Source organism: Gossypium raimondii, chromosome 3 (genome assembly GCF_025698545.1).
Source record: "Gossypium raimondii isolate GPD5lz chromosome 3, ASM2569854v1, whole genome shotgun sequence".
Classification (NCBI taxonomy): Eukaryota; Viridiplantae; Streptophyta; class Magnoliopsida; order Malvales; family Malvaceae; genus Gossypium; species Gossypium raimondii.
In genome coordinates this window covers 9,065,208-9,137,296 of record NC_068567.1, presented here as the reverse complement: position 1 = coordinate 9,137,296, position 72,089 = coordinate 9,065,208, and the positions used below count along the sequence as shown (strand labels likewise).

The 72,089-nt window shown below is 32.8% G+C and overlaps 2 protein-coding genes and 3 long non-coding RNA genes across 9 annotated transcripts; 1 reads left to right on the top strand and 4 right to left on the bottom strand.

Annotated features, from left to right (window-relative positions):
* Positions 1-1,351: 1,351 nt before the first annotated feature.
* Positions 1,352-2,639, bottom strand: LOC105797046 (uncharacterized). Its single transcript, XR_001134608.2, has 3 exons — positions 2,586-2,639; positions 2,149-2,253; positions 1,352-1,393 (listed from the first exon to the last, which is right to left on the bottom strand). It is a non-coding gene; the product is annotated as an uncharacterized LOC105797046 (long non-coding RNA).
* A 12,818-nt stretch (positions 2,640-15,457) lies between these two features.
* On the bottom strand, positions 15,458-18,473 carry LOC105797043 (protein WHAT'S THIS FACTOR 1, chloroplastic). Of its 3 annotated transcripts, none has more exons than XM_012626971.2 (3): positions 18,275-18,473; positions 18,078-18,119; positions 15,458-17,214 (listed from the first exon to the last, which is right to left on the bottom strand). In XM_012626971.2, the coding sequence occupies exon 3, from the start codon at positions 17,172-17,174 to the stop codon at positions 15,912-15,914; it is 1,263 nt and encodes a 420-aa protein (XP_012482425.1). In that variant the 5' UTR covers positions 17,175-17,214; positions 18,078-18,119; positions 18,275-18,473; the 3' UTR covers positions 15,458-15,911. The 3 variants fall into 3 exon arrangements, with proteins under 3 accessions (XP_012482425.1, XP_012482426.1, XP_052484057.1); XM_012626972.2 differs by having other exon boundaries at positions 18,078-18,114; XM_052628097.1 differs by lacking the exon at positions 18,078-18,119.
* Positions 18,474-35,899: 17,426 nt separating this feature from the next.
* On the bottom strand, positions 35,900-37,096 carry LOC105797042 (uncharacterized). The gene is made up of 2 exons (XR_001134606.2): positions 36,370-37,096; positions 35,900-36,212 (listed from the first exon to the last, which is right to left on the bottom strand). It is a non-coding gene; the product is annotated as an uncharacterized LOC105797042 (long non-coding RNA).
* Positions 37,097-42,666: 5,570 nt separating this feature from the next.
* LOC105801625 (uncharacterized) lies at positions 42,667-44,902 on the bottom strand. Its single transcript, XR_001136017.2, has 3 exons — positions 44,831-44,902; positions 44,323-44,396; positions 42,667-42,902 (listed from the first exon to the last, which is right to left on the bottom strand). It is a non-coding gene; the product is annotated as an uncharacterized LOC105801625 (long non-coding RNA).
* Positions 44,903-59,298: 14,396 nt separating this feature from the next.
* Positions 59,299-70,960, top strand: LOC105797041 (exocyst complex component SEC5A). 3 transcript variants are annotated; one of them, XM_012626967.2, is made up of 22 exons: positions 59,299-59,796; positions 59,879-60,033; positions 60,285-60,373; positions 60,673-60,867; positions 61,033-61,160; positions 61,257-61,415; positions 61,748-61,852; positions 62,697-62,771; positions 63,538-63,675; positions 63,777-63,962; positions 64,215-64,343; positions 65,802-65,925; positions 65,997-66,207; positions 67,583-67,698; positions 67,782-68,016; positions 68,312-68,405; positions 68,637-68,714; positions 68,820-68,876; positions 69,105-69,254; positions 69,692-69,904; positions 70,167-70,428; positions 70,809-70,960. In XM_012626967.2, the coding sequence occupies exons 1-21, from the start codon at positions 59,422-59,424 to the stop codon at positions 70,386-70,388; spliced, it is 3,234 nt and encodes a 1,077-aa protein (XP_012482421.1). In that variant the 5' UTR covers positions 59,299-59,421; the 3' UTR covers positions 70,389-70,428; positions 70,809-70,960. The 3 variants fall into 3 exon arrangements, with proteins under 3 accessions (XP_012482421.1, XP_012482422.1, XP_012482420.1); XM_012626968.2 differs by lacking the exon at positions 70,809-70,960 and having other exon boundaries at positions 64,224-64,343; positions 70,167-70,629; XM_012626966.2 differs by lacking the exon at positions 70,809-70,960 and having other exon boundaries at positions 70,167-70,629.
* The last annotated feature ends 1,129 nt before the right edge of the window (positions 70,961-72,089 follow it).

The following is a 72,089-nucleotide window of genomic DNA, read 5'->3' as shown; positions in this document are numbered from 1 at the left end:
CATAGACATGAAATAATTCAACCTAAAAGTGCCTAACCAATATGCCATTTAGGAACCATCGCATCCAATCTATAAACTTGATTCAACATCTCTTCCATTACAAAACCATTCAAACTAATGACCCAAATTATGCACATTTGGCCATTCAAACTTGCATAAAACCATTCTAAACACATACTAATTCATCCATTTTGCTAACCTCAAAACCATCCAGGCTATTCCATAAGTAACAAACACATTGGTAAGCTTATAGCATATATATATATATTCATCAATCATTCAAACAAGGCACACCAAACATCTTAACATTTAAACCTTAATCTAAGCACAACCAACATATGTCATTTAAGCTTCTACCATAACTTGACAAAAATGCCAATGTGCACATTTTAGTACCCAACTCATTTACCAATCAAGTTTAACTCTATTTAAGGTTCCAAAAACACTACCACTCAAGATAACATCAATATATATTATGTTAATACTCAAACATCACATTACCAACCTTTAAACTTATGTATGTAACATATAACCATTCCAAATACCATCCACATTCAAGAACCAAAGTACCAACATTCAAGATTAACCAAAACAAATCATATATATACATGCTACAAAATCAAGTTTTAAATGATTAAAAGATTACTGAATCAACAACATGATAGTGTGAGCTTCTCGATAATCTACTTGGCACATTTTGCAAGTTGAAAACCTATAGAGAAAAGGAAACAATGGGAAGGTAAGCATTACAAATGCTTAGTAAGTTCACTGATATTTAAACAACATCTTACCTTATATTATGATTTAACACAACAAGCTAATCAATTGGACAATTTTGCCTGAACATGACAATCACAAATCAACAAGGTGAGTTCATCATATAACTATTTCATATACTAATTCATACATTTAGCATTTCAATTCAATTTATTACCAACCACATGAAATCAACAACTCAATACCATTCAACATCTCCATTAATAAATACTACTAAAAGTCTCATTGATACCACTTGAATCAAATATTTTCATGCTCCAATTAATCAATCTAAAGAATATATTGTATCAATATTTTGGTATCATTTATATCAACCTGTTATTTTCCAAATTACAACGTTTGATACATCATAAATTCATAATGCCCTCCGTCTCGTAGATTCAATATGCATGCTCTTTACATGCCTAGATATTTATATATCGCAATCATCTTTATATTACCAAATCACATTATCTATTCAAATATATATATCATTTACCAAATATCATATTCATATTCATATACCTATTAACTTGACTCAAACTCGAACAGATACACTAACCTATACATTTAAATAATACCACACTGCATCTGACTCAGGTTCAAGCTCCAACAACAACCTTACTGTATTCTCAAGCTATATGAGACAACAAAATATCAAAAATACCTTTCAGTCCTGACAAAATGCAGGTGTACCATCTTAACTAGTCAAACCACAACCATTTATTCTGTCATAAATTAATGAAAACTAGGTGAAGCTTTTTTCCATGATTTAGTCCCAGGTCAGTCAATCTTTTTATTAGCTCTCCACATCAGCATTCTATTGTGTTACTATAATCAAGAAAATATAACTATAATCAATCATATAATATAAAAAATAAAATAATATACATAAATGATATATCAATCATAGATATTTGGTGAAAACAAAGTAGGCAATTTTGTTCAATCTCATGCTTGAATAGTCACAACAATTTACTTGTCCAACAGAAAAATATCAGGATTCCATGTTCAACAATCCAACATCATTAATTAAGGAAATCTTTTCATTGACTTGTCAATGGTAGGCATTTGGTTTTGTAGAATAACTTGTATGTTTTCTTTTATCCTCATTCAAAGCTTATCCATATAGCTTGCAAAAATTTTACTAAGGTTAATTTTAACAATATATAATAGATTTAGTTGTGTGTGTGTTTGGGGGGCTTTTCATTTTCAATGTACTCATATACTACACCTATGGGCCATTAAGATAGAGCAATAGTATTTTAATATCATGAGCATCAAAATTCAACAAAAATCATTGTCCATCTAGGTCTTAGCTCAACATCAATAGATCATTTCCTCAATAGTATAGTTTGTCAAAATATTCAAAACGGCACGGAAAATGCTTACGCTGGTTAGGTCTATTTGTGGATCTTTCATAGACTTGTAAAGCGTGCCTTTGAATTCTTGCATAACTTTTTCATAATCTTCAAGGACTCGTTTTAGTATTTTTACCTGACAATAAAGAATAATGCAAAGTTCATCTGCTTATGCAGGAAAAGAGCAATGCCATGTAAAATTGTATTAATTAAGTACAGATATGGCACCAAAATTATGTAAAACATGCATAAAAAATAAAAGAAAGGGTCCAACACTAATGTTAGCCATAAAGGAACAAATGCATATAAATAAGGTACAACAAATTATTTATATAAATACAACAGATTTATGGGTAGAATTTTAACTAAAACCATGCTGAAATTTTTTTTACTACTTGAGCAACAACCAAATACTAAACAAACCATGCTCACATCTTTTACATTGCAATTTCATGCGTTATTGCTTACATGGGAGGGGAGAGCAATTGATTTTGCCTTCTTATATTCCCTAACGGCCAAGTCTATTTTTTAACTTCGCAAATATGCCCGAAAAATTATACCAACCGAACAAGAAATGTGCGTTCGGTTTGAAGAAGGGTTTAATGATGAAATCCGAATGATGATTGGGGGCACTAAAATACTAAAATTTGTTGCTCTGTCAGATCGTGACAAAATGTAGAAGAGGTGTACAACAGAAAAATTCAACGCGATAGACGAAAGAAAGAATCTTACAAAAGAAGTTCCTCCAAATCATTTTCAGCATTACCGGCTAAAAAGTCTAGAGATAATTTTAGTAGAGCCAACTCAATGTCTGAACGATCAAATAAAACAAGGTGATTCAACTTAATTACGGGGTATCTACTAGATCTGCCGCTAGTGTGGGTAGTGTGCAAAATGCCCCTAAGCATAAATGCAAGTATTGTGAAAACTACCACCCTAGTGAGTGTAGGAGTAAAGTAAGGGCTTGTTATAAGTGCGGAGCAACCGATCATTTCATCCGAAATTGTCCCCAACTACAAAAAGAGGATGAAGAGCAGAAAGAAAAGCAAGTGGCCACTTCTTAGATAAGTAAACGTTCGGGCCAAAATAATGCCACTGAGATTACTCGTTCAGGTATGAGAGATACTGCTACTCGTTCAGAGGCTAGAGGGCCAGCATTTACTTATGCCATCCGAGCTAGAGAAGAAGCTACGACTCCAGATATGATTGTTGATACATTCTTTCTTTTTGATGTTACTGTATATGTGTTGATTAACCCTAGGTCTACTCATTCTTATGTTTACACTGCATTTGTAACAGAAAAGAAATTGTCTGTTGAATCTATCGATTATGATATTCAAGTTACTAATCCATTAGGCCAAAGTGTAATAGTTAATTTAGTGTGTCGTAATTTCCCACTGAAAGTGAAAGGCTGTAAATTCTCTACTGATTCGATGTTATTACCTTTTCAGAAATTTGATGTTATTCTGGGAATGGATTGGTTAACGAAGCATGATGTCGTAGTAAATTGTAAACAGAAAATGATTGATCTGAAATGTCAAACAGGAGAGGTTATTTTTGTTAAGTCTGAGAATTAGAAAGAAATTGTTAGAATTATTTCAACTTTTTCAGCTCAAAATTTAATGTTAAAAGGTAATGAGGCATTTCTAGCCTACATTCTTGATACTCAGGATTCTGAATCAAAGCTAGAACAGTTACTAATTGTTAACGAGTTTCTTGATGTATTTCCTGAAGAATTGTCTAGTTTACCACCTGATCGTGAAGTTGAGTTTATGATTGATGTGATTTTGGGAACAGTTCTTATATCAGTAACACCATATCGTATGGCACCAACTGAGTTAAAAGAATTAAAGGCACAGTTGCAAGAGTTATTAGACAAAGGGTTCATCAGGCCGAGTATGTCTCCTAGGGGTGCACCTGTCTTATTTGTGAAAAAGAAATACGGTTCTTTGAGACTGTGTATAGACAACAGACAGTTGAACAATGTTACAATTAAAAATAAATATTCTTTGCCACTTATCGACGACTTATTTGATCAACTGAAAGGTGTTGTAGTGTTTTCGAAGATAGACCTTAGATCTGGGTATTATCAATTGAAGTTTAAAAAGTGTGATGTGCCAAAGATTGCTTTTAGAATTTGCTACGGTCATTATGAATTTTTAGCAATGTCATTCGTTTTGACCAATGCCCAAGCTACTTTCATGGATTTAATGAATCAGATTTTTCAACCTTATTTGGATATATTTGTAGTTGTGTTTATCGATGATATACGGATCTATTCCAAGACAAAATCCGAGCATGCACAACACTTGAAGATTGTGCTACAGACTTTGAGAGAAAAGCAGTTGTATGCAAAGTTTAGCAAATGCGAATTTTGGCTTCACGGGGTCAAATTTTTGGGTTATATTGTATCATCCGAAGGGATTCGAGTTGATTCAAGCAAATTATCTACAGTGGTAAATTGGAAGACTCCGAAAATTGTTTCAGAAGAGCGAAGTTTTCTGGGTGTAGCAAGTTATTACAGACGTTTTGCTAAGAACTTTCCGATGATTGCTTCACCGTTAACCCGATTATTACAGAAAAATGTTAAATTTATTTTGTCCGATGAGTGTTAGTAGAGTTTTGATCAGTTGAAGAAGATCTTGACAGATGCTCCAATTTTGACTCAGCCGGAATCTAGTGTACCATATGTTGTTTATAGTGATGCGTCTCTAAATGGTTTGGGTAGTGTACTGATGCAACCAGGAAAGGTAGTAGCCTATGCTTCTCGACAATTAAAGTCGCACAAGAAGAACTATCCTACACATGATCTTGAGTTTGCTGCAATTGTATTCGCCTTGAAATTTTGGGGACATTATTTAAACGGCGAGAAATGTTACGTATTTATGGATCACAAAAGTTTGAAATATTTGATGACTCAGAAAGAGTTGAATTTGAGACAGAGACAGTGGCTAGAACTACTAAAAGATTATGATTTAGTTATTGACTACCACCAGGGAAAAGACAATATGGTTGCGGATGCACTTAGTCGAAAGTCGTCATTGTTTGCACTCGGAGCTTTGAACACTCATTTATCTCTTAATGAAGATGGTTTTGTATTAGCAGAATTGAGAATGAAACCTTTGTTTCTTCAACGAATTCGGGAATTGCAAGATGATGATCCAAAATTGGTGTTGAAATGGCAGATGATTCAGGATAAGCTGAATTGAGAGTATAGCATCGACGATAGCGGTATGCTACGTTATCGCAATAGAATTTTTGTTCCGAATAACTCGGATTTAAAAAATGAAAGCAGAACACCAGGTACCAATGAGTTTGTTACAACCTGCCATGATTCTTGAGTGGAAGTGGGAGCATGTCACGATGGATTTTGTATCCGGATTACCTTTAACTCCGAGAAAGAAAGATTCGATCTGGGTGATTATTGACAAATTGACTAAGTCAGCACATTTTATCCCAGTCAGAACAGACTTTTCACTTGAGAAGTTAGTGAAATTGTATATAGCAGAGATTGTGAGGTTACATGGGGTTCCGATATCTATTCTTTCTGATCGAGATCCGAGATTTACATCGAGATTTTGGAGTAAACTACAAGAAGCTCTGGGTACTAAATTAAATTTCAACACAGCATTTCATCCTCAGACAGACGGGAAATCAGAACGAGTGATTCAGATTCTGGAAGATATGTTGAGATGTTGTATACTCGAGTTTGGAGGTAGCTGGGAAAAGTATTTACCGTTGGATGAATTTGCATATAACAATAGTTATCAATCCAGTATCAAAATGGTACCATTTGAAGCTCTTTACGAGAGGAAATGTAAGACACCATTGTATTGGTCTGAATTGAGTGAATCCAAGCTAGTAGGAGTCGCCTTGATCAAAGAGACTGAAGATAAAGTTCAGATTATCTGAGACAGCTTGAAGGTTACTTCTGACCGTCAAAAATCATATACAGAATTGAAAAGAAGAGATATAGGATTCACAGTGGGACACCGAGTATTCCTAAAAGTTTCACTGTAACACCCCTAACCCAAATCCATCGTCAGAACAGAGTTACGGAGTATTACTGGAATTTATAAATCAAACAGATAAAAAATGTAAACATTTTATATCATATATCACTCTTGTCAAGAACTTATCAAAATCATACATATTGTCCCTTATATGAGCCCTAGAGGCTCAAATTACGCATCAGAAACAAATCGGGACTAAATCGAAAACTCAAAAAAATTTTCAAAAACATTTAATATTTTCAACACTGCAGGGGTCACACACCCGTGTGGTCAAGCCGTGTGGAAAATTTAAGCATACTGACTTATGCAAATTAAAAGATACAGAGGACACACGGCTATGTCACCTGGTCGTGTGTCACACACGGACGTGGATTCGTATCTTTGCCCGTGTGGATAAAAATAGGTCATTTTACAAGCCATATTTCTCACCGAATTTTATGTCAACCTACAATCAACTTTGTGCATATCTACAAACCATAATTAGACAACAAAAACAAGTCAAAATCAAGCTTTAAACATATAATATTGTCACTTACAATCAATATGTTTTTAGGCACCTCAGATATTAGATTATAACAGGTATATTCATATTTTCAATATATTCATATGTATAACTAACTTATATGCATATTTTTACCTAAAGTTTACCAAGCTAATTTTCATTATTTCTAACCAAGTCACGTACCTACCAAAACTTACCATTTGATGCCAAAATATATTTCAAATACTAACATATTTAGTTATATTTATACCTTACATATCATGGTACCGATTCATGATCCCAAAACACATGTTTATAAATGCACTTTTATCTAACATTTTACCTTTCACAATACAACCATAAACCAAACCACACATCAAACATTTAAGACAAATATGCACCAAACCAATATGTGCCAAAACACAAGCCAAATAAGTGGCTAATATTAACAAAACTCATATAGGCCAACATTAACCAGAATACCTATACATGCGATTATAACCAAATCAAAACATTTAAAAGTATCGATAGAACCGATAGATAGTATGATATAACTCTGACAAAATTCCAACCCGATCGAGCTTTTGATAATCTGAAAAGTAAAGGAAAAAACTACATAAGCAACGAATGCTTAGTAAGCTCGTATAAACTTTAATCATATTAATTCATTTCAAATACGAAATCTATACATATCAAGAATAACCCAATATTGATACCACAGTACTCATGAAGCTATATTCATCAATTCACAAGGTGAATAAATCTACAGTATCATATATACATATTATCCCAAGCTTAGTAGGATTTTATATAACTTTAACTCTTCCAGATTTCTTTATTTTCATTTCCATTTCTTTACTCTCCACACTTATTCCATATGCATGACACACAAGTCATAAACATATCATTCAACCATGGTCACAAGCTAGTGCATTTAACCAAAGCCTTTTTCGAATTTATCACATGATTTAAAACCTTACCACTTTTTCATGAGCACTAGCATATTTTCACTTAAATGCTTACCAATTCAATGCATCTTATAAATAATCATATTACCATTCAACCAATAGCTTGGCACTTGCCCAAGCATCAAGCAACAACACTAGTTAGCGTACTTGCACATATTACATATAAATTCAACATTGATAAACTTATTTTCTCGACACACTTGAGTTTATTACTCGTCTCAACATACATAATTTCCTTGTATGAACATATCAAAGATGGTCACATATTTACCTGTCAAGATAGATATCATTCTCTTGTCGTTTCTTCATAAACATAAATCATTCATTTCATTATATCAATATTTCATGTATCATCATTTTTATGCATTTCGTGTATATTTATTCCAGTAACAGTTCATAATCATGAATATACATAATTATCAGGCAAGTTTCACATACATGTATTTTCCATGTCATGTTTCAATATATCAAATAAATATCATTTCCATGTATTTCAGGTATATATCGGTATTAGAGCACATAATCAAAAAGTACTCTCTCGAGCCATATAACAGGAAGCTCATTTGAGCCATGTAGCAGGAAGCTTATCTGGGCTATAATAGGAAACTCATAAGAGTTTAGAACAGAAAGCTCATGTGAGCTTAACGGGTAACTCCGAAGAGCTATTATCAAGAAGCTCCGAATAGCCATATATCAGGAAGTTCAAGTGAGCTATATCAGGAAGCTCATAAAGAGCCATATATCGGGACGCTCATAAGAGCTACGGTATGTCCACAATACATATAGGATCAATACCGATCATATAACATGACACTCACAAAGAGCTGCGGTATGTCCGCAACACATGCAAGATCAATACCGATAGGGATGCTCGCAGGAACCATGTAACAGGAAGCTCAAGAGGGCTTAAACAAGATGCTCTTTCGAGCTATAGTGTGTCCGCAACATATGCAGGACTACATCCAATACGGGAAATCCTGTATCCATTGAATTTCATTTATTCAAACGGGACTTTATATTTCTCAGACATCATCGGATATATGATCAATTTCATATATATATGACATTTACACAAATTCACAAATACAACATTCAATTCAAACATATAAATATACAAAATTTAGTTATACGAACTTACCTGGCTAAATTGCAAAAACACCAAGATTCAGGGGCATTTTGGTTATTTTTTATTTTCCTCAATTTTCCACCCGATCTTGATCTAAATTAATAATTTCATTCAATTTATTAATTTAGACAATAAAACAATTCATTTCCTACAATTTGGTTATTTTTTACATTTTTACATTTTTACAAAATCACTCATAAAGTTTTACTTTTATTCAATTTAGCCCCTAAGCCTAAAACATGCAAATTAGCCATTTTTAATGTAAACCCATGCTAGCTGGATATTCATATATATTTTCCTCCTCCTCCTCTCCATTCCACATCCTTAATGTATTAATATGCTTATATGTAACATTATCTATAATTCCACTATTACTTATATGTTCATATCAAAGTTGTTCACTTGAGTCATAGTTACTAAATTATTTATATATTGAGCTACGAATTTTAAATTAAGATCCGCTTGATGTTTTGACACTATACTCAAATATCTTTCTACCATAAAATTTTCAGAATTTATAATTTATCCAATAATTACAGTAAAATCTTCAAATTTATCCTTGTTCTACTGTTTGACAACTTCGACATTTCTTTGCTAAAAATTAATTATCTCTTAGTACAGGTTTCGATGATGTCTCAATTTGTTTTATTGAAAATAGACTCATTAGGAATTTAAAATATAAATATAAATTTAAACCCATAATTATTTTTTTACAATTTTAGATGATTTTCCAAAGTCAGAACAGGGGAACTCGAAATCAATCTGACCTTGTCTCACAAAAATTCATATATCTCATAATATGAAACTCTTTTGTTTACACTGTTTCTTATATGTAAAACTAGACTCAATATATTTTAATTTAATACTTTAATTAACCTCTAATTAAATTTCTAAAATTTTTATGAATTTTCAAATTCAGGACTCTCTTCTTTGTCCAAAACTATTTTAGTGCAAAATGTTGATAACCAATTATATAACACCCTCATTTCCTTTCTCTACAATATTTCCTTCACTAAATCAAGAAAATAGAACCTTATATAAGAAAATTCTAATTTAACATTATTTTCAAGCATTTTCAATAATATCAAACTTAAAAATATATTAAAATCTTGATGTTCTTACCTTGTTCTATTGATTTCAATCTTTAACTTGATTTTTCTCTCTTCCGACTTCTATTTCTTGAATCTAAGTTGATATTCTAGCTCCCCATAGTCTCCTTATTATTTTACTCTATTGGTATCTATAGAAATTCTTTTGATTTCTAAGTGAAAATAGTGAATTCTTGGTAAAACGACCAAATTGTAAAAAAAGAAAATTTCTTTCTTCTCTTCTCTTCTCACATGGGTGCATAAAAGATGAAGAGAATTATTCATTTTCTTTCCTTATATACTAAATAAAATAATAAATAAAATATCTCTTTAAAATATTAATAAAATAATATTAATCTAATTAAATAATTATAAAATATCATCAAAATATCTCTAATATCATCATTGCCTTCTAGAGTTCTCTCTCTTTCTAATTGACCATTTTTCCCTTCATGATCTTTTAAAATTTCATCCTTGAGTCATCATTTAATTTGGTAAATTTACAATTTAGTCACTCATAATTCTTCACCTATTCAATTTGGTCCTAATTCATCCATTTTCTTTAGTTTCTAGATCATTCCAACCTTAAAATATTTGCACTATTGGTCCTTCAACTTTTTTATATTTATACTTTAACCCTTCAAATTTTGAGTATTTACTCTTGGGCCACGAAACTTTTCTTACTTTTGCAATTTAGTCCTTTCTTGAATTAATATATTATAAGATACTTCCCAATGTTGACAATACTCAAAATTTTCCTTTTTGACACTTTATTTCCTTACTTTACTATATCAAGAATAATATCTTACTTTCTTACTGTAGTAATTTTCGGGGTATTACATTCACTATCGACGAAAGTATTACGGTTTGGTAGGAAAGGGAAACTAAGTCCAAGATTTATTAGACCGTATGAAATTATCGAAAGAATTGGCCCAGTAGCTTATAGATTAGCTTTGCCTCCGGAACTTGAGAAAATTCATAATGTGTTCCATGTATCGATGCTGAGACGGTATAAGTCTGATCCTTCACATGTAATTTCTCATAGTGAAATTGAGCTGCAATTAGATATGACGTACTTGGAAGAACCAAGGAAAATTTTAGCTCGAGAGGTTAAAGAATTGCAAAATAAACGAGTACCCTTAGTAAAAGTATTGTGGCATCGTCATGGTTCAGATAAGGCTACCTGGGAAACAAAAGAATCGATGAGATCACAATATCCGAACCTATTTTCAGGTGACAAATTTCAAGGACGAAATTTCCTAAAGGGGGAGAGTTGTAACAGACTGGTTTTCAGTGGCGTTAGAAACAGTGGTTCGGGACTACCAAATCAGACGAGTAAGCTTGTAAATTTTATTATTTAGTATTTACAAGTAAAATGTGATTTTAAAAAGATTTTTGAATTAGTAATTTGTGTTTTATAAGGATTTATTAGGTTAAGTGGTTTAAAAAAATAAGGTATCAAGACCTCGATTTTATAAACTGAGTCATAAATATTTTTAAAGGTGGTATTAAAGTTTTGTTAGAAAATTTTAACGTTTTGGTAGTTAATTAATTAAAAAGGACTAAATTTGAAAAATCTGCAAAACTTGTTAATTAAAGAAATAGTGATTAAATCGTTTAAATGGTAAATAGGGAGGACTTAAAGAGTAATTTAGCGTAAGTGATTTGGCTGAGGACAAAATGGTAATTTTGTTGAAATTAAAAATAAAACAAATGACCAAATTGAATTCTAGAAATTCTTCATCAATTTTCAGTCCAAAAATGGCCACAGGAGGACCTTGAAGCTAGTTTTTCATATTTTTACTTCAAATCAAGAGCCAGTAGATACTCGTGAAAAGGGAAAATTAGCAGAATAGTCCTTGAACTTCTATAAATCTTATAACTTGACTCAGGTAAGTTCGTATGGTTAAACTTTAAAGTTTATATATTAAATTGATGATTGGTATTATGAATTTATTTATATATATTGTTGAAAGTAAAATATTGTTAAAATCATGAATTTGTACTGAACACTCAAAATGAATGGAACGTGGGATTGAGTACAATCGTTCTGTGGCGAAAGATAGCAAAGGATGAATTGACGGTAAATTACCCAAGTAAATCGAGGTTTAGCATTTGTTGCGAACTTTCATGTTTACTTTTCGTTTAGCTCTCACGAGCTTCTGTTAACTTATATGAGTTTCTGTTCAACCCTTATGGATTTCTGTTCAGCTCTTTTAAGCTTCTGTTTAACCCTTAAGGGTTTCCATTCAGCTCCTATGAGCTTCTGCTCAGCTCTTTTGAGCTTCTGTTTAATCCTTATGGGTTTCTATTTAGCACTTATATGCTTCTGTGCAGCCTTCGGGCTTCTGAATACGATGTACTCATATCCTTAAGTCGTTCTCCAATTCGATAAGGATTGGTAGGTGAAATTATGAAATTAATATTGGAAAACTTATTGTTATTATTGGTATTGATATGAACTAAGTGTATTCATCGATTGAAGTTGTGATTGACAGGAAATGTACATTGAATGAATTTATTTAAATTAATGTGTTATAGTAGGTTCGGTGAGATTTATAGTTAAAGTCATCGAACTTACTAAGCTTCATTAAGCTTACTTGTGTTATTTAATGTCCTTATAGATTAAAGTGAGGTCGAGAGATCGGATCAACACATCAAGCCACACTATCCAACTTGTTCCGGTAGTTTTTGCAACGCATATTATGGTTTATATGGCATGTATAGGGTTGAACTGGTTTGTGTAATTGTTAAGAATTACATTTTGTTTATACTTTCAATCTACTTATGTATGGATGGTTTAATCATGTTTGAGATATGTGTTTGGAATAGTTAGGGGTTGGATAGCTCATAGGTATATAAGTGAATTGATTAATGTGGTAAATTAGAATGTTAGGATATATGTGAAAATATGACAATATTAAAGATAGGAATTGGTTGTTTTGAAGGCATTGTTATGGCCTATAGGTATGAAATTTGAGGTGTTTAGGTTGAAAACAAGAATGGGTGAGAAATGTGGCCTTAAAATAACCTATTTTTGTCCACACGGGCATGTGTCTTAGCCGTGTGTGACACACGGCCTAGCACATGGGCGTGTGGTCTGGTCGTGTGTCCCCTACATCTTTAAAATTGAGAAACAGAATGCCCAGGTTTTTGCACATGGCCTAGCACACGGGCATGTGGTTTGACCGTGTGACCCAAGTCAGAGAGTTATAGGGGCATAAACACGGGCTGGGACACAGCCGTGTGCCTCACATCGAATGCCCACACAACCTAAGACACGGGCGTATCTCTTTGCCGTGTGAGCCACACGGGCATGTCTCTTGGCCGTGTGAGCCACACAGCTTGGCCACACGGGTGTGTATCCCTTACACCTAAGAAAATTTTTGAAATTTTGAGAAAAATTCTCTAAGTTTCTAATTTAGTCCCGATTTATTTCTAATGCATATTGTAGGCCTCGAGGGCTCATACAAGGGACGATATGAGTGATTTATGATTGGTTTATGATATGTATATGAAATGTTCGTATTTGATCTGAAAAGTCCAGTAATACTCCGTAACTCTATTCCGACGATGGATAAGGGTTAGATGTGTTACATCAAATGCTTGGATGAGCTCTTCCTTTTTTCTTCACTCCTTTGTTACTTTTTTCCCCTTATCAAGACCTTATTGATCACCTTTCTTCTCTTTCTCTTCATTAACATATTACACAAATACAAGATTTAATATCAAAACTAATATTACGTATCATTTTCATGCACTTTTAATGAAATAAAACATGGAATCCTTAAAGAAACTTCATCATCCTTACCTTGAACTTTTACTCAAATTCCAAACTCCACTTTTCTTTTTCTTTAAATGTGAACAATAGCTAACTTTACAAGAAACTTAGCTTGCTATGAGGTTGCTCCATTGATTTCACCAAGAATCCATGGAAGAAATTTGAAGTTTTTGAGCTTGAGGTGGTTGGAAATAGTGGAAAAGACTAAAATAAAAAAAATAAAAATTTGCTAAAATTGGAGATGAAGGTGATGTGGAAGAGATTTTTCTGTATCTTTCTATATTAAAAATTTATTTAATTTAATATTTTAAATTATTAATTATATTTAATTTAAAAATCTAAACATTATCATACACATCAAGTGGTCCATATTTAATTTCAATCTCATCCACAATTTATTGTACTCTCTTGATTAAATTACACTTTTAATCCTTCCTCTTTTCCCACCAATCTAATTCAATCATTCGTATTTTTAATTTTCACACTTTTTCTCTAACAGTTTTCACACTATTACGATTTAGTCAATACCTCAATTTAATTTCTCTCAATTTAAAAGTCTTTTTAATTCCCTACATTATCCAACTACTTCTTTACTAATATCCAGGATTCCTATTTATTTACTTCAAAAATTCTAACACATGCAAATTTTGAAATAACACTATTCCCATCTCGGGGGCCGTTAGGGATGTTACAATTCATGGGCGGAGCTAAGAAATTTGGATTATTATGTCAATTTTTGAAAAAAAAATAAAACATTTATAAAAGTCGTATAAACTGGCACATAACTTTTTTTCTTATTGTTCTTCCTCTACTTCACTAATAGACTATTTTAAAATGTTTTTCCATTTATGGTAAACATATAGATCGAATATATCTAAGCCTTAAATAGATAAAAGTTTTCATGAAAACAACATATCAGTAGGAATTTTTCACAATAATAAAAAATACTTAAGTGCTTTTTAGTGCCATGAGAATGCAATATATCAATTTTTCAAACACAAGATTCACAACAATCACACTAGTAACAACAATTTCTAAATAAAATGATAAATTTCTAATCAAACCTAATTTCTTCAAGGGATTGTATTAATCAATCCTATTTTTAAGGATTTGTATTAATATTTTCTAAAAATTATTACCAACTCACGATGTTAGGAATTTCATACAAAATCAATAATCTCAAATTTATTCAATAAAATAATTAAATCTTGCATAAAAATCCTAATGTTAAAAATTCGAGAGAGCTATATGAAACTATTAAAAGATTGAACATCTGTCTTGCAAAAATTCTAAAGAGTAAGAGAATAAAAGAAATTTGAGGAAAAAAGTGACTGAGTGTTGGAAGAAAATAAAACATCTAGGGATTTTTGGATTTTAGGGACGGGGAAGAGATTCATTTAATTTTATGTAAAATAATTTATTAAATGAAAATAACCTTTAACAAATGAAATGATATTTATAAATTTTATTAAATATAAATTCAAATATGATTTGTCGATATCTCAAATGTTGTTATAGGTATCTCAAATTCTGTTAACATCCAAAATTTTGACATACAAATTAGACCGTTATTGAAAGGGTTAATTGTATGGTTTAATTTCTCTAAAGGTTAAAATGTGTTGTTAGCCCTTGTACTTGTTTAGAATTACTTTCTCAATTTAAAATCTTAATCAGATTATTATTATCATTAGTAATTTCTGTCAAAACATATGCATATAACACATCTTATGAGAACAGCCTAATCGATAAATTTTGACAAAAAATATTTACAATTTTAGTGACGGGCATTGAGAATTTTAAATAAATCTCAAATTATGTTTGTCAACGGGGATTACCTTTAAATGATTAATATTTAAATCTAGTCTTTGTGTGATTTTCGAACATGAAGACAAAATGAAATAAAGATTTCAACTTCAAGGTATTCAAATCAGAAAATACATCCAAAACCAACAGTCAGTTAATGATTGCAAAGTAAATAATTGGTTAGCAAAGAAGCATCCATCCCCAACATTCAAAATTTCAACTATTCAAGATATTCAAACCCGAAAATATGTCGAAAATGAATGCCAAAACACAGGTACTTCAAGAAAGTTGGATAATCCGGCAGCATTTTTAATGATTGCAAAGGGATATTTCATAGAGGATTGGGTAGCTAAGAAGAATCCATCCCAACATTCAGAATTTCAAGTATTCAAGTTCACAGCTCTAGGAGGATATTAACATATTAACTGCAGAAGCACTCCCCAGGCTTTGGTCATTGCTAGCTTGTAGTTTTTGTTCACCCCTTTATCCAAAGATACAAGAGACTTCAATGTTAAAATCACCTCAGATTAATTTTCATCTTTCATCAAAAAGAACCTTGTAAAATCGTTTTCGTTCTTCCGGGTCAAACAAACGTCCTAAACCCCCTAAAGTATCACCGTTATCATCTTGGTTGGACGTTTCAGAACTCGCAACTTTCCTTCTCTCTGGCTTCATCAAATTCATGCATTTCCTCTTCTTTTCCAAATTCACTACGCGGCGCCTTTGGTTATATTCATGAAGCCCTTCCTGCATCAAATCACCGAATTTATTCTTCACAATGACTAGTGGATTTTTATCAACCAATTCTGACCCATTGTAAGCTTCTCTAAGGAGCACAGTATAAATCTGATACTTGTTCGACACGTAAAATATGCCGGGGTGCTTGAGCAACAAAACATTCAATTTCTCAGGCAAAGCAAACTCTCTCTTGAAATGGCTTAGCTTTACAATTGATAACTTCTTCCACAATGTCAATGACAGCAATTCATGCACAAGGCCCACAATTCTCTTCTCCATCTCCTTAGATCCTTCCTCTAAACCTCTAGGGTTTAAGAAAGGTGAAATGTAGGGAATTGCATTAAATTCTTCAAACCTCTGCCATGATTTAATCCAAGTTGAAGGCAATGAACACGAAAAACAAGGCTCTATCCCCTGTTTCTGAGCTGAGGCTTCAACAGCAGAAACTGCTAGATCAGGGTTCCACGCCAGAAGTTCAATTTCCATTGAACTCTTCCTCCAACCGTTATTAACCAGTCGAAACATTTCTGGGTGCTTTGGTAGAATTCTAATGATGTAGTCATCTGGAAATCCAAAGCTGTGTTTAAGCTCATTAAGTTTCGTAACATTAAGCCTTTGATTCACGCTCATCATTAACAACTTTGCCAATTTCTGGACAAACACTGGCTCCTGCATATCTTTCACCAATTCTTCCTCTTCGACCAAATGTATCATCCGCTTCGTTAATCTACAATGATACTCATCATTCTCAAGATAAATTTCAAAGCAACAGGGATACTTCTTGAGCCAATTGAGAGCTTTGCCTTGAAGATCAAGAGTCTTAAATTTCTTTTGAAGATACTCCAAAGGTACCACCTGGTTTGGGCATCTAAGTATTATGTTTTTAATCTGATTATTGACTATCCAACGACGATTTCTTGAAAGGGCTGCTTCAAGATCTGGGTCTTTCTTCGTTGACCAAAGAGAGAAGTTTCGAAAATGATGAATAAAAGAAGGCTGAGAACGCAGCCTACAATAGCAACAAGCCAACCTCTTGAGAACTCTTTTACTAATCATCATACTCAAACTTAGTATGCCTCTTTTTCTCTAAAGAACAAACCTGTTAAGAGCAAAGAAAATAAAATAAGAAAAAGGAAAACATATCTTTCTTTCTCAACAATGAAATTAGATATACAAGGGAATGTAACAACTTGCCAAGAGAACAGTCCACAAGTTCCTTATAGCACCACACTGAACATTTAATACTACAAGTATGCTTATGCCAATGAACCAATGTTCGGAACTTTTGTACTAAGCCATAGAAGCTATATGTGCTTTATTGTAAGTGCAGAACAAACTTCCATACAGCAATCCAATTAATGACTTTCATCATGCCACAGTTCAAGCAAACCTTAAAACTTCATGAGCAAAAATAAGAAAGAAAGGTTTATTGGATTAATGACAACTAAGAAATTTTTCAATCAAGCTTTATCACTCTGAAAATGGTGTAACAGTGCTGAAGTTGCCACTGCTAAAGCCCTCCATAGTGATGTGAACAAATTTAACAGCCGATTGCGGCTGCAAATAACAGTATAACAGAAAATAGCAGCGATACCAGTCCACTATTTCCGCTAAACCAATACCTTTTATGATATGAAACACAAAAACAAGCAGCAAGACGGAAAACAGAAAATCAAATACAGCAGAGTGATGCAGAGGTAGACAGTAGACAACATAAACCGAACCATAACTCAAAAATCTCATTACTCAATACTCAATTAGAAACTTAAAAATTTAAGACAAAAAATAAGAAAGAAAAGCGTATCATATTAATGACAACTAGGAAAATTTTCAATCACTATAGAACCAGGAATGTGAAGGAAACCTTTGTCATCTGTATAATTAACTTAAATATCCGGATCAGACCTTTTATCCTATATGATTAAAAATAAACAAAAAGCAGTTAAATACAAGAAGATCAACCTTCTAGTTATTATATACAGTATAGCAGCCGATGTACCTGCACTAAACAAGAGAATCTCAATCAGATAATAATATAAGAAAACGAAACAGAAAAGTAAAGGGTAAGTTCTATTTAGTGAAGAATGAAACTTCTCATAGGCATTTTCACAAACACCTAATGGAAGAAAGAATCAAATTTAATCAACATATTTGGGTACCTAAATGGATAGATTGAGTCCTATGGCATTTTTCATTTTCGCTGCGATTTAGGGGAAGATTATGATAAATTTACAAACTTTGCTACTGCTGTGGCAGAGGGAAAGAGTGAGGGAGATTGCAAAGTTACAAAAAAAAAAAGAAGGAAAAACTGGTTGAGAGCCATCGGGAGAAATGCTGTGAAATTCCTCTCGACCAAAAAAACAAAACGGATAAAGCCCTATTTTTTTTAAATTTACCAAAATAGGCCTGCTAAATAATTATTTATCGGAATGGGCCCATTTTCCCGAAAGCGCGTCCACGTCAGCACGATGTCAGGGTACGTGACAGGAAAACATGTCCCTGAGGGAGCGTTTTGCCTAAGGACGCACTTTATGTCCATGTAAGCAAAACGTTCCCTCAAGGACGCGTTTTGCCCGTTTTTAGGTTTTAAGGTTTAGGGTTTTAATGTTTAGGGTTTAGAGTTTAGGGTTAAAAATTAAATAAATAAGGGATTAGAGTTTAGGGTAGAGGTGTTTACGGGTCGAGTAGGGTCTGGTTCGGGCCGGGCCCAAAAAAAATTTGGCCCGCTTCCTAGGCCTGAGGCCAGCCCAGCCCGAAATATGGGCCTGAAATTTTGTCTAGGCCAGGCGCGGGAAAAAAATTCTAAGCCCGAGCCCAGCCCGCATTGACCCATTATTTAATAAACACCAAAAAAATTATTTTAAATATAAAAAGAATAAAAAAGTATTTTAAAAATATTTTAAAATTAAAGAATAAGAAATATTTATTTATAATATATTCGGGCCGGGCTCGAGCCAAAAAAGTGGTGCTTGAGGCTCGGCCCGTTTTCTAAACGGGCCTCGCTTTTTTGGCCAGACCCATATTTTGGGCCTATATTTTTACCCGAACCCTCCCATATTTTTTGCCCAGCTCATGAACACCTCTAGTTTAGAGTTTGTCAATTAAATTATTTATAAATTTTTCATAATTGGATTAGTTTTCGTGTTTATTATTTTTAAGAAAAATTAATTAAATTAGGGTTTAGGGTTACTTGAGTAATTTAATTAAAATTTTTAAAATCAGATTAGGGTTAGGGTTAGGGTTTAGGGTGTTTTTAAGTTAAGGGTTTTAAGGAAAAATCAAATAAATTAGGGTTTAGAATTTAGGGTTTGTCAATTAAATTATTTATAAATTCCTCAAAATTGGATTAGTTTTCGTGTTTATTATTTTTTTAAGAAAATCAATTAAATTAGGGTTTAGGATTACTTGAGTAATTTAATTTTAAAAAATTTAAAAAACAGATTAGGGTTAGGGTTAGGGTAGAAAAATTAAGGTTTAGCCGTTGCACTAATCATGCGCGGGGAAAACGCGTCCCTGGCAGGAAAATGCGTCCACGTCAGCACACTTTATGTCAACGTCGACAAAGCGCGCCTTAGGGCGCTTTTTCACATCACGTACTACGACATCATACGGCGTGGACGTGTTTTCTCGGTATGGGCCCATTCCGGTAAATAATTATTTACCGGGCCCATTTCGGTAAATTTTAAAAAATATGACTTTTTTGTAATTTGCCCTAAATATAATGATAAATTCACTATTATTAAAAAATTAATTTTGTAATTGAATTGCTGAAATATTAATGATATAACGGGCAAATGACCAAAAAAAGCCCTTTTTCAAAAATTACCGAAATGGGCCAATTATCTAATTATTTACGGAATGGTCCATTTTCCGCGAAATCACGTCAACGTCGGTAGCGATGTCGGGATCGCGCCAGAATCGCGTCCACGTCGTAGCGATTTCTTGACGTGGCATCGCTTTATGTTTTTAGCTTGGAAAACTTTGAAAGGCCATAACTTTTCGCTTCGGTTGTCCGATTGAGATGATTTTTTATTTGAATAACTTTTCGAGATCTACGACCGACAAACCCCAAAGGCGGTTTGCCACACTTTCGTCGAAAAAGATCCTTTTGCCCCTAAATTTTGATTTTTCGGTTTAAAATTGAATTTTGAAACATTCAAATCATTATTTTCCTTATTTAATTGGAGTAAACACGGATTTTTTGAAATTGTTGTATTATTTTTCTAATTTGAAGCGTGTATGGAATAGGTCCGATAAATTGTTAGAACGTGGGTAATATAATTAAGATAATAACGATATTTTAATAATATGTCAATTAATTAGTTTAGCTTAGTTGGTTAATATGCTTGCTCATTTCCTTAGTACCTTGGTTTAAATCTTGTTGGTGTCATTTTTTTGAATCAATTAACTCTTCTATATTACATCAATAGCAACAAGTACAAAAAAGATTCAAAATTGTTTCCAACAAGATTTGAACCAAGGTACTAAAGGAAAAGAGCAAGCATATTAACCAACTAAGCTAAACTAATTAATTAACATATTATTAAAATACTGTTATTATCTTAATTATATTTTCTACGTTCTCACAATTTATCGGACCTATTCCATACACGTGTCAAATCAGAAAAAAATAATACAACAATTCTGTAAAAAAAATCCGGTGTTTATGTAACAACCCGGTTTTGACCCTAATCGGAATAGTGGTTTCGGGACCACAAATCCGAGTCCTAAAAATATTTTAATATTATTTTCTATAATTTTTATGTGTGAATTTACTTGTGTGAAAATTTCATGATTTAATTTTGTCGTTTGAGTGTCCGATTAAAAAAAAGATTAAATCGCGTAAAATAAAAAATTTTGTGGTCATTTTTAAAAGGGCTGAATAGTGGATGTTCTTTTAATATGGAGGTCTTATGTGGCAATTAATTCATTTAAATGCTAGTGGACGGCATTAAGTGATAGCATATCCTAGGCCTGAGGCCAGCCCAGCCCGAAATATGGGCCTGAAATTTTGTCTAGGCCAGGCGCGGGAAAAAAATTCTAAGCCCGAGCCCAGCCCGCATTGACCCATTATTTAATAAACACCAAAAAAATTATTTTAAATATAAAAAGAATAAAAAAGTATTTTAAAAATATTTTAAAATTAAAGAATAAGAAATATTTATTTATAATATATTCGGGCCGGGCTCGAGCCAAAAAAGTGGTGCTTGAGGCTCGGCCCGTTTTCTAAACGGGCCTCGCTTTTTTGCCCAGACCCATATTTTGGGCCTATATTTTTACCCGAACCCTCCCATATTTTTTGCCCAGCTCATGAACACCTCTAGTTTAGAGTTTGTCAATTAAATTATTTATAAATTTTTCATAATTGGATTAGTTTTCGTGTTTATTATTTTTTAAGAAAAAATCAATTAAATTAGGGTTTAGGGTTACTTGAGTAATTTAATTAAAATTTTTAAAAATCAGATTAGGGTTAGGGTTTAGGGTGTTTTTAAGTTAAGGGTTTTTAAGGAAAAATCAAATAAATTAGGGTTTAGAATTTAGGGTTTGTCAATTAAATTATTTATAAATTCCTCAAAATTGGATTAGTTTTCGTGTTTATTATTTTTTTAAGAAAATCAATTAAATTAGGGTTTAGGATTACTTGAGCAATTTAATTTTAAAAAATTTAAAAAACAGATTAGGGTTAGGGTTAGGGTAGAAAAATTAAGGTTTAGCCGTTGCACTAATCATGCGCGGGGAAAACGCGTCCCTGGCAGGAAAATGCGTCCACGTCAGCACACTTTATGTCAACGTCGACAAAGCGCGCCCTTAAGGACGCTTTTTCCTGTCACGTACCCTGACATCGCGCTGACGTGGACGTGTTTTCTCGGTATGGGCCCATTCCGGTAAATAATTATTTACCGGGCCCATTTCGGTAAATTTTAAAAAATATGACTTTTTTGTAATTTGCCCTAAATATAATGATAAATTCACTATTATTAAAAAATTAATTTTGTAATTGAATTGCTGAAATATTAATGATATAACGGGCAAATGACCAAAAAAAGCCCTTTTTTTCAAAAATTACCGAAATGGGCCAATTATCTAATTATTTACCGGAATGGTCCATTTTCCGCGAAATCACGTCAACGTCAGCGCGATGTCAGGATACGCGCCAGGAAATCGCGTCCACGTCAGCGCGATTTGCTGACTTGGCATCAGTTTATGTTTTTTAGCTTGGAAAACTTTGAAAGGCCATAACTTTTCGCTCGGTTGTCCGATTGAGATGATTTTTTTTATTTCGAATAACTTTTCGAGATCTACGCACTGGCAAACCCCCAAAGGCGGTTTGCCACACTTTTCGTCGAAAAAGATCCTTTTTTGCCCCTAAATTTTGATTTTTTCGGTTTAAAATTGAATTTTGAAACATTCAAATCATTATTTTCCTTATTTAATTGGAGTAAACACCGGATTTTTTTACAGAATTGTTGTATTATTTTTTCTAATTTGAAACGTGTATGGAATAGGTCCGATAAATTGTTAGAACGTAGGTAATATAATTAAGATAATAACAGTATTTTAATAATATGTCAATTAATTAGTTTAGCTTAGTTGGTTAATATGCTTGCTCATTTCCCTTAGTACCTTGGTTTAAATCTTGTTGGTAACATTTTTTTTTGAATCAATTAACTCTTCTATATTACATCAATAGCAACAAGTACAAAAAAGATTCAAAATTGTTTCCAACAAGATTTGAACCAAGGTACTAAAGGAAAAGAGCAAGCATATTAACCAACTAAGCTAAACTAATTAATTAACATATTATTAAAATACTGTTATTATCTTAATTATATTTTCTACGTTCTCACAATTTATCGGACCTATTCCATACACGTGTCAAATCGAAAAAATAATACAACAATTCTGTAAAAAAAATCCGGTGTTTATGTAACAACCCGGTTTTGACCCTAATCGGAATAGTGGTTTCGGGACCACAAATCCGAGTCCTAAAAATATTTTAATATTATTTTCTATAATTTTTATGTGTGAATTTACTTGTGTGAAAATTTCATGATTTAATTTTGTCGTTTGAGTGTCCGATTAAAAAAAAGATTAAATCGCGTAAAATAAAAAATTTTGTGGTCATTTTTAAAAGGGCTGAATAGTGGATGTTCTTTTAATATGGAGGTCTTATGTGGCAATTAATTCATTTAAATGCTAGTGGACGGCATTAAGTGATAGCATATCCTAGGCCTGAGGCCAGCCCAGCCCGAAATATGGGCCTGAAATTTTGTCTAGGCCAGGCGCGGGAAAAAAATTCTAAGCCCGAGCCCAGCCCGCATTGACCCATTATTTAATAAACACCAAAAAAATTATTTTAAATATAAAAAGAATAAAAAAGTATTTTAAAAATATTTTAAAATTAAAGAATAAGAAATATTTATTTATAATATATTCGGGCCGGGCTCGAGCCAAAAAAGTGGTGCTTGAGGCTCGGCCCGTTTTCTAAACGGGCCTCGCTTTTTTGCCCAGACCCATATTTTGGGCCTATATTTTTACCCGAACCCTCCCATATTTTTTGCCCAGCTCATGAACACCTCTAGTTTAGAGTTTGTCAATTAAATTATTTATAAATTTTTCATAATTGGATTAGTTTTCGTGTTTATTATTTTTTAAGAAAAAATTAATTAAATTAGGGTTTAGGGTTACTTGAGTAATTTAATTAAAAATTTTTAAAAATCAGATTAGGGTTAGGGTTAGGGTTTAGGGTGTTTTTAAGTTAAGGGTTTTTAAGGAAAAATCAAATAAATTAGGGTTTAGAATTTAGGGTTTGTCAATTAAATTATTTATAAATTCCTCAAAATTGGATTAGTTTTCGTGTTTATTATTTTTTAAGAAAATCAATTAAATTAGGGTTTAGGATTACTTGAGTAATTTAATTTTAAAAAATTTAAAAAACAGATTAGGGTTAGGGTTAGGGTAGAAAAATTAAGGTTTAGCCGTTGCACTAATCATGCGCGGGGAAAACGCGTCCTGGCAGAAAATGCGTCCACGCCAAGACACTTTATGTCAACGTCGACAAAGCGCGCCCTTAAGGACGCTTTTTCCTATCACGTACCCTGACATCGCGCTGACGGACGTGTTTTCTCGGTATGGGCCCATTCCGGTAAATAATTATTTACCGGGCCCATTTCGGTAAATTTTAAAAAATATGACTTTTTTGTAATTTGCCCTAAATATAATGATAAATTCACTATTATTAAAAAATTAATTTTGTAATTGAATTGCTGAAATATTAATGATATAACGGGCAAATGACCAAAAAAAGCCCTTTTTTCAAAAATTACGAAATGGGCCAATTATCTAATTATTTACGGAATGGTCCATTTTCCGCGAAATCACGTCAACGTCAGCGCGATGTCAGGATACGCGCCAGGAAATCGCGTCCACGTCAGCGCGATTTGCTGACGTGGCATCAGTTTATGTTTTTTAGCTTGGAAAACTTTGAAAGGCCATAACTTTTCGCTCGGTTGTCCGATTGAGATGATTTTTTTTATTTCGAATAACTTTTCGAGATCTACGCACTGACAAACCCCCAAAGGCGGTTTGCCACACTTTTCGTCGAAAAAGATCCTTTTTTGCCCCTAAATTTTGATTTTTTCGGTTTAAAATTGAATTTTGAAACATTCAAATCATTATTTTCCTTATTTAATTGGAGTAAACACCGGATTTTTTTACAGAATTGTTGTATTATTTTTTCTAATTTGAAACGTGTATGGAATAGGTCCGATAAATTGTTAGAACGTAGTTAATATAATTAAGATAATAACAGTATTTTAATAATATGTCAATTAATTAGTTTAGCTTAGTTGGTTAATATGCTTGCTCATTTCCTTAGTACCTTGGTTTAAATCTTGTTGGTAACATTTTTTTGAATCAATTAACTCTTCTATATTACATCAATAGCAACAAGTACAAAAGATTCAAAATTGTTTCCAACAAGATTTGAACCAAGGTACTAAAGGAAAAGAGCAAGCATATTAACCAACTAAGCTAAACTAATTAATTAACATATTATTAAAATACTGTTATTATCTTAATTATATTTTCTACGTTCTCACAATTTATCGGACCTATTCCATACACGTGTCAAATCAGGAAAAAATAATACAACAATTTCAGAAAAAATCCTGTTTATGTAACAACCTGTTTTGACCCTAATCGGAATAGTGGTTTCGGGACCACAAATCCGAGTCCTAAAAATATTTTAATATTATTTTCTATAATTTTTATGTGTGAATTTACTTGTGTGAAAATTTCATGATTTAATTTTGTCGTTTGAGTGTCCGATTAAAAAAAAGATTAAATCGCGTAAAATAAAAAATTTTGTGGTCATTTTTAAAAGGGCTGAATAGTGGATGTTCTTTTAATATGGAGGTCTTATGTGACAATTAATTCATTTAAATGCTAGTGGACGGCATTAAGTGATAGCATATAGTTTTTATATTATTAATATTAATTATAAAGGTTATAATTATGTATATTATATTATTATGTTATAATAAAAATATTATAAGCCATCATCATTTTATTTTATTTCTTCTTCATCTTTATGACCGAAACTAAACAAAAGAAAAAGAAAGAAGAACCTAGCTACATTCGGCCATTTTAAATTTTAATTAAGGTTAGTTCTTTGTTCGGTTTTTGATAATTTTTACGTTTTTGATATCGTTGTTTTGTGTTCTTCAAAACCCATGCTTAAATTTTGTGAATTGATGAGGATTTTGAAATGTGCCATTGATGGATGTTTGAGTTTTATGATGTTAGTTGATGAAATATGAAATATATGTGTTAGATTAACATGTTTTGTCTTGGGATTTTTTATGAATTTGAGTATTTAGGGCTAAATTGTGAAAATAAATTTTTGAGGGACTAAAATACGAAATAAATGAAATGCATGGACTTGTATGAGTATAATGAAGTTTCGGCCTAACCATAGTATAGTCAAAATTTGAATGTTTTGTGTTTTGTGTAATTCGGACTAAATTGTGAAAATGTAAAATGTTAGGGCAAATTTGTAATTTTCCATTTATGTGTTTTTGGATTAAATTGAAGTTAATAATATTTAAACTAGCTCATTTTGAATATGTTTAGATCAAGAACCAAAGAAATCGGAGTTAGATCGGGAAAAACCAAAATCGTCGACTAATTATCCGATTTCAATTTTTCACTGTCCGAGGTAAGTCTGTTAGCAAAAATTCATGTTATCAAATCAATATATATATATAAGTATATTTATTTTATAATTAATGAGTTATAATTACAAGTATAAAATTTATGTTAGTTGATGTGTGAATTTCATACATATACATGTGATGTTCGAATAGGTATGTATATAAAAGTATAAATTTTGGATTCAATTAAAAGTTCAAATGTTATGGTTGTGATTATATAATGTGCGAATATATATATGTGTGTATATATATATATATATATATGTGTGTGTGTGTGTGTGTGTGGATCGAACAAGCTTGCATATACATGTATGATACTTATATGGATTTGGGAATGAAATTATGGATGTATATATATTAGATTCGAATCAGTATGAGTATACAAATATAAATTCATGCTTTGATTATGAGTACGTAATTATATATGTATATGATAGACTCAAAAATATATATATAAATGTATTCGGTTGAATCATTGAATTTTCAAGTTTGGAATTGGTGAATTGAATCAGGTTATAAACCTAACAGGCTAAGTGCCGGTGATCTGAATCAGGCTATAAGCCTAGCAGGCTAAGTGCCGGTGATATGAATCAGGCTATAAGCCTAGCAGGCTAAGTGCCGGTGTTCCGAATATGATGAATTAAGTGATTCTAAGCATTTGGTATAAATATAGATATGATTTTATATGAAATGGATGAATGTATGAACATTGTTTCAAGATGTTGATGAGTATATAATTGTTCGAATCTTTGTGATTAGTGAGTATGTATATATATATATATATATATATATATACATATCTCGGATGTCATGAAAATTGTTGGATATTTATGTGTGCATATGTAGGCATTCGGCATAGGTGGATATATATTTGTATGCATTCGGCATAGTTAGATATAAGTGTATATATGTATGCATTTGGCATAGGTGGGTATAAGTGAATATGTGCATTCGGCCTTTATAGTTTATAAGTATAAAAATTATGTTTTTGGTATATGTAATTGAACAATTATATATAAATGGATCCGATGAAGTACGAACAACAAGTACTCTAGAAATCAGATATGCGAGATAATGATTATGTGAGTAATTTGATTTTATGCATATAATGTATATACCTTTGTCCGCTTATGTATAGTAGTTAAATATACATTCTTTTAGATTTAAACGAAATGACTTAATATAGAAATGTTTGGTTAGTAATTATATTTGATATTTGTGATTTCGATAAATTTACTTAAATAATTATGTGATTCTTTTATATGTATTTTAGATACGCTTATAGACTTACTAAGCTATAAAAGCTTACTTTGGTTATCTTTGTCTATCTATTCTTATAGATTTTGGAGACGCGTTACGAGCTCGGGGATCATCAGCATAGTCTATTACACTATCGACTACTTTTGGTATTTTGTTAAATATTTGAACTCAATCTTATGGCATGTATAGGTTTGAGTACGATGTTGATTATATTTTGATTGTAAATTATAAATAGCTATGCAAAAGTAATTTAATTTTCATATTTGTGATCAGTTTGATTTTAAAAAAATGGTTGTGTTTGTTCGGTAATGCCTCGTAACCCTAATACGGCGACGTATACGGGTTAGGAGTGTTACAGTTTACTCCAAATAAATAAGGAAAATAATGATTTGAATGTTTTAAAATTCAATTTTAAACCGAAAAAATTGAAATTTAGGGGCAAAAAAGGATCTTTTTCGATGAAAAGTGCAGCAAACCGCCTTCGGCGGTTTGTCAACGCGTAGATCTCGAAAAGTTATCCGAAATCAAAAAAAATCGTCTCAATCAGACAACCGAGCGAAAAGTTATGGCCTTTCAAAGTTTTCCAAGCTAAAAAACATAAACTGATGCCACGTCAGCAAATCGCATCCTAGAGGGCGCGATTTGTGTCCACGTCAGCAAATCGCGCTGACATGGACGCGATTTCCTGGCGCGTACCCTGACATCGCGCTGACGTGGACGCGATTTCGCGGAAAATGGACCATTCCGGTAAATAATTAGATAATTGGCCCATTTCGATAATTTTTGAAAAAAAAGGGCTTTTTTTGGTCATTTGCCCTGATATAACAATAATTTTATATTTGTAATTCTTTAAGGATTTAAATTTTTATATTTTTATATTTTATTCACTATTTGTTTTATGTAAAAAAATTCAACCATTCAATAAATATTAATATATATACTATTTTAGATCAATATGATAAAAATATCGGATTGATTTGAAATTGACATGCATTATCAGTATAATTATATCGATAAATTTAATAATTGAGTCATTAAAATATTAATTATGCCAAGAGATACGAAGGGGGTGTAAGTGTAAGTGGATTCCTCTGTCTTGACTTGTACAAAGCTGTAGTTAAAGTTCTTATCAAACATTCATTTAATACGAATTCAAACTGTATGACCCTCATCCCTTATCCCCAGTATATATATAAAATTTGAGTCCCTCCACATTTATTAATTAAATATTACTTTAGTTGAAATGTTAAAGTTGAAAAAGGACATGCTTCGTGTCTTGAGCTCAAATCTTTTTATAAGCATGTATTGTTTTTTTGGATTTTGTATATAAAAAACAAAATACCCTTAATTTTATAAATATATTGCTTTGTTAAAATAAATCCTTTTGGTAATTTAACAATTGTGTTAAGTCCTAGTTATGGGTAACATCAATTTAATCAAAACATATATACAAGAAATTCTATTACATGCGTATGTGTGTGAAAATTACATATATTGTGTAATAACCCAATTTTCAGTGGTGTCGAAAAGGTGGTTTCAAAATCCCATTCCGTAAATCAAATATGTAAATATTAATATTTAATATTTATGAGACTAATATCAAAGTTTATCAAAGTTTGATCTAGCAATTTGCTGAATTAATAGTTAATTAAGGTACAATGATTAAATTATAAAAAACTATCGCTGTAAATTTTTATTTGACCAATGGTTTAGGGGCTCAAGTTACAATTAACCAAAGGTCCAAAATGACAATTTAACCATCTTGAATATTCTGTTAATGGCTGGTGATGATTTTAGTTAATTATGTATGATTAATTTAATTTAAACCTAATTAATTAAGTTAATAAAATACTTAACCAAGTATAAAAAGAAACTTAAGTGGAATGAGGGAGAACTTCATCTTCTCTACTCATCCACAACCGAAACAAAAAGAAAGAAAAGGGTTTCAAACTTTCAAACTTTCAACCATTAGATTGGTGAGTTCAATCAAGTCTTCTATTTTTTTTTTTGTAATTTTTATGTTTTTGAGGTCGTGGGAGCTTGATTTAGCTAGCCCATGTACCAATTTGTAAAACTATTAAAATTTTTAATAGTTACCATTGTTGACTTCTTAAAGAAATTGGTGTTAATTTGATAGATTTTAAGTTTAGATGTGAAAAGGACTACATTGTAAAATTTAATTGTTAGTTTTGTTCAAATGGACCAAAGTGTATAAATTGTAAAATTGATACGAAATTTCTATAATTATAGATAGTAGAGGGTTCAAAATGATGTAATTGAGATTAGTTTTGAAATCAAAACTCAAAATTGAAAGTTATGGCAATTTCGATTTTAAAGATTAAATTGAATAAAATGAAAATATTAAGGGTATTCAAAAATGAAATTGAATTGGTACATGCATATAATAGAATGTTATAAAATGTTTGATATTGATAAATTGAATTGAATAATTATATAGATGGGGAATTGAACCAAAGATGATCGGGAAAATAAAAATTATTGATTAGTCCTTAAAGTCTCGTTTATTGTTGTTTTTCTAGTTAAGCTCATATGGAACTTACTAAAGTATTTGTTGAATTGTATTTGTTTCAATTGTATGTTTATATTTAAGTGAATTTTTGGTAATTGACATATTTGACTATTTATGGACCTGAATTGTAAAACGTGAAATGGTTGACTATATGAAAAGGTATAAGGTATCGATACAAATGTTACATGTTTACATAATTTATTTGACATATGTATTTTGATATAAGGCTTGAAATGATATGATTAAAATAATGATGCCCGTGTGAACTTAGTTAAATATTAGGATACGTATGACATGTCATTAAGGTTAAATACGAAATTAATCAGGGATTTACATGATAATATGAGATTCAACATTTGTTGCGGATTCTCAGTTATATGTATCGTTGGTTTAGCTTGGACTGGTAACCTCGATACGATATCCACTTCTGTGAGCAAATTCATAAAATGTCAGGTTCTGTGAGCAAATTTATAAATGTTAACTTGTGTGAACAACCCTGACCACTGTCAGCTTGTGTGAGAAAAATAGTCTCGTGTATCCGAGTTCAATTTACTAAAGTTCTCTCGAACGAAAACTTAACCTAATGAAATGGGAAACATTGAAATGGTTTAGATACGAATTGAACCATATGTGTTTCTAATGTGAGTTGTTATATGTATGATCATTATTACAAGTTCATTTTATGAAAGTTTACTAACCAATTCGTTGTACATTATGTTATGCATTAGCTATCTCAGCATATGCCAAAGAATGTCAAATTAAACTGTTATAGTGTTAAATGTTTAGTTTATTGAATTGTCAAGGTATGTTAAATAAATTTCATATGAATTTACTAAGCATTCATTATGCTTATCCCATTGTTTTCCCTTCCCTTGTAGATTTCACCTTGCATAACACGTCAATCGGATCGTTTGAAGCTCACACTATCCCGTTTTTGAATTGGTAACTTTTCAATCATTTAAAGTCCAGAATTGTGACATGCACATAGGTGTTATGTATTTGTTAAGCTTTAAATGTTAATCATGGTTTGAAACCTATTTAATGCTTGATATTGGCAATGTCAATGCTTAGTTGAAATGGTCGATTTTGGTAAATGTGTTTGAGTTATGATTGGTGATTTAAAATAGTATGTTTGAACATGAATTAGAATAGATGAGAATTTATTTGGCATTCGAATGGCTAGTTGGTTGGATGAATAATTTATAATTGAATTGGTATCTTTTGTGCTAAAATAGAAGTTGTGCTAAATTGGTTGAATGGAAATGGTTGAAAATATGTGTTTGAAGTGTTTTGGTGCAAGTAAAATTAGTATTTTATGCACGAAATAATGAGATTGTATGGAAGCTTTGAAATAGGTACCAAATTGATCAAATTTTATCAAAATCGGAGTCCATGTCCCAGCGAGCAACCTTCATTGTCGCAACGTCGGTCGACAATGAGTCACATTGCGACGTCGAGTGACTTAAGGTCATGGAGTGAAAAATTGTTTGGCGATGTCACGACATGAATGAGGTGACGTCACGATGTCGACTCTGAACTTTTAAAACTTTACAATTTGGTCCTATTTCGTGCTAGAGTCAACAAAAAAGCTTTCGTAAGCTTAATTGAGGCCCAAATTTGGTTCTTTAACATAATATAAATGTGTTTAACACATAATGACAAGTTTGAATGATATTTATTGTATAACTGATGGTAATTGCTCCAGCAATGAATGTGACATCTTGTAACTTGGATTTGACGATCGGGTCAGCCGATGGGTGTTACATATTATTTGAAGCTAATTAATAATAATATATGAAATATGTATGATATTAAAATGAAACAAAATAAATTAAATTGTGAGTAAATGGAAGTTTAAACACGTAAATGCATCATGTTAATCATACTAAATGCACTACAATTGTTTATTGCGGTGTTGTCATCAATATTAAGTTAGTATCGAGTTGACCTATGACACCAACTCAATCAACAACATTAACAATTTATATAATTGATGGAAGTATGCATAATACAATTAAAGTGTAAATATTGTATTCAAATAAAGTTTTGATTTAGTGATAGAATTAATGTTTTATTGATGTAAATAATCTGGGTTCAAATCCAATCACATGTAATTTTTCATTGTTTTTTAGAAAAAAGATTAAAATACTCGTTAATAATATAATTTATTTTAATTACAAAATAATATTTTAAAATTTTTCTAATTGAGTTATATCCGGTTAATTCGTGGCACCAACTCAATCAAGAGCTTAGATAATAGTATAAATAAATAGATAAATTATTATCAAAATTATTTTTACTTTCTTTAATTTTTGAACTTAATCGTTAAATCAATTCCTAGTTTCACTAAAGGTGTGGGATTACGACATGCTTGGGATCATGGGATTAGGAAGCTGATACAACAAAGAAGAGAAGAGACGCCGCCTAATGCAGTATTGAGATCTATAGTTCGGCTGCTGGAACGAGCTTGGGAGGTCCGGATTTTCCATGTATATCGAGAAGGAAATCGAGCATAGGAGCTTGCAAGGACTAATTTTGTTGCGAGAAGGAACTCTGTAAGTTACATGTTTTTTCTTTTATTTAGCAAAAAAAAAAAATCTTTAAAAAAATTTATTCCTTTATTATAATACTTTTTATAATTATATAATAATTAAGTAAAATGTTTTAATAAATACATTGAATAATTAGACAATTTATACCACTATTTAAACTTTTAATTGAGTTGGTGTCATCCTCAATCGGATCACCAACTCGGTTAGAGAAATTACGAAAATACATTTTCGTAATTAAAATAAAGAGATAAATCTCAAAACTATACATGAACTATGGTTTAATGTGTAATTGTATACATGAACTTTGATTTTGTACAATTTTTATATAAAATTTTGGTTCGATTCAATTCTTGTAAATTATTGATTTTATATTGCATACAAAATAATTATATTTATCCAATATAAAATAAATTGATGCATTTATTTCTTTTTGTTTGAATAATTTAACTGAATTTATTCATATAAATAAATAAATAAAATACATAAGAATAGAAAATTTGGGCTGAGGTCCAAAGAAAACATAAAAAAAAAAAGTCAAGAAACAAAAAACTAATAAGAAATCGGGCCTAAATTAACATAACTAGCCCATCTCATTCAATTTTAACTAGACTAAAACTATAACTAAGCCTTATCCTATACCAATCAAATCCAAACAGCTGGATACCAATAGTCTGCTTTTTTCAAATCAACCGTCCCAGCCATTTATGATAGCATGTTTCTAAAAAAATAAATGATTCTTATCTGCTACCTTTTGTTTCAGAAACTTTTCACTTCTCCCTTCCCTTAATCTGGAAGCTTTGGCTGGAGCTTTTCTAGCGTAGACATTCTCTACTTTAAGGACAAAATGAAACTCAATCTCCTGGAATTTGTTTTTTTGGTTTTGTATGTCCCTGATGATTGCTCCAATGACCGATTTATCTATACTAGTACTTTGGCATTTCTTGATGATAGTTTTCAAATCTCCCACTACTCCCATTTTATTTAATCACATACTAGTCCCTAGTTTTACTGCCTGTAATCCTGCATATGCCTCTGTCGTGAACGGATTTGCTATCTCAGAGTGAAAACTGCCTGTGATGCAAGGATTTCCCCCTCCTCGTTCCATACGATTCCCCCCTTCCCCACAAAATAGAAATAAAAATGGACTTAAAGGATCCCCTTGTCTAAAACCTCTAGACGGAAGGAAAGTTTGTCCTATGTTTCTATTGAAATTCACAGAATATGATACTGTAGAGACACATTTCATTAATGAATCAACCCATCCTGGGTCAAATCCCATTTTTTTCATTACCCTCTCCACAAATTTCCATTCAACCCTACCATATGCCTTACTCATGTCTAGTTTGACAGCCATAAGCCATTTTTTCCCTATCTTCTTGTGTTTTAAAGTATGTAAAATTTCATAAGCTAGTAACACATTATCAGAAATCAGCCTTCCTAGAACAAAAACACTTTGTGTTGAATCAATACATTTATGAATCACTGCTCGAAGCTGATTAGCAATGACTTTAGCTATCATTTTATAAATCACATTACATAAACTAATTGGTCTAAATTGAGTAATATTGGAAGGATTCAGAATTTTTAGGATTAGCACAATATTTGGTTGGTTCATCGAATGTAATTCCATACATTCGTTTAATCTTTGAAGGCAAAAAGTAGAGACACCATCCCCAATGATCGACCAACATTTTTGATAAAATAAAGCTGGAAAACCATCCTCTCCTGGTGCTTTTGTAGGTCCCATTTCTGATAGAGCTTCCCGTATCTCCTCCTTAGGATATCTTGCCTTCAATTTATTATTGTCTTCCTCAGAAATGCACCTGTCAATTCCTGACAAAATTTTCTCATAGTTATCTTGCCTTCCTGCTGAAAATAACTTCATAAAATACGATCTGGCAATTTCCTCCATCTCCTTAATCTCCTCTGTCTCCCTGCCATCTTCAAACTGCATCTTGTGGATAAGATTCTGCTTTTTTTTAACACTTCCTAACCCTAAACCATCGCCGGAACAGGGTTACGGAGCATTACCTGACATATCAGATAACTTATAACTAATTCACAAATAAATAACAGACATAGCATACTTTAATCATTAAGTCCCTTTATTGGACTCTTGAGGCCCAAATTTCGTTTCAAAAGTGGATCAGGTTATTATCATTTCATACTTGAATCAAATATGTCATATTAGTTTCATTTCATATTTATAACCAATTTAAACATCATTCTACAACCATAATCACAAAACTCTTATACTTAACTTATACATCACCTAAGTACATGCCACATTATCAAAACAAAGATACATCACTAAAATTTATCTGAGGTCGGGATTGCTCTGGATGCTAGACCGAACATTGGCTTTCCATAAACTCGCATTTAAAACAATAAATCATTGAGTATAGATATACTCAGTGGTATTATCATAATTCAAATTTATAACATTAATCGATAAATTATATACATTTAATTTATGCCTACAATTATTCATTAATTATCTCATACTTTAAATCAACTTGATCATTAATAACAATAAGCAATATTTCACTATCTCAATTTCATTGGATTTTTCACATCTCATTCCAATAGTTCATTTCAATTCATATACAATTCATTCAATTTATCACTATATTCAATATCAATTCTATTGCAATTTGTACTCACTAATATCATATAACAAAAATTTACTCTTAATCAAATCATGAACTTTGGGTTCATATCTTCAAATCTCATATATCAATTTCAAATTCACATATCAATTCACAATTCACTTTCTCATTTCTTTCCTTAGCCCAATCAATCACACTTATTCAAATTTTCTCATTTCAATTATTTACCCCTATTAACTTGACTCGGACCTTGGCGGATACATGGATCCAACCAAACACAACAGAATGGCACCCAGTGCCTCATCGGATAGTTCGAAGCAATAAAGTGACACCCAGTGTCTCATCGGCAGAGCCGAAGAAAGTTGGTATCCAGTACTGTAATCACTGAATTTTGTCCGGTCCATCTTTCGTATTTTATTTTATTTATTTTATTATATATATATTTAAAAATTTTGTTTTTTGGGCTTGCTCTATGTGGGCCTAATGGTTGGGCATGTGGGGTTGGATAATTGGGTTTTAAATATTTTAATTTTGGACTTGTTTGGGCTTTGGCCCATTGTTTTTATTTTATTTTTTTTATGTTTTTATGTTTTAATAATATTAATAAAGCAATAATAAATAAATAAAAATACAAGATAAATTACGTTTTAGTCCCTGAATTCTTCAAAAATTACATTTTGACCCCTAAATTTTTCCAAATTTGCATTTTGACCCCTAATATTTTGTAAATTACGTTCAAGGCCCTAAACTTTCCAAAAATTACATTTTGGCCCATATTTTTGCTAAAATTGCACTTTTGCCCCAGAAGCTTTGCATCCTCTGCAATTTGGTCCTCCTGCACTTGTCTAATCGCCGCAATCAGCAGCCGAGCGTACCCCTCCCAGCCGAGCTACTCCAGCAGCCTCCCTAGGCCATGATGGCTCCTCTGCCACCTGAAAATAATTAGAAAGAGGACAAAGTGAGCAGATTAAAAGGAGGGGAGAGGGGATTTTTCAATGGGGGTTCGAAATTTTTTGGCAACCAAAGCACAAAAAATAGCAGAAAATTCCAGCAGCAAAAAACACTCCCATTAGCCAATCCCACACTCACCGCCATCGTTGCACCACCACCAGTGTCGCTCCACCGCCGGCACCTACAACAAATCAAACACAACAAGTAACAAGCAACCAAAAAGCAAGAAAGAGACAGTAAAAACAACAGCAAAAAAATAAAAATAGTAAGAAATTTTTGGCCTTCTTCGTGAGCCACCGAGGGAGGGGAAGAGCCAAGGGCGATCGGCGGCGGCGCTTTCAACCTTGGGGTTGCCGAGAAAAGAAATAGAAGAGAAAGAAAATAGAGGAAAGGGAAGGGGAGAAAGGGGAAAGAGAAGAGAAAAGGAAAAGAAGAAAAGGAGGAAGGAAGAAAAGAATAGAAGGCACGAGGAGGGAACGTCGGCCGACACACCACCGAACGGAGCAAGGAGCCACCAATGGTGGCGGCTAGGGCTTGAAAGAAAAAAAAGGAACAAGAAGAAAGAAGAAAGAAAAAGAGTGAAAAATAAAGAAAAAAGAAAATAAAAAAGTAATAATAAAAAAATAAAAACAGCAGCCCATTTTTTGGCAGGCCACTAGCAGCCCACCACCAGTGGACCCGATCCGGCGCAGGCCCAACACCCCAGCAGCTCCAGCAGGCCCGATTGCAGCAGTGAAGCAGGCCAACTGAGGCCCAAGCCGAAAAAAAAAAGAAAAAGGAAAAGGGCTTTTTTTTTTGGGTAATTTCTAAATTTTAATTTAATCCATTAAGTTAATATTCTAGAAATATTTCTTTTTAGAAATAATGTTACATGTATCTTATTTGCATATTTTAATATATATATATGTATATATAAATAAAACCATTTTATCGTAAGGCAACGAACCGATTTGACACCGAGCCGTCGATTTCATCGCTATGTTGGGTGAATATCGATGGCTCGTGTTAAATACGGGACGCCCTTCTAAAAATTAAAAATATATAATAAAAAATCTTCGTGTTTTTAATAAAAATTCTCGTGTTTTATTAGAATCTCGATTAAATATTAAATTGAATCGATTTGACACTAATTCGACGGTTTCATCGCCATGTAGGGGTGAATAACGTTGATTAATCGGGTTTCAAAAGTTTTCATGTTTTCAAAATTTCTCGTGTTTCAAAAAAATAATAATAAATTTCCCATGTTTCAAAAAAAATATATTCGTGTTTTAAAAAAAATCTCGTGTTTAAAAATTTTTGCGTTTTAAAAAATTTTCGTATTTTCAAAAACTCGTGTTTCAAAATTTTTCATTTTTTCAAAAAATTCCCGTATTTTCATAAAAAAAATTCAAATTTTCAAAATTTTCTGTGTTTCAAAAAAATACTGTGTTTCAAAAATCTTCGTGTTTTTTTAAAAAAAATTTCGGTGTTTCAAAAATTTCCGCGTTTCCAAAAATTCAGGCGATAAAAAAAATTTTCGTGTTTTCAAAAACTTCGGTGTTTCAAAATTTTCATGTTTCCAAAAATTCCCGTGTTTTAAAAAATTACCGTGTTTTCAAAAATTTTCATGTTTCAAAAAAAATCCCCGTGCTTTTAAGAATTTTCGTGTTTCTAAGATCCTCGTGTTTTAAAAATTTTTCGTGTTCTCAAAAAAAAATTATTTCAAAAATCTTCGTGTTTAAAAAAAAATTCGTATTTTGATCGGATCACGATTAACTATTAAATTGAACTTGTATTTTTGAAAATTAAGACAACGCGCGTTTAACAAGATACCAGTTTTTGGGCGTCGCGAGGGTGCTAATACCTTCCTCGCGCGTAACCGACTCACGAACCCTAATTTTCTCTGGATTTTCACGCAGACCTAAAATTACCTCTTTTTTAGGAAAATTTAAAAATAAAATTTTCTTCTAAAAAGAGAATTTATTAGGTGTCCGATCACACCTAGAAAAAAGATCGGTGGCGACTCCTTTTCAAATAAAATCGAGACATTGTTTTCAAATTTTCAATAATCGCTTCGATTAGCGCCCGTACCGAAATTTTTAGGTCGCTACAAGTACCTCATTGAAACTATCCGAAGAAATATAGTGACACCCAGTGTCTCATCGAATCGAGGTCGAAGTATCCCTGAACACTTCCAATCCTATGGCATGCCAACTATATCCGACTCAGCCCGACTAGTTAATAGGGTATTCAAATCATTTTTTTTATTTCAAATTCACTTTCGGTTCAATCACAATTCATTTCAAATTCACTTTTCACTTTGTAATCAATATACAATTCAATACCAATACATTTTTTCACTTTTCAATCAATGTACCATCAAATGCTCATATATATTCATACTTCATTTCAATTTCATTCAATTCACAATTTCTCATGTTCACAATTCAAATCAATTTCTCAATCCAATATGCATTTCAATACCACATTAATTCTTTTAATTCAAATCATATCACTAGTAATTTCCATTCAATTCACTTACAATTCAATATCATTTAATTCAATATCGATATTCACCTTATTTTTATTTACTAAACATATTATTCAAAATTCAACAATTATTATTAATAAATTCAATACTAATACGTATTTATCATTCAATTCAATCATGATACTTACCTCAATTTGTTTATCATGTATATTAATTTAAATTTTAACAATTAATAATTAAATTCGAATTATGGTAATACTAACCAAAATTTCTCTTGAGTCACTTCTTGTCCACCTTCTCCTTTCCTTTCTTGGTCAATGACTCTTGCACGACATTAGCAAATTAACTTTGAACCTTGAAACCTCAAATTTTCCTTTTTCTTTTTCTTTCTTTCTTTCTCCCATGTTTCTTCTCTGTTTCCTCCATTGCTATTATTTCTTTTCTTTTAGTTTATGTTTCTTTCTTTTACTTAGTTATTTAAGTTATACATATATATAATATAATATAATTAATATAATACTTATTTATTAAGTAAATAAATATAATATATATTAACTAAAATATCTCAGATATTTCTTTTGTTATGCCGCCTCAATTTAGGCTAATGGCATAATTGCCTATTTGGTCCTTTTAACTTTTCTTTAATCTATTATTCAACTTTTACCCCTATTTCAATGTAATCTATTATTAAACTTTTACCCCTATTTCAATTTAGTCCCTTTTCACAATAACTCCTAATTAAGTCAAATTCACCTAACCAAAACCTAATTGATCACACAACTAACTTTGTAAATATTTTTAATAAATATTTACGAACCCGTTTCACTAAAACGAAGGCTCGATAATTCACTTTCCAATGTCTGCACTTTTTAGGTCGTTACATTTTGTGTCGCTTGCTTATGAAAAAATGATGTATTTCTGTCTCCAAGTTTCAACCAATTTATTCGGGCCCTCTGTTCCCAATAGCATTCATCCTTTTCAATCTCAAAATTCAGATGGATCTTTGTATCAACAATCTCTGCCAAATTCTCATCACTTCTGCCAGATTCCAGTAGCGTTGTCAACTTTAAAGTTAAAACCTTTGTTTTCATTTTCCTACTCCGTCGAATCTGGCTTTCCCAACTCTCTAAACCTCTTTTTAAATTTTCCTGCTTGCTTAGAAAATCTCCTGTGGAATTTTCCCAAATACGCCTAATTTCTTCAAAAAATGTTTCCTCCAAAACCCACCAAGCTTCGAACTTAAAATTCTTAAAATTCTTTTTAACCAACCTTCTAGCTCTATAATCTGTATTAACAAGAAGTGGACAATGATCTGAAAATAAATGTGGAATGTGCTGAATTAAGGAATTCTGGAATAAAGAACTTCATTCTTCTGTAGCTACTCCCCTATCCAACCTTTCCTGAATATTTGTTTCTGGCAAATTTCCTCTCTCCCAAGTAAAACAATTACCTGAATAACCCACATCCACCAGACTACAATCTTCTAACACCTTTCAAAAAGCTTCCATCCTTCTATCCTCTCTAGCTAATCCACCTTTCTTCTCATAACCATATAAGATTTCATTAAAATCCCCACAAACTAGCCATGGACACTCTCCCTGATTACATAATCGTCTCAACAGATTCCATGATTCATCCCTATCATGTGAGTAAGAAGAACCATAAAAACCTATAAATCTCCACTTCTTGCTATCTCTCACATCCTCAATAATCACATCAATATGATGATTTGAGAAACTTTGTAGCATTATATTAACATTCCATCGCCATGCTAAACTTAGTCCACTACTAGAAAGAATCTAATCAACATCAATTCCAAACTAAAAACCACAACTTTGTCTAACTTTTCCAACTGTTTTCTGTTAATTTTTATCTCCATAAAGAAAACCACTTGGGGATAATGTAACTTCAGCGAGTGTCGAAGTCTCCGAACTATCCAAGGATTCCCCAAACCTCGGACGTTCCAACTTAAGATTTTCATTGCGATTGGTCGGCTTGCCTCTTGGCAATCGCTGATAATAAATGAGTAACTTCAGACATTCTCTTGTTTCTACCTCCTATATTACTACTTTCTTCAATGTCCCCTCTAGTTCTCTTTTTCCCCTCCTCCCCTATAACCACCTCATTCTCCAGATCATGATCCATAGCCGTTTGAATTTGATCAAGTAATGTTTTATCCTTCTCTAGTCGTGAGGTATCCCTTTTTCCTTCCAGGTTGAACCCTAAAACAAGGTTAATATCTTTATCACATTGCTTGGGCTCTTCTTAACTGTGCATGCAAGGACAAATTCCAATCCATCTCAGCAATTTCCATACCTGCCTCCATCTTAACTTCACAAAAGGAATCACTATGACCTAAACGGCCACAATAGAAGCAAAAAAGAGTCAGTCTTTCGTACTTAAATCTGACATAAAAGCATTTGCTTCTAAACATGACTTGTTTCTTCCTTTTAAGAGGGCGACCAATATCAATTTGAACTCTTATTCGCATAAAATTCCTATTCTCTTTCCCCAAGCTTGAGCCATCATACTCCTAAAAAATTCCTCTAAAATTTCTCAATTGCATAGTTAAATTTTCAAAATAATAACCAATGAGAATATCATGAACTTGTACCCAGAAAGGTGTTAAGATTAACGAAACTCTTAATGGATCCTCCCCCCATTGTAACTTGTGCAAAATCAAAAGATGATTATTGAATGTCCATGGTGTCCCTTTTAAAACTCTTTCCATATCTATAATATGAAAAAATTTAAATAAATACCTTTTTTCCCCTAGATCTCTAATTTGAACACCCCTAACATGATGCCATAAATTAGCCATGGTGCTTTTCATTGTTGGGTAGTGAAAAATACTGGCTGTAAGAAAACATCCAACCAGACTAAGAACTTTTTCTTCCCTTACCAAATCTGAATCAACTTGTACTTGCAGGATTGCTTCTTCTTCTTCGTCAAGGGTTAGACCAACAAAATCTGATTCCATGGATGCAGGAAGAAAAACAAAAAAAAAAGACTGTTTTAGATTATGGATATGGTAGCTGCCAAAACAAGAAGACTCAAAAAAACCTAAAAACTTGCAAAGAGAGCAGACAGAGATGTGCTAGGGTAGCACACTTGTGTTTATTATATTGATGTATTTATTTCTTTAAATGTGCATGATTAAATCAAAATTAAAGTTTCAAGTATTTATTTGAACCACAATTAGAGTTTCACATAATTCCACCAATTTAAAGTTAGTGTAACACCCCTTACCCGAGACCGTTTCCGGAGTCGAGTACGAGGCATTACTTAGCTTATCTTACTAATTCGAAGCATAAAAACTTGTTTTGAAAATTAATTTCACTATTTACAGCAATCTGTCTAATCGCGCAGCAGTTACTAAATTAATTATAAATCGAGTTACGGGACTCGAAATTTAATTCCGAAAATTTTTCCTGAAACTAGACTCATATATCTTCCTACTATAAAATTTTCAGAATTTTTGGTTCAGCCAATTAGTACAGTTTATTAGTTAAAGTCTCCCCTATTTTACCACTTGACTGTCCTGACCTCTTGCCACTAAAAATAAATTTTCTCACTATAGGATTTTCATATGAAGTTATTACTCATTTCTACAGAAAATATACTCAATAAGGAATCTATAGATATAAACTACAACTCATAACCATTTTTGTGCAATTTATAATGATTTTCTAAACTTAGAACAGAGGACTCCAAAACAGTTCTGACCCTGTCTCACTAAAGTTCTCATATCTCAAAATATTAAATTTCTTTTGTTAAACCGTTATTTTTCCATGAAAATAGACTCAACAAGCTTTAATTCCATATATCATTCACCCTCTAATTAATTTTATACTATCCTAGGTGATTTTTCAAAGTCACATCACTGTAGCTGCTTGAAATCTGTTTCTTTACAAATTTTACTCTTTCATGATTTCCATGCATGATTTATCATCTAAACATACATATTACCAAACATATTCATACTTAACCATTTTAAAAGCCAAACATTATCACATACTCACACATCTTCCTTTAGCAATATCATAGATACAAACATTCAAATTGACTAATCCCTATACATCACTTAGGTATAAACATTACTTAGGTACATGCCACGTTATCAAAAGAAAAATACATCGCTAAATTTCTCTGAGGTCGGGATTACTCTGGATGCTGGACCGAACACTGATTTTCTACTAACCTGCGCACGGAAACAACCGTACGCTGAGTATGGGAATACTCAATGGTATTACCATAATTCAAATTAATAACTTTAATCGATAATTTATATACATTTAATTTATGTCTACAATTATTCGTTAATTGCCTCATACTTTAAATCAACTTGATCATTAATAACAATAAGCAATATTTCAATCTTATATTTAATTGTATTCATACCTTGTTTCACTATCTAAATTTTATTGGATTTTTCAACATCTCATTCTAATAACTCATTCCAATCCATACAAACTCAATCATTTCATCAACTCATTCATTATCATTTCTATTTATATTCAATTTTACACTTATAATCTTTTAACACTCAATTTACACATTAAATCCATAAATAAAATTCAATAACTTGTATTCAATTAAATTCACATATTATTTCACTATTTCAAATCATTTTATTTTCACTTGTCATTTTACATCATTTCATATTACCAAAAACTATTTCATAAAATTTATCATTATTTGTTTCTTGAACCATAATTCTCACATTCCATTTTCACATCTCAATTCAATGTCTTATTTCAAATCAATTTACTTCAATTCAAATTGCTTTTAATTTCCAATCCATATACCTTCAAATATTCACATAATTCATAATTCAATATCATTTCTTACTTCAATTCTTTTATTTTCCCTATTAACATGACTCGGACTTTGGCGGATACACGGATCCAACCAAACACACCAAGACGGCACCCAAAGGCCTCATCGGATAGTTCAAAGCAATAGTTGACACCCAGTGTCTCATCGGCAAAGCCGAAGTAAGTTGGTACCCAGTACCTCATCGAATCTATCCGAAGTAACAGTATGACACCCAGTGTCTCATCGACTCAAGGTCGAAGTATCCCTGAACACTTCTGATCCTATGGCATGCCAACTATATCCGACTCAGCCCGACTAGTTAATAGGGTTTCCGAATCACATTTCAATTCAATCACTTTCTCATACTTTTAATTCAAATCATTATACAATTTAATCACCATTTGATTCAATATATTTTCTATTTCAAATTCACTTCCCACCTTCAAATCAATATACAATTCAAGACCAATACATATTTCACAAATCATACCTCGATTGAATCAAACCACTTTTCAGTCAATACTCAATTCACGTATTCACACTTATTCATAATTTAATTCACTTTTATTCAATTCATATTTTTAATTCATTCAATTAAATATCGATATTCTCCTTATTTTTATTTACTAAACATATTATTCAAAATTCAACAATTACTATCAATAAATTCAATATCAATATGTATATAGATATATATATATTTCATTCGATTCAATCATGATACTCACCTCAATTTTCTTATCATGTATATTAATTTAAATTTTAACAATTAATAATTAAATTCGAATTATGGTAATACTAACCGTAAATTTTCTCGAGTCACTCCTTGATCACCTTCCCCTTTCCTTTCTCGGCAATGACTCTTGCACGACATTAGCTACGTAATTAAACAATTAAAAATTATTAATACACAATTTCATCAAAACATTTCCATTTATACCTAAGCTTTACCTAAATTCTAATTTAATCCCTTATCAATACTAATTTTATTTTCCCAATCTAACTCCATATTCTCTCTTAATTCTTACTAAAACTCATTTTAACTCTTCATTGTCACCATAAATCCCTAATTTTGGGATTCTTTCAATTTAGTCCCTACTATTCAAAACTTACACTTTATTTTACAATTAAATCCTTTACTAACTTCTAACTTGAAATTCAATCAATTTAACCCCTAATTCTTTCATTTATTCAACATAATCAATGTCTAGAAATATAACATCTTCCCAAATTTCAACATAAACCATGAAATATTTTGTTCTAGAACTCCAAAACTCAAAAATTATAAGAAAATAACTTAATTTGACTTACCAATTGAGCTTGAAACCTTGAAACCCCAAATTTTCTTTCTTTCCTTCCCTTTTCTTTTCTTTCCTTTCTCCCTGTTTTCGTTTGCCTGTTCTGTTTCCATTTCTCTTTTCTATCTTTTATTTCTTTTATTAAATTAGTTTAATATAATAACAATAAAATAATAATATAATATTTCTTACTTAAATAATAAGTAAATATGTAATCATTACTAATATATATGTATTTCATTCTTCCACATGTCATCATATACACCATGCATTTGTCAACAATTTTATTTATTTGAAATATAATAATATAATATAATTAATATAATTTACAATATAATAAATAATAATATACTTCAAAAAAATCTCAGATTTTATCATGCATATGCCGCCTCATTTATGGGACTTGGCATATTTACCTATTTAGTCCTTTTAACTTTTCTTTAATCTATAATTAAACTTTTACCCTTATTGCAATTTAGTCCTTTTAATCAATTAACCATCGGAACATTAAAATACTTAACTAAACTTTAATACTACCCTAGTGACACTCCGTAAATATTTATAAAAATATTTACAACTCAGTTTATAGTATCGAGGTCTCGATACCTCGCTTTTGACCCAATTTGCCTAATAATTTCTTTTAAATCACAAAATTCACTAATTTAAAATATTTCTAAAATCACACTGAACTTATAATTATTAATTAATAAATTTTTCTAACGTTTTCATCAGATTTAGTGATCTCAAATCACTATTCGACACTACTTGAAAATTGGGTCATTACAGTTAGTGTATAATTTTGAGATTTATTCCTAAAATAAATTATATTATTTGAGGTAACTTTAGTTTTTATTTTAAAAAATATGCATATGGTGAGATTTAAACCTAAACCAATTGTATTAGAAAAATATTTAATTTACCACTTAACTAAACCTTTATTTTGATATTTTTATACATTTTAATTTTATATGCATTTTATTATTTCTATCAATTGCATATATTAATAATATATTTGATTTAATTAGTGTCACAAGTTAACTCGACACAAACTCATAAACAATTTAATCTATTTTTAATTTTAATACAGTACATATCTCTGTGTTATTTTATTAATTAGTTTCAAGTCATACATTTCATTAATTATTATATGTTATTTTCATTTACCATTTGAACTAAAGAATTTTTCGACTTAAAATTAAACTTTAATTAATATATTTTTATATAATTTTTAATATATTTGTGTATCTATACTTATTTATTAAGCCTTTTATTAAGTTGGTGTCACCTACCAATTGAGTCTTAGGTCCGTTTGTTTACATGTAAAATGTTTTACGGAAAATATTTTCTGCATTTTCCTATGTTTGTTTCACAGAAAACAGCTTGGTCAACAGAAAATGACTTACAGGTTAACGGAAAATAAGCTTTTTTCCTTGTAAAATGACTTACTCTTTTGAAAAGTGTAAGTCATTTTCCGGAAAAGAGATCCTTAATAGATAATTTTACTTTTATATAAAAATTAACTTAAATCAAGTTTAATATTATTATATTGATAATAATTTTTATTTTTATTTTTAAAAATATTTAAAATATTAATATAAAATATTATATTTTTAATATTATTAAATATACATATTTAATTATTTATATTTAGTCATATAATAAATTATTAATATAATTAATATAATTTATTATTTTAATAAATTATTTAATATTTAAATTTTATTTTAATAGTAAATTTTAAAATAATAATTTTAAATAATATTATTCACATATTATTGAAAATATCAATATTAATTTTAATACTAACTATTTATTATAATTATAAATATATTAATAATAAATGTTTTGCAAGATAAATGTTAAAATATGCATAAGTTTATATATTCTTCACAAATTTGTAATTTAGTTTTTGTACTTTTATTTTTAAGAATTTAGTCCTCTACTTTCTAGATTTGAAAATCAAGTCCAATCACGACATTGTTGATTTTTGTTTTGTCAATTTTGTTAATGTCACATTTTTAAATAAAAAATACTTAGTTGGTAGTCATGTAACTAAAAATGATCGTTTCAATGAACCTAAATTTAACAAAATATTTTTAATATATGTAAAAACAATGTAAAATATAAAATTATAGATATAAAATAAACTCAATTAAACAATAAAAAATAAAAAAAAATCTCAAATGTATGTTTGTTTAATTGAAAACGACTTTTATGAAATATTTTTAAAGAACATGCGAAACAAAATAAAATATTTTACACAGATTCATCCAAACACCAGAAAATATTAGTTTTTCCAAAAAAGTAAGTCATTTTCTAGAAATTATTTTCCGGAAACCATTTTCAGTGAAACAAACGGAGCCTTAACTCAGTTAGGGAATTATCAAAAAAAACCCATTTAATTTGCAAAGTAAGTTACATGATTATGTGGGTCTTTTTGTCTTTTTATATTTTTCATTATTTATTGTATGTTGTTTTTTTATCACATCTCTGTGTTCTAAATACATGAATTTCACATGCATATGCGTGTGATAAGATTTCTAGTATTTTTAATAAGTTTTTTTACATTTTTAAATGGGCTTAATATAGTATTTGGTACATGAATTTGACACTTTTTCTTATTTAGATATATAAGTTTTTTTTGTCCAATTTGGTACTTGAACTTGACACTTTTTCTTAATTTATTACATTAGTTTTTTCGGTCCAATGTGGTATCTAAACTTGACACTTTTTTTTCTAATTTGGTACCTAAGCTTGTCAAATGTATACAAATGATCCCAAAACACTGACAATGTTAGTTTTTTTCCACGAGGGTCATAAATAGTTGATGTATAACTAACATATGGAAGATGACATGGAATTTAATGGTAATAATGATTACATTTATTTGGAATTTCTTTTGTTTTACTAAACAACATGCTCAAAATTTACTTTTCATTGGAATTGAGGTTGCTTTGACTATTAATGGAAAAAAATGATTCAAGAAGGACTATATGCTGAAAGCATTGCTTGATCTTCACAAAGCACTCAATTCCACAAAAATATCGTCAGTATTAGAAGAAATTTGTGTTAAAAATTTATGTTTTAAACTATATTTAACAAATGGATATTGAAGAAGAGAACAATAGTTTTAAAAACTCAAAATAGAAAAAAGTCATCATGTTAAATTAAAACATAAAATTAATTGAATTAAATTAATTAAACTAAACATAACCAAACATTTTAAAATACAAAAAGTAATAATGTCATTTTCACATGTTTGTCATACATTAATTATTTTTTCTAACTTGTAAAGTAACACAATTAGTATATTAGAGTAATTTGTATAATATTTAACAAGTTCAGTACCAATTTTGACAAAAAAACTTAGTATCAAATTAGAAAAAAAAGTGTCAAGTTCGTTTACTGCACCAAGAAAAACAAAAGCTTATATATCATATTTAAGTACCCAATTGGGCAAAAAAGTTCAGTACCAAATGTTATAATAAGCCTTTAAATAAGTTATAGGTTTAATTATATGAAAATTTTAATTTTATGTCTTTAATGGTCATTGTTGTTTTTAATCTCACGAACCCAATCTCCCTATTAGTAATAAACTAATTTTACTAATACTTTTTAACTGCTTGTATGACTTGCTTTTTGCATAGGGATGGGGAATTTTAATTATTTTAAAGATGTTTTTTTATATAAAAAATATGTGTTTTTTTTAGAGTTTTACTCATTGTTCCAATTTTAAGTTTACAATTATACTAATTATTTGTAACAACTTGTTTTCAGTGAAATCGAAACAGTGGTTTCGGGACCACAAATCTGAGGCCGTAAGGAAAATTATTTTAATATTATTTCATGATCCGAATTATGATAGGAATATCATATAGAAATTTCGTTAAGAAAAATTTTACCGATTTCATGTTTAATTGAGAAAAGGACCAAATTGCATAAAATGCAAAAGTTAAATTCTAGTAGCTAAAGGGATCAAATAGCTATGGAATTAAAAATTGGAGGTCCTTATATGGAAAATATACCATTAAGAGGAGTTAGTATATAAGTTTGATGATTCATCCATGAAAAATTAGAAAAGAAAAGGATAAATTGGAAAGATGATAAATAATAAAATAAAGAAAATATTATCATTTTATCATCATCTTTCCCAAATAAAATATGGAAACCCTAGCCATGGAGAATTGAAGAAATAGAAAACTTATTTGGCCTAATTAGGTGAGTATTCAAGTCCTGTTTTAGTAATTTTTATATTTAGAGATCATAATAAGTTAATCTAGCTATCTCGGGATTAATTTGTAAATTTATCAAGTACTAGGGTTTTTCCATGTATGAATATGCATGAATTATGAAATTTATGGTAGAAAATGAAAGGTTGTTGATAGATAAAAAAACTTTTGTAAAGTGAATTTTGATGAAATTGTGATTTAGGGACTAAATTGTAAAGATTTAAAATTCATGGAAAAATTATGAATTTTATGAATTACATGGGCTGCAAATGTTATATGTAAAAATCGGTTAGGCTTGGAATAAGGATTAAATTGCATGAATTTCATTTTCTGAGCCTAGGGATGAAATTGTCATTAATTAAAAGTATAGGGGCAAAATGATAATTTTGCCTAGGATGTGAATTGAATTGAATTGAATAGGAATTGTATTAAATTGAGCTAAATTTACTCATATAGATCTGGATAGATCAAATACGGAGCTAGATCGAACTAAAGAAAAAATAACAGATTAGTAGCATACAAGTTCACGAATATTGTTGAGGTAAGTTCGTGTAACTAAATTGTGTACATTTATATGTTTGAATTGAATGTTTTATATATATGAATTGTGTAATTACCATGTATATGAAATGGATTACATATATGTGACAAAGCCCGATAAATATTAAGTCCCGTATGAATAGATGAAATTTGATGGATACAAGATTTCTCGTACTGGTTGTGGTCCTGCATATGTTGCAGACACACCATAGATCGAAAGAGCGTCCCATTATTAGCCCTCTCGAGCTTCTCGTTATATGGTTCTTGCGAGCTTCTCGTTAATAGTTCTTCGGAGCATCCCGATTGGTTGTGATTCTACATGTGTTGTAGACACACCACAACTCTTATGAGTGTCCCAATATATGGCTCTTCATGAGCTTCCCGATATGGCTCGCTTGAAGTTCCCGATATATGGCTATCTGGATATTACTGTTAATGGCTTTTCGGAGCTACCCGTTATTGGCTCATATGAGCTTCTTGTTATACAGTCCGGATAAGCTTCCCGTTACATGGCTCACATGAGCTTCTTGTTATATGGCTCGAGAGAGGGCTTCCCAATTATGTGCTTTAATAAGCACTCCCGAATATGAATTGACGGATTATAGATTCGTACACTTCATTTGTACTACCCATGTATCCATCGATATTTCAAATGGTTCAACGGACAAAGTTCTGATACAAGGTAAGGTGAATTCTGAATGAAATGTTACTTGTATACACCTAAAAATATATGGAAATTTTATATTTGATGAGCTCATCCCTAATTATTGATATTCACACGAAATACTTGACTAACATGTTTGATGAAGTTGTGTGTTTAGGCTAATAGCCAAATTTGCTTGGATGCATTTTTGTATGCTTACATTAAATGTAAATGAATGGTAAGTTAATTTCCTGTTATACAAACTTACTAAGCATTAAATGCTTACTCTATCTTATTTCCTCTGTTTTATAGTACTCGAAAGCTCGTAAAGTTTGAACACTTGAATATATGTGATAATATGTCATGTAAAAGACTTAGTTTTGGCTTGGTTTTAATGTCTTGAATTGGTTGGTGAATGTATTCAAGTGTTGATGTAGGTGGAAAACAAATTGGGTGAGAAATTTGACCCTGAAAATGGCCTATTTTCATCCACACGGTCATGCACACGAACGTGTGGTTTGGCCGTGTGTGACACACGATCATGCACACGAACGTGTGGTTTGGCCGTGTGTGACACACGGTCATGCACACGAACGTGTGGTTTGGCCGTGTGTCCCTTGCATCTTAAAATTTGAGAAATAGAATGCTCAAAATTGTTCACACTGGTAGAGACACGGGTGTGTGTCTCAGCCGTGTGTGACACACGGTCATGTACACGGGCGTGTGGTTTGGCCGTGTGACCCCTGCACCTAATTAATGCAAATTAAATTGTTCACATGGCCTAGCACACGGGCATGTGGCTTGGCCGTGTGACCCAAGTCAATAACCAACCTAAATTGGACACGGGTTGGGACACGGCCGTGTGCCCTATTTCGAATGTCCACACGGCCTGACCATTCGGGCGTGTGACCCCTGCACCTAGGAAAATTTTTTTGAAATTTTGCGAAAAATTCTCTGAGTTCCCGATTTAGTCCCGACTTGTTTTTAATGCATATTTTGGGCCTCGAAGACCCATACAAGAGACAATATGATTGAATATAATTGTTTTCTGATATGAATAGTAAATGATATAAATTAACTATATTTTATTTGTAAACTCCGGTAATACTTTGTAACCCTGTTCCGGCGATGGATATGGGTTAGAGGTGTTACATTTTTTATCTTTTGATGAAAGATGTTAATACTTATGCCTTATTTGTAGGAATGTTTTTTTTTGACATGTCTAAATATATGAATTAGCAATAAACTAATTGAATTTAATACTTTTAACCACCCACATTTTTGTTTTAAGCAAATGAGATGAAAATTTTATAGATATTTTTATAAATGTAGTTTAGTTATTATGCTTATGTTATTATGTTTAAACTTTTAGTGATTATTTTTTATGTTATAACAAATTATTTTAATACTAATGTAATAATTAAGTTTTTCTTGTGTTAATATATGTTATGTTAGGTTACTAGTATAATGATATAAGGAAAAAATTATTTAACATATATGTTTTAAAAAGTTAGAGATAAAATAAAAATAATTAGTACAAATTTAAATATGCAATTAGAAATACTGAATAAAAACTCTTGTAAAAATTAAGACCTCTTCAAAATAAGTAAAAATTTTCATTATCTTTATCGCAAACAAGTCATGAGGGAACATGTAGAAAAATAATACTCCAACCAAACATATCATAAATAACTAATGAAGGTGTTAATAATTAAGCTTTTCCTTGTATTAAGATACTAAATAATCAAACCACACATGTGAGATTTTAGATTAAATTATGCTATTAGCCTTTATACTACTATGTGCAAATCATGATTTTAAACCATGTGCTTTAATTTGACATTTTTAGTTATTATATTTTGAATTATGAAAATTTTTGTCCCAATTAAACTGTGGTAGTTAAATTTATTAAATTTTGTTATTTTCAAATTCTCACGCGATAAACATATTATCACATATGTAATGCATATCAACTTAATATTTTCACATATTCCTTAAAAATATTAATTAATGGATTTAGTGGATGTGGTTTACGTCAAAATTGAAAATTCAAAATTTAAAAAGTAAAGAGATTAAGAATGACTAAACTTAAGAGCATGGAAAAAGTCTACAAATTTATGTTTAGTACAAAACTAATAGCAAAATTTAACAAAATTTAGGTTAAATCACAATTTGGGACTTGTACTTGGCAATTTTTTCCACATTGGGGCTTAAACTTTTTTTTGTTCAAATTAGGCCCTAAACTTGACAAACGTTCTCACACTGGGACTTCAATTTTTTCTATTCAAGTTAGTATTTGAAAACCCTAAAGCTCAAGCCTTAATGTGGGAACAATTGCTAAGTTCAGGTCCTGAAGTGTTAAAAGTTACCAAGTCCACGTCCGAATGTGGGAAGAATTGCTAAGTTTAGGGTCTAACTTGGACCCAAAAAAAGTTTAGACCCCAAAGTGGGAAAAATTTCCAAGTTCAGACTCTAAGTAGTGATTTGACCCTTGAAATTTTAAAAATTGAAAAGTATAAGGACTCAAAATTGACTAAATTAAAGTATAAGGACTACATTCACAACTTACACATAATATATGGATTAATAGCAGAATTTGACCAAGATTTTGTACAGAGTTTTAGATGTTAGTTAATTATTGATGTAATGATTAGAAAGTGGCTAGAATGTCCGATTCACCTTGTTTAGGATAGGTCAAAAAGCCATTGTATATGGAGGCCAAAGTTACAAGGAGGAAGAAGAAGGAATCATAGTTTGATAAGGGAAGAAGGTTGTGTCTTGTTCCCCCTTCCTCAAGTATCTAGTTTTATATACAAGTCATATCCTATATTAAGGTGTCATGTAGTGAGTTGCTATTAGCGGATTAGTAGTCAAATACTATAAGGCTAGATAAGTTGGTGTTATGATGGTTTCAAGTGGTTTCGCTTATGTCCTAGATGATCTCGTCTAACTCTATAGTCCTTTGCTTTAACGACTAAAGAGTGGGTCCACCTGTTTGGACGGTTGAGGAGAGCCACAGCAAGGAATTGATCGGGTTGCAAGTGTTTGAAGGTCCTAGTGTCACGGACTTAGAGTTTTCCCACGCGATCCGTGCGGCCTTAGGCAATTTCTTTGCTTAAAAAATGCCTAAGTCAGCCTAACTCGCAATGATAAAGGATTCAACAGCAAAAACGCCTAAGTCAGCCTAACTTGCAATGATAAAGGATTCAACAGAATTCCCTCAAGGCACCCATGAAGAACAGAAGAAGAACGAAGTAAGAACGAACGTTGAAAGATGAACGAAAGCCATAGAAAAGCAAGAACACTTGAGAGAAAATTTTGAGTGAATACTCTCAAAATTCTTATTGATAACTTAATGAATTACAATAAGCAAAGAGGTCTCTATTTATAGTTGAGCCTCAAAGTACATCAAAGGCTACAATTAAAAGTTGTATACAATTAGAACTCCAAGACACAATTAGAAGCTGTATACAATTAGAACTCTAAGATTACATAATCATTTATTCTTGGATCACTTCCCATATTTACCAAGCTCTTGGGATGGGCTTTTAATCTCTCCAGGCAACGGGCCAGTTTGGTTGGGCCAAATGACCTCCTTCAAATATGATGGATCGCACAAGTTTGTCATGGTTGCGTGCTCCCATGCGCAACCCATGACATTATCCCTCACTTGTTCTAGTGACGCCCTCGTCGTATCTTCCTTATGGGACTGGTCAATCTTCCCTTGGAACTGCCACAATGCCTCGGTAGGTTCCCAACTTGCTTCACTATCAGGAAGTCCCTTCCATCGAACTAGTACTCATGCCGTGGTTGGTGGTACTTTTGTCTAATTACCCGATTTGCCTCAATGTTTTCGACTTCACGATCATACAACACCTTTACCCCCATCGGTGCTCGTTCGGACTTGCCTCAATTTGGATCTTCTTGATCCCCATGAAAGGGCTTAAGCATGCTTACATGGAAGACTGGGTGGACTTTAAGTTTTGTTGGTAGCTTAAGCTTGTAGGCCACCTTGCCTACTCTCTTCACAACTTTGAACGACCTCTCATACCTTCGCACAAGACCTTTGTGCAAGCCAGTATATCGCAAAATCAAGTGTAGTTTAGCGAGGACTGAGTCACCCACTTGAAATTGCACATCCCTTCGTTTTTGATCAGCCCACTTCTTGCTACGCTTACTTGCCTTGTGTAAACAAGCTCTAGCCAAGTCATTCTTCTCTTGCCAATCTTTTGCGAATCGATAGGTCACGGATTTGGTCTCAGATAATGGGTCACAACAGCGTTGGGTGTGAGTGGCTGTTGACCCGTCACTATTTCAAATAGACTTTGATTCGTGGCCCCACTTCGCTACAAGTTGTATGAGAATTGGGCCACATCCAACAATTTTGGTCAATCCCTTTGTGTGGCACTTACGTAGTGTCGAAGATATGTCTCAAAAAATGCATTCACTCGTTCAGTTTGCCCATCGGTTTGTGGATGCATGCTCGTGGAGAAGTTCAAATCTGAGCCCATTGACTTGAACAACTCCGTCCAGAACTGGCCCGTAAATCGCCCATCTCGATCACTGATAATAGATAGTGGCACTCCTCAATATTTCACCATGTGTCTAAGAAACAACCGAGCTGCTTCCTCAGTAGGGCACTCCTTGGTTGTTGGAATAAATGTCGCATACTTTGAAAACCTGTCCACCACAACAAGAATACTCCCAAACCGGTCAGACTTAGGCAAACCAATAATAAAATCCATAGATAAACTCTCCCATGGCCTTTCCGAAACTGGCAAGGGTTGAAGTAAACCGGCTGGAGTCTTTAACTTAACCTTGTCTTGTTGGCATACAAGACAAGTTTTCACATAGGTTTCCACATCAGCACCCATGTTAGGTCAGCAATAATGTTCCTCCAAAAGGGCCAAAGTACGATGCATCCCTGGGTGGCTTGCCCATTTCGAGTTATGACACTCTTTTATGACTTCTTTACGGAGTTTCCCATAGTGGGGCACATAGAGGCGGTGTTCATGAGTGTAAAACAACTCCCCATCAAGCCAAAATCTTCTTGTTTTTCCCTCATTGGCAAGCTCAATCAAATTTTTGGCCGTGGGATCATGGGGCAATCCCTCTCGAATGCGTTCCAACAAAGAGCTATCAGGTTGACTAATTTTTGCGAATTCCATCTTTCGACTGAGTGCATCAGCTACAATGTTGGCACTTCCTGGTTTATATTCCATTGTAAAATCAAACTCCACTAGTAAAACCTGCCAACGAGCCTGCTTGGGAGACAAATTTTTCTGAGTTAGAAAATAACTATTGGCAACATTATCGGTAAGGACCACGAATTTAGAACCCAATAGATAATGTCTCCATGTGCGCAAGTAGTATACTACTGCAGTCTTCTCTTTCTCTTGGACCGTATATCTACGTTCTGTCTCATTAAGCTTTCGACTCTCAAAAGTAATTGGGTGCCCATCTTGCATTAGTACTCCCCCAATAGCATAATCTGATGCATCCGTACATACCTCATAAGGCTTTGCAAAATTCGGCAAGGCAAGTACGGGTTCCCTTGTCATTTCTTGCTTCAATTGATTAAATGCCTTCTCACATTCCGGTTTCCAATCTCATACCTTTCCCTTTTTCAACATGTCCGTCAAAGGAGTGGTAATTCTAGAGTAGCTTTTGACAAAGCGTCGATATTAATTTGCCAACCCAAGGAAGGATCTCAACTCCGTTACCTTGGTTGGAGGCTCCGACTCTGAAATGGCTCGAACCTTGCTCTTATCCATTCGGATCTTACCACCTCCCACAATGTGGCCTAGGAATGACACCTCTTATTGGGCGAATGGGCATTTCTCCTCCTTGATGAACAGCTCATTTTCCCTCAAAGTTTGGAACACCTCCCTCAAGTGTCCCATGTGCTCTTCAAGGGACTTGCTATTCACCACAATATCATCAAGGTAAACAACCACAAAATGATTAAGAAATGGTTGAAGTACCTTATTCATTAGGGTGCAGAATGTAGCTGTGGCATTTGTGAGTCCGAAAAGCATCACAAGGAACTCATACGAACCGTACCATGTCACACAAGCTGTCTTTGGTTCATCTCCCTTGACTATCTGAACTTGATGATACCCTGATCTCAGATCTAACTTGGTAAACCATCTTGCACTACCAAACTGATCAAACAAATCTGCAATAAGAGGAATAGGGTACCTATTCTTCACAGTGATCTTGTTTAGAGCTCGACAATCGATGTACATTCTCAAGGACCCATCATGTTTCTTTTGGAACAACACTGTGGCATCGTATGGGGATTTAGATGGTCTAATGAATCCCGCATCCAAAAGTTCCTTCAATTGTTTCCGCAACTCTTCTAATTCTGGCGGAGACATACGATAGGAGGCCCTTGCTGGCGGCACCACATTAGACACTAACTCGATTTTGTGGTCCACCTCCCTCTTGGGTGGCAAGCTTTTAGGTAACTGAGTAGGCATTACATCTCAGAATGATTGCAACAATTGACCCACTTCTTTCGGGGTCTCACTAACAGACTCAGCGGTCTCTTCGATTTTTAAGGTTACTAAATATGAGACTTCATTTCTCCGCACACCTTTAGCAAACTGAATTGCTGACAATGTTTTTCCCTCAAAGCTTCTTTTCCTTGTCACTTTCACCATGCATTGATATTTTCCGTTCGAAATCACCATGTAATTGCTCGACGGGGCAATAAGAGCATTAACCTGATCTAGGAAGCTTAGTCCAACCACAAAATCATAATCATCAAGTGGTATTACCTTAATAGATACCTTCCCAGACCATTTTCCGAGCTGAAGATCCACTCCCTTTGCAACCCCTTTGATTGGAATGCTTTCTGAGTTCACTGTTTTGATCTGACCCACTTCATTATCTACCTTGAGGCCCATTTTACAAGCAGCCTCTTCGGACATGAACAAATCAGAAGCGCCTGTGTCAACGAGCGCATTCAATTTTCTGCCAGCCACAATGATATCTACAAACATCAAACCATGGCTCATTCTATCTTCGACACCCCCTAATATCGAACCAAGATTGTTATCCTCCATATCGGACTCCCTCTTTGCTTCCATAGCCGTGAGAGTGGCCTTCTTTGGGCAGTCCTTGATCATATGTGGACCATCACAGTGAAAGCAACTTATAGGCCCTCTCTTTTTCTTGTCCCAAGGCTTCTTACCATTGTTGTTCCTAGTGGGCCTTTCTTTATCTCCCCCACTATTACCCTTTTGATTAAATCTGGGCTTAGAAGAATTGAGATTGTCTTTCTTCCTACCAAATTTAGCAAGCGATTCTGCTACGGACATCGCCTTGGTGAGTTCTTGAACTCCTCGGCGTTGCAACTCTTGCTTCACCCACGGTTTTAATCCGTCTATGAAAGAAAAGAATGCCTCTTTCTCCCCCATATCTGAGATTTAGAGTATAAGTTTGCTAAACTCCTGTACATACTCCCTCACAGTGCCTTGTTCGCAAGCTGACACAACTTTACCTGAGCTTCATCCTCGGCATACTCTGGGTAAAACTGTGCTTTGAAGTCACATCGAAACTCCTCCCATGTTCCGATTTCCATCCCACCACGTCTCACATCAGTGGACCTACGACACCACCACAACAAAACAACGTCGGATAAATACATTGCAGCAGTAGTTACCTTAGTGACATCCTCCATGATGCCTTTGGCACAGAAGTATTGCTCGATTCCCCACAAAAAGTTGTCCACATCTCTTGCAGACCTTGTTCCCTTGAACTCCTTGGGCTTGGGAACATCAATATTGGGCTTGGGTGCGATGACATCTAACCCACCATTGCCCAAAGCAACCTTGTAGATTGTGAGTTCACCCTTGAGCTCTGCAATCTCCCCTTTCAAGGCCGCCACCATAGCCTCAATGGCATCATCTCTACCAGTCAGCTGTTTTACATTATCCGTCACATACACTTTAAGCTGCTCCTGCATGGACTGCAATCTATCATGGAGCCTATCATCGACATCATCAATCCTCTCCTTGATATCCCCCACGGAATTCTTGAGAGTGACGACACGATCCTCTAAAGCTGACAATATGTCCCTTGAGCGACTAGCTTTCCTAGCCTTTCCACGGGTCTCCATTCCCTCAACTTTCCCAGTAACTTCTTTCGATCTCTTTCAACGGTGGCTTCGAACCTTAGCTCTGATACCAACTGTCATGGACTTAGAGTTTTCCCACACAATCCGTGCGGCCTTAGGCAGTTTCTTTGCTTAAAAAATGCCTAAGTCAGCCTAACTCGCAATGATAAAGGATTCAAAAGCAAAAACGCCTAAGTCGGCCTAACTTGCAATGATAAATGATTCAACAGAATTTCCTCAAGGCACCCACGAAAGAACAGCAGAAGAACGAAGTAAGAACGAACGTTGAAAGATGAACGAAAGCCACAGAAAAGCAAGAACACTTAAGAGAAAATTTTGAGTGAATACTCTCAAAATTCTTATTGATAACTTAATGAATTACAATGAGCAAAGAGGTCTCTATTTATAGTTGAGCCTCAAAGTACATCAAAGGCTACAATTAAAAGCTGTATACAATTAGAACTCTAAGACACAATTAGAAGCTGTATACAATTAGAACTCTAAGATTACATAATCTATCTTCTTGGATCACTTCCCATATTTACCAGGCTCTTGGGATGAGCTTTTAATCTCTCCAGGCAACGGGCCAGTTTGGTTGGGCCAAATGACCTCCTTCAAATACGATGGATAGCACAAGTTTGTCATGGTTGCGTGTTCCCATGCACAACCCATGACGGTCCTAGTATGGTGTATCAAATATATTACAGTTTTTTTCTGATAACATATGTTACAGTTAAACGATAACAGGCAGAATGAATTTAATTGGAGCTGACACTGGGGACTTGATTGAACAAAATAAAGTTCATCAGGGACTCGAATGCACAATCAAGAAAAGTTTGAGAACTTATTAGACATTTCCGTATTGGAAGACGAAACGCTGCCGTTTCGAGAAATTGTAGAATAGTCTCATCGAACCCCGCGTGACATGACGATATTACTGCGCTCAATTTCTGGCTCGATGCAAGGAAACTCATTTTCAATTTTCATCCCATTTCTAAGAATTCAGAAAATTCCATTCATCGTAATCGATCAGATCTGAGCGCAAAGCAGCACCGAAGCTCGCCAACAAAATGTCAACCGACAGCGATGACGAAGATGAGCTCCTTCAGAGAGCATTGAAAGATCAATCCACACGGGATCTGAATTACCAGAAACCGTCTTCCTCAAATCCCCGCAAACCAGTGGTTAACTTCGTTCAGCCGCCGCCGAAACCGAAGGGCTCGGCTTCTCCGGCTCCAAAAAACCCAAAAGGGAGGAAGATGTCAATGGATGAAGACGAGGATTCGGAAGTGGAGATGCTGAGCATTTCGAGTGGGGATGAGGATGTTGGAAAAGATCCGAAAGGTGGAGCGGGAGGGAGAGGTCGAGGGAGGCCAATGAAAGATGACGATGGAGTATGGGATGGAGAAGAGCCTGATACCTGGAAACGTGTCGATGAAACTGAGGTACTATTTTAAATTTTTTTTTTTTAAATTTGAAGTAGCTATTGAACGATGATTAGTGAAGGGAAGGGGTATTCTTTGACAGCTTGCTCGTAGGGTTCGCGAGATGAGAGAGTCGAGAACAGCTCCGGTGGCACAGAAGTTCGAGCGTAAAGCAACAACAGCACCAGTGGGGAGAGCGCTTAATACTCTGCAATCGTTCCCTCGTGGCATGGAATGCGTTGATCCGCTTGGACTGGGGTAAATCTTTTTAGCAACTTATTATTGCCTGATATTGGTTGTTTGTTTGTGTTAAACGAATTCGCTGTATTCTATTTCTCATTAAGGTAAGAACGTGAGAAAAGTTTGTTCTATCATTAATTATTGTACTAATGTGACTACATGAATTCTTGTCTAGTCATTTTTTTCTAGCATTAACTGAAGTCAGTGGTTCCTCTATTTTCATCTGCTTTAAGTGTTTCTGCTAACCTGTGTTTTTGTATGATTGGCAGGATAATAGACAACAAGACCTTAAGGTTGATAACTGCATCGTCTGAAAGCTCTCATGCTGAGAAAGAACATCTTGATAGTAACCTCCGTGGTATATTTCTTTGCTTGTCTTATTCACTATATTTTCTGCAAATTATGCTTTGTAAATAGACTCTTTAATATTTAAGTTGAAGCTTCTCTGAGCATTATAACAGTATCCCTCTCTAGAACTGTATATCTGCAATCTAATACATATATTTTAGATAGGCATCACTCGTTTGAACTCCTCAACGAGTTGCTTTTTCTCCCTTGGATATTTTAATTTAATACCTAGAACTCTAATGCCAGTATATTTTTTTTGTGGTAAATAAAATGCCAGTGAATTATTAATTTTTTTGTAAAACTTTTCAGAGAAGTTGATGTATTTCTCTGAAAAATTTGATGCAAAGTTGTTTCTATCCCGAATACACCAAGATACACCTGCAGCAGACTTGGAAGCCGGAGCTCTTGGTCTAAAAACCGATCTCCAAGGACGGACTCAACAGAGGAAACAGTTGGTTAAAGACAATTTTGACTGCTTTGTCTCATGCAAAACCACAATTGATGGTAAAGCAACTAGCTTCACTTGATTCTGGTACTATTTTAACTGTGGCAGTGTGATGTTTGATGGGGTGAAAACCAATTTCTTCATTTACTCTTTGCCATATAAGTTCATTGATTTTAGATGCTTGGAAATAGTGCTAATGTGGAGAAAAAATGTTGCTTGCATAGATATTGAGTCAAAACTGAAGCGAATTGAGGAAGATCCTGAAGGTTCGGGGACAACTCACTTGTTTAAATGCATGCAAGGAGTATGCTCACTGGCAGATCGTGCCTTTGAGCCTCTATTTGAGAGACAGGTTGGTTAACTGCACTGTTGGTTTGCTTTGAAATCAATTAATTCTTGTGCTATTCAAACAGCATGGAATATAGATTTTCTTTGTGATTTGATGTAGGCTCAAGCAGAGAAGATCAGGTCTGTTCAAGGAATGCTTCAAAGGTTCAGGACGCTTTTTAATTTGCCAAGTACAATTCGTGGGAGCATTAGTAAGGGCGAATATGACTTGGCCGTTAGGGAATACAAGAAGGCAAAATCAATTGCTCTCCCCTCCCATGTAAGCAAGAATGCATGAAATTGCTATGTAAAAGATGTGAGCATGGTTTGTTTAGTATTTGGTTGTAGCTCAAGTAGTAAACAAATTTTGAGCATGGTTTTAGTTAAAATTCTACCCATAAATCCGTTGTATCTATATAAATAATTTGTTGTACCTTATTTATATGCATTGATTCCCTTATGGCTAACATCAGTGTTGGACCCTTTCTTTTATTTTTTATGCATGTTTTACATAATTTTGGTGCCATATCTGTATTTAATTAATACAATTTCACATGGAATTGCTCTTTTCCTGCATAAGCAGATGAACTTAGCATTATTCTTTATTGTCAGGTAAAAATACTAAAACGAGTCCTTGAAGAGGTTGAAAAAGTGATGCAAGAATTCAAAGGCACGCTTTACAAGTCTATGGAAGATCCACAAATAGACCTAACCAGCGTAAGCATTTGCCATGCTGTTTTCAATATTTTGACAAGCTATACTATTGAGGAAACGAACTATTGATGTTGAGCTAAGACCTAGATTGTCCATGGATTTTTGTTGAATTTTGATGCTCATGATATTAAAATACTATTGCTCTATCTTAATGGCCCATAGGAGCCCCCCCAACAAAAAAAAACACACACACACAACTAAATCAATTGTATATTGTTAAAATTAACCTTAGCAAAATTTTTGTTAGCTATATGGATAAGCTTTGAATGGGGATAAAAGAAAACATACAAGTTATTCTACAAAACCAAATGCCTATCATTGACAAGTCAATGAAAAGATTTCCTTAATTAATGATGTTGGAATGCTCCTGTTCTCATTTGAGTTGTAATGTTCCATTATCTATCTGTCACTCTTGTTACCTTAGCAGGTGTAGAAGTATTGGATATTTATGCTGAAAAGTCATGGGCTTGTTGAACATGGAATCCTGATATTTTTCTGTTGGACAAGTAAATTGTTGTGACTATTCAAGCCTGAGATTGAACAAAAATGCCAACTTTGTTTTCACCAAATATCTATGATAGATATATTATTTATGTATATTATTTTATTTTTTTATTAGATGATTGATTATAGTTATATTGTCTTGATTATAGTAACATAATAGAATGCTGATGTGGAGAGCTAATAAAAAGATCGACTGACCTTGGACTAAATCATGGAAAAGAGCTTCACCTAGTTTTCATTAATTTATGCCAGAATAAATGGTTATGGTTTGACTAGTTAAGCTGGTACACCTGCAGTTTGTAAGGACTGACAAGTATTTCTGATATTTTGTTGTCTCATGTAGCTTGAGAATACAGTAAGGTTGTTGTTGGAGCTTGAACCTGAGTCAGATCCAGTGTGGCATTATTTAAATGTACAGGTTAGTGAATTCTGAACTTTTCTGTAGAGTGTCAAAAACCTCTATAATTTTTTTCCCATTCTGGTTAATGAAATTTTCTCTGTCATTTATTTGCTACTTGATTTTTTTTAAGTGCTGGGTATTTTTCTCACAAGCTAATTGTTTTGTTGTCCGGTAACATTTCCATCCCCCAACCCCAAAACAAGTGCCTTACATCTAAGATGCTAGTGATGAAGGCCTTTTTCCAAAATTTTGAAGAACACTTAGTTAAGTGAAGATTTAGAACAAAAATTTCTTTTTCATCTGGGTTGTATGAGCTTCTAATACAATAACCTTATTTTCTCAACCCTCATCTAATTATGGTTTTGTCATACTGTGAGGTCAGATTTGATAATTTGAGACTTGTGTTTGGAGAATTTGGACAATTTTAGATTTTGGATTAGTTTTTGAGTGTTCGTTTTAAAATTATATGGTCCTACATTGGTCAGTCTTGTGCACCAGTTGATTTGAGTTTTAGCAGATATGGTTTACTTCTAATTGCTGGTCAACCATAAGCTTGATGAGAGTAGAGTCCAGGAAGCTCTTGAGTGCTTCTAAACAAATTGGTTTGAATCAAATTGCTAGTTCTCTAGTGCTTCTAAACAAATATTTGAGACAAATTGCTAGTCAAGTGACTTGAAATTGATAATATAGCCTATTTCAAGAAGAGTTCTAGCAAGTTGACTTGCTTACATTTCTATTCTACGAAGGTCAAGTCTCTAAAATGTTCTGGTTTTTTATTTGATAGAATCATAGAATTCGAGGGTTGCTTGAGAAGTGCACTTCAGATCATGAAGCGCGAATGGAAACTTTGCATAATGAGTTACGTGAAAAAGCCATCTCGGATGCAAAGTGGCTCCAAATTCAACAAAACTTAAGTCAGTCAGTAAGTGCTACTAGCTAGAAATTTGATCTGATATTTGTGTGAGGAAAACTCTTGGCTGTGTCTAATGAGGTTTATTTCATCTTTTTTTTTCTGTTACTCAGTCAGATGCCAACTACTCTTTAGGGAACATTGAACTGCCTATAGAATTGCAACCGCTGGCCTTGACTGGTGAAGAGGTTGACGTTCTTAGAGGAAAATATATCAAAAGGCTAACCACTGTACTTGTGCATCACATACCAGCTTTCTGGAAAGTGGCACTTTCTGTTTTTAGTGGGAAATTCGCAAAGGTACTCTGAGCATTGTCTAAATCATATTGCAATATTTGATAAAATTATGCATTATATAATGTCCGTATTCGCATTTCTTCTCATACAGTAGTCTAATTGTTTGAGATCACATTCTTTTGTTTTTCTATACCCTTGGCTTCTTCTCTGTGGCCTTGTATTCATTTTTGTAAGTGTTTTTTTCTTAAATACAAGTTTTCAATATAATAATGTGATTCATTGAATTGAATGTTTATTCTGGTTTTTGTCTTTCAGTCTTCTCAGGTTTCTGATTCTTCAGGAGGTAAAAGTGAGGAAAAAGTTGGAGATGGGAGATACTCAAGTCATTCTCTCGATGAAGTTGCAGGAATGATGCGCGGTACAATATCTTTATATGAAGTTAAGGTGAATATGCATTGCTTGGAACTGTTTAATGTCTTGCTTGGTTTACTACATTCATGGTGTGGTTTTTGCATTCTGAAACAAAGAGGAATGTAAGAATGAAACTTATGATGCTTTAGTTTGCATCGGGTTATTTTATTTTGAGTTATTGTTTGAAAAAGTTAAGTCTTTGTAACCTATTTTCTGTTCTCTTTGTGTCCCTGGAGTTCTCTGAAATATACACGCATTCATTGTTTTCTAGTCTAGTTTAACTTCAATCAGAAACTAGGAATCTGGGTGTATATGTAGACCACCAACAATAAATATTCATGATTCTTCTTGAGTTTCTGTCAAATAAGAAATTGGTCCAATGGCATAGAGAAGACTTTCTAAACTGGTTGACCCTTTTGTCAAATATTAAATTGTCTTGGCAAGCTTTTATGAATATGCATTTTTAAATTCCTCATGGGAGTACCAAGGGTTTTTGGGATTTCATCCAGAAGAATTGTGTGGAAAGTTGGTTGTTGTTGCTGGAAGGCATGGTTGATTTGTTTCATTTAGATGATTTCTGACCATTGAGATTATCAAGTCTGGGGTTTTCCCTTCTTGCTGCTTTCTTTTTGAAGTATGCTTTATGCTGGAATCTGGATAATCCTCAGGGGCTGAGATAAAATGGTGACCAATATTATTCTAAGGGTTTTCTAGCTTAATTGCTGGATTTCATTATCTAACTCAGAATTAGATTTAGGTACTGTTTGGTAAAACCGAAATTGATTCTGGAATAGGTCTTGAATTTGTAGCTTTCAATTTGAATTGTGTAAACTGCAGTATGTTTTGGAATTTAAATGCTATTTTGATGATTTTAATGCAGATTCTAAACTCTTAAAATTATCTTATAGAAAATTTTCGTTTACAGTCACTATTTATCTGTTATAAATGAAATTAACATTGAATTCTAGTTATACATTTGAAGTTTGTGAATTCTACATTTACCAATTAAATAATTTGAAGAAGCATAAATCATTGAATGGGGTAACATAAAATAATAAATAAAGTGGGTAAAAACCTAACGTAAAGAAAAGATTGTGAATTAAATGCTTTATTCATGTATGGTGGTTGCAGAGTTAGGGATGATGTTTGCTGCATTAAATTTTCATAGGGTTTTGCTAAGAGTGTATTCGGCAAAATATGTATGTGCATGCTTGTGTGTGTAGTGTACAAGAATTTTGGTAAACACTAACAACTATATTCCCCAATTACATCTTGACTGAACCTACTCCTTAAACAACAGCAACAAGTGTATTCTTCCCTTCTGAACAATTTTATTTTTCTTCTCTTAGTCAGATTTGTTAACAAATCCGAGTAACAAATCCTCAAAATATTAAATCATTTAACAAATCAAAATGCAATGTTTCTGGTCCTATCAACATGCATTATTGTTTACTTTTGTAGTAGCTCTTACTGGGTTTGCTGTTGATATAGGTCCTGAATGCATTCCGTGATCTTGAAGAATCTAGTCTTCAGTCGTACATGAGTGATGCCATAAATGAAATATCTAAAGCATGCGTTGCTTTTGAAGCAAAAGAGTCTGCTCCTCCTATTGCTGGTATTCCTACTTTCTCTGAAACTGTCATTGACTTTTAACTATTCTGATTGCTTCCATTTTTTATCGGACAGTCATGGCGCTCAGGACACTTCAAGCAGAGGTTACAAAGATTTACATACTAAGACTTTGTTCGTGGATGCGAGCATCGACAGAGGGGATAACTAAAGATGAAACTTGGGTCCCAGTATCTATCCTTGAAAGGAATAAATCTCCATACACCATCTCTTATTTACCTTTGGCTTTTCGTTCAGTTATGACCTCAGCAATAGATCAGATCAATATGTAAGTGTCTAGAGCTTATGATGTTGAATTTCTAAGAGGCATGGTTAGTTATAATGTTGTGTGAGTAGAGTAATTCATAATTTATATATATTAAGTTGTTTGTAAGTGGTGTTACTGTTCAAACTTAATAAGGTTGTCCATGAACTATTGGATACCAATAATTCCAAATATCTTTTTGTTTGAGTTCTCTGAGATGGTTTATCAGAGTGTAAGGTAGGCTTAGTATTGCTGACTGCAGATGACTAGGAGAAGGCCAATACTGCTGCGTTTATCCTGCCTATGCCTACCAAAAAAGAAAGAGTTCTCATTTTGTACATTTTGCCTTACTAGTTGCATTGGAATTGGCAGTTTACCATGAATACATGCTGAAAAGTGTCTAGAAATTGTCTGGTTTTTCTAGGCTATAGATGAGTTAAACTGTTGGTTATCTGCTTGGACTTGGTTTAATGAGAAGCTTGCTCAAGATGGATTCAATGATGACCTGGATGATTTGTTTGTGAATCCGTTTCAAGTCAGCTTGGCACAGACGTGGATGAGCTGGTCTTGAGGGTTATTGAGGACGCTCATTTTTTGGGCTTGGAAACATATTCATATTTAAAACTGAGTTCCATTAATTTATAGCCAATTTCTTCAGGATTTCTTACCTTCAAAACATTAAAAATTGAAGAATTGTTGATTGTAATAAACCAGTTTAATCCTGAGATTCAATGATTGAATTAGCTGAGAGCCATTTATCTAAGTAGCTAGCTAGTTCTAATGTTATGGAACTTGAACTCAACTTGATGCTGTCAGATGCATTGTTTATTTATTTATTTTCTAAATCAGAAGGAATTTGAATAGCCTTAAAGCTATTCTCTTAGCCTATTTGTGGTCATGTCAATTTTATGAAGGCATTTGTTACTGATATGCCATGATATATAACCGGAAGATCCTCTGTAGGAATCTTTCTGGTTCAAGGTACTAGTGCAAATTTGAAGAGATTTTATACTATTATAGCATTTTTTTAACGGAAGATTTTTGCTAGTTAGTCAGATCAATTTTTGGAAAAAGGAAATCAGAACAAACTTGAATAGTTTTAGGTGTACAACCAGAATGTTGGTAGGAGTTTCTGATTCATGGCAATAGTGCAAATTTGAGAACTTCTAAATTTTATAGCGTTGTCCATATTTTTTTAATATTGTCTGACCCTACCCTGTGTGAAAAGGCTTTTTTTTCATGTTGAGCTTCCTGATAGCTATTTGTAATATTTAGTGTCGAACATATTATATAAAATTGAGGAAGTATATATTGTTGGTTTCTCTTGGTGAATTCTTCACCTCTTTATGCTCCTTTTTTAAAGCTGTTTCATATGATTCCCCTTTCTTCTTTATGCAAGGATGATCCAGTCTCTGAGGAGTGAGGCTACAAAGTTCGAAGATATGTTTGCTCAACTTCAAGAAATCCAAGAATCGGTTAAGATTGCATTTCTAAATTGTTTCCTGGATTTTGCTGGTATAATTGAAAACAGCATTTTATTTTGTCTAGAAGATTTTGAACTGTTTCCAGTTTGTCATAATTATGTGCATGTTGACTAGGTCATCTAGAGCATATTGGAATTGATCTTGCCCAAAACAAATCAAGCAAAGAAGGTCTGCATTTGCAAAATGGGTTTTCCCATGAATCAGAGGAGGAATCATCATCTGATCTCCCAGGAAGTATTGTTGATCCACATCAACGGTTGTTAATAGTTTTGAGTAATATAGGATACTGCAAAGATGAGCTTTCTTCCGAGTTGTACAAGAAGTACAAATGCATTTGGCTGCAATCCAGGTATATTGGGATTCTTCACAACTAATACCTTGAGCATCAATCATTCTAAAGTTTTTGTTGCTTGATATTTGTAGCCATTCATTCTTGTGGTATTGGAATGAGACCAAATGTTCCAGTGCATTTAGTTAACTATTCAAATTATACCCCCTATCCTTAATAGAAGGAATCGCTTGGCCTACATAGCTAACCCATGTTAACTTAAGTTTTTCAGTTGCTCAATTTCAGATGTAGATGTTGACATGAAATATTTATTTTGTTCACTATTTGCTGATCCTATGGCCTGTAAATGCTGTAGGGACAAAGATGAAGAGGAGTCAGACATACAAGAGTTGGTAGTGTCTTTTACTGGACTTGAAGAGAAGGTCCTTGAGCAGTATACTTTTGCTAAGGTATGACAAGATTGCTTACTAAATTTTGTTGAAGTTACCCGAAATTGTTGATTTATTTAATTTTTTTAGAAAGAGAACAAGCACACAAACATAATGGGAAAAATTGAGTAAGCTTGTGAGCTTTTTGATTTTTTCGAGTATTATCAACTGATTGAAAAGCCAAATATGAACCATTATTGATGAAACACTTTTCCATCATTGACATTGTTCTAATTCCCCCCCACCATTCAGGCAAATTTGATTAGGACAGCAGCCATGAACTATTTGTTAGATTCTGGTGTTCAGTGGGGATCAGCACCTGCAGTAAAAGTAAGGAATTTGTGATTTCCCAATTGGTTATCATTTTATTCCTTTGGTTAGTTTAGCAAGCATTGTTTATCTGCAAGTGGTAACCCAAATTGCTCTTATCTTCAGGGTGTCAGAGATGCAGCTGTCGAGTTATTACATACTCTGGTAGCTGTACATGCTGAGGTACTTACCACTATATAATTCATGGACATATGAACTTCATTTTTTCTTTAAGTTTTACCTGTTGTTTGTGTGTTTTACATGCACAAGTGATTCTTTTGATCTTTTGTCTTCTTGACTGTCAGAGAATTTAGTATTTGAACTCTGAAGCATCATCTCTCTTGATCTGTTTAAGCAACTATTTTTGTAGTAAATCCAATAATTCGTCTGCTTGACTAATTCCTCATCCAGGTCTTTGCTGGTGCTAAGCCCCTCCTGGACAAGACACTTGGCATTCTTGTGGAAGGTCTAATTGATATTTTAATCAGTCTTTTCCATGAGAATGAATCTAAAGATCTCAGTTCACTTGATGCAAATGGTTTCTGCCAGCTCATGCTTGAGGTATTTATGTGACATTTTTCTTTATTATTGTAATGTTCTCGACTCTGACCATTGATTACTGCTTCCCTTTTATGTGTTACAATGATTTAATACTTACTATTGTCCGTTAATATCCTTTTTACAACTGGGAACTGATTGTTATGGTTTGTAAGCACTAGGTTCTTTTCTTTTCATGGATGACTGTGTAGTCTTCTAGGAAAATGCACATATTCCGCCCTGTCTTTCATTTTCTCCTTTTCCACACCCGATGTTGAAATGAAATGCTTCAAGGGAAGTGATTTATCCATTTTTGCTTAGCATCAATTGATTGATTGAAAAATATATATATATTTTTACAATTACCTTTATTTGTGATTTCTTTTTTGTTAGAAATGAACTAGAAAACTTCAAGTCTTAAGATCTACATGGTTGATTTCTGTGAGATGTGTCTTTTGCAGCTTGAATATTTCGAGACCATTTTAAATCCATTTTTCACGAGTGATGCTAGGGAGTCTATGAAGTCTTTACAAGGGGTGCTGTTGGAGAAAGCCACTGAAAGCCTCTCTGAGGTTGAAAATCCTGGGCACAATCGGCGGCCAACTCGTGGAAGTGAAGATGCTGCTGCAGATGAGAAGCAGCAAGGAGCATCTGTATCTCCGGATGACCTGATTGTAAGATTCTTGTTCTTCTAGGACGTCTTCCTTTATTTGTTCTTTTATTGAGAAATTTTTAACATGTTGGCTGTTGACTTTGACTTGCTTTTATAAAACTATTCTTTCACTGAGATGAATTATAACTTCAGTTTCGAGCATACATGTAGTTTCCAGTTTAGTTTCATGTCAGGAGCCATTATCATCAGCTTCTTCAGTGAATAAATTGTGTGTCTTTGGTTCCATTCAATGAAATATCATCTTTACGTGTCGGCTTTCCCAGGCTCTTGCACAGCAATATAGCTCTGAATTGCTGCAGGGAGAGCTTGAGAGGACTCGCATCAATACAGCATGTTTCGTGGAGTCACTCCCCATGGAATCTGCTCCAGACTCAGTAAAAGCTGCATATGCATCTTTTAGAGGTCCAATGGACTCTCCCAGCAAAAATTACAGAGGCACACAAGCAACGGGATCCCCTAGTTTCACTCAGCGTAGGCGCAGATAAATTAGAGCCACCCCAGCAGCAGCCATATTCTTCGTAAAAAGTAAATTTTTTTTCCTTTTGATTTTGATTTTGATTTTAATTTTGGTTTCACTTGTTGATGATACATACGATTTTGGAAGACATGCATTTGTCTGTTGTAAGTCATGGGTCATGAACTTCAATTGCTTTGATAGGTGGGCTAAATTGTTACCTTGTATTATTTTCCATGTTTGTATCAATGAGCACGCAGTCTTTTCTAAAAGCCTTTTGATTAACTTATATATATACACTACTTTAGTTAGGATCATGATAAAAAATGAAAAAATTGTGTGAAATATTTTCCATGTTTGTCTTTTTCTTGTTTTTTTGGTGATGTAATAATTACGTTTGAAGTATTTTTATTTATATAAAATTGACTTCTCGACATCTTGTGTTATATAGGTTTTAACGAGTTTGAGTTATTCTTAAAGTTGAAGCAAAGAGATGAATTGAGTCTTAGCATGGATGAGATTTGGTTTCAAATGCCCAAAACATGTAATTTTTTATTTAATTTTAAAACTTATGAGATTATAAGTAAATTAAAATTGTATAAAATTAAAGCTAAGAGATGGAAATTTCGAAGTAATTTGTCGCACTTTTATTTGGTAGTTTTATCTAATTATTTAATTGTTTTTGGAAGAAATGACATTAAAAATATGGAAAATGATCTTATCTAAGAGTTTTTAGATTTGATTTTACATGGGGTTGAGGTGTGACTTGTATTAAAGGGTAATATAAATAAATGGGACAAATTTATTAATTATTTGTCAAATAACCTTATATTTGTTGAACTGTTAGTTTTTAAAGTAAAAATGAGTACCTCTTTTATCTGTAAAGATGGATAGAGTTTTAAAATATATAATTAAAAATTATTTCAAGTGAGAATACAAGAAAACCTTTAATTTTGTACCCAATTTTATTTGAATTTCTTAGAACGTACTTCGTTAAGTCAAAATCTTTTTCCAGATTTTAAAATTTATAAAATTATTTTATTTCAAAAAATCACATCTAATAAATTTAATAATAAAATTTAATAATATTAACAATTAAAATAAATTAAAAAAATAGAAGACCTAACTTTCGGGGTAAAATACCAAAAAAAGTCAATTTTTTTAAAATTTACCGAAATGGGCCTGGTATTTTATTATTTACCGGAATGGGCCTTTTTCCCCTAAATCGAGTTCACGTCAGCGCGATGTCAGGGGACGTGTCAGCAAATCGCGTCCACGTAAGCGCGGTTTATGTCCATGTTAGTCAGCGCGCCCCTGGGGATGCGATTTTGCCGTGTTTCCCAAGTTAGGATTTTTAGGGTTTTGGGAGAAAAAAGTAAACAAATAAGGGATTACGGTTTAGGGTTTCGTAATTAAATTAATTAAAATTTATTGAAAATTGGATCACGTTTCGTGTTTATGGGTTTTTAAGATAAAATCAAAGTAGGATGATTTATCAGAAGGATTTTTGAAGTCGCGCCCACGTGTACGCGCTTTTGCTATAGTAGGTCCTGGAAAATAGTTTAAAAAACGCTTCAAACAAGATGCTTTATGAGAAAAATTTGTGAAATTGCGCCCTCGTGGATGCGCTTTTGCTACAGTTGGTCCTGGAAGAAATAATTTCGAGTTGACGTTTCTGAGCAAATAGTTTAGAAAAACGCTTCAAGTAGGATGCTTTATGAGAAGAATTTGT

Excerpts from the sequence above, each read along its gene's own strand:
- LOC105797043 (XM_012626971.2), bottom strand. The coding sequence starts at position 17,174 with ATGATGATTAGTAAAAGAGTTCTCAAGAGGTTGGCTTGTTGCTATTGT.
- LOC105797041 (XM_012626967.2), top strand. The coding sequence starts at position 59,422 with ATGTCAACCGACAGCGATGACGAAGATGAGCTCCTTCAGAGAGCATTG. Across the intron at positions 60,868-61,032 it reads ATGCAAAACCACAATTGATG|ATATTGAGTCAAAACTGAAG; the intron begins GTAAAGCAACTA and ends TTGCTTGCATAG. Across the intron at positions 66,208-67,582 it reads GCAATAGATCAGATCAATAT|GATGATCCAGTCTCTGAGGA; the intron begins GTAAGTGTCTAG and ends TCTTTATGCAAG.